The sequence below is a fragment of the Rutidosis leptorrhynchoides genome, chromosome 6 (assembly GCF_046630445.1).
Source record: "Rutidosis leptorrhynchoides isolate AG116_Rl617_1_P2 chromosome 6, CSIRO_AGI_Rlap_v1, whole genome shotgun sequence".
Taxonomy (NCBI): Eukaryota; Viridiplantae; Streptophyta; class Magnoliopsida; order Asterales; family Asteraceae; genus Rutidosis; species Rutidosis leptorrhynchoides.
Window position 1 is genome coordinate 214,200,850 of NC_092338.1, and position 72,089 is coordinate 214,272,938.

The 72,089-nt window shown below is 34.8% G+C and overlaps 1 protein-coding gene across 1 annotated transcript; it reads left to right on the forward strand.

The window, feature by feature from the left end:
• The first annotated feature begins 20,481 nt into the window (after positions 1-20,481).
• Positions 20,482-20,880, forward strand: LOC139854386 (uncharacterized). Its single transcript, XM_071843693.1, has one exon. The coding sequence runs from the start codon at positions 20,482-20,484 to the stop codon at positions 20,878-20,880; it is 399 nt and encodes a 132-aa protein (XP_071699794.1).
• Positions 20,881-72,089: the final 51,209 nt, after the last annotated feature.

A 72,089-nucleotide genomic window follows, 5' to 3' on the forward strand; every position in this document is an offset into this window, starting at 1 on the left:
AAGTGACGGATACCACCTAATGACCGTCCATCACCCCCAATATGTTATGACTTAGTGCCATTCAATAACAATCATCCCTTTCGAGTTCCCATCTCGAATATGATTAGGTGAATCTTTTCATTATATCCTTTCATCCTAGATGTCATGTTAAATTCAAGAGACATAGAGTGATCACTCTCTTCTAGATTTAACTTTATCAGGCCTTAGACATCTGACTCTTAACGAATAAGAGAGACAAATTCCATCTTGACTACATATGTCCTAGATATACACTATGCATTATACCTGAGCTCTTTCTTATGAACTACCATATTTCAGAATAGCGAAGGAAAGAATCAAGGCACAATACTTAGTGAATATCCGAACCCAATATGTATCTCAGGTCAGAGGATACGATGATATTCGCCTTTACTCAAGATTACATGTGATCAACCACAAAGGCTCCATTTAGTGAATCTTGAGGGCGGGTCTTCCAATATTTGTATCCCACAAATATCTATGAACCTTGGTTGCAACCATGCCCCACATTCATCCCATAAATGTATACCAATCCAAGTTCATAATAGTCTAAACCTCACAATTGTTCCCACAAATGTGATCGACTACAGAATTTAGAACAATTACTTATTCATGGATAAAATATGCAAAATAGGAACATAACTCAAAATAAATTAATACCATAATTATATTAATGAGTTTGAACAATTTTGTTCCGTTACAATACTTAAAACAGATCTTGACCAATCACTAGAATATTGAAGCCCTAATGCACTAACATGCCCTTGATGTTTTGCACCATGTAAGAGTTTCGTGAGTGGATCCGCTATATTAAGATCTGTGTGAACTTTGCGAATACATATCTTTCCCTTTTCAACTTCATCCCTTATGTAGTTGAATCTCCGCTCAATGTGACGGGTCTTTTGGTGAGCACGAGGTTCCTTGATTTGAGCAATCGCACCCTCGTTGTCACAAAAGATCTCAAGAGGGTCCTGAATGGAAGGGACTACTCCTAAGTCGTCGATGAATTTCTTCATCCATGCAGCTTCCTGCGCTGCCAATGAGGCGGCAATGTACTCCGACTCTGTAGTGGATAATGCAACAACATCCTGTTTTGAACTCTTCCAAGAGACCGCACCTCCATTTAACGTGAAGATATAACCGGATTGTGATCGAGAATCATCTCGATCAGTTTAGAAACTCGCGTCCACGTAACCTTTTACAGCGAGTTCCTCCTCACCAAACCCATATATTAGAAACATATCCTTAGTCCTCCTAAGGTATTTCAATATACTTTTAACAGCAATCCAATGACTGTTTCCTGGGTTATTCTGGAATCTACTTGTCAAGCTTAGAGCGCATGACACATCCGGTCTAGTGCATATCATTGCATACATGATTGACCCAATAGCAGACGCATATGGGACATTCTTCATTCTTTCCTGTTCATCTTTCGTGGTGGGGCACTGAGATGAACTAAGGAGCGTTCCTCTTTAAATAGGTACCAAACCTTTCTTAGAGTTCTCCATCTTGAACCTTTTCAAGACCTTTTCAATGTATGCACTTTGATTCAAACCTATCAGTTTCTTGGATCTATCCCTGTAGATCCCAATCCCCAAAATGTATTGTGCTTCTCCAAGATCCTTAATGGAGAAGCATTTACTTAGCCAAGTTTTAACACCTTGCATTGCCGGAATATCATTTCCAAATAACAATATATCATCCATATATAGTACAAGGAACATGATAGTGCTCCCACTAGCTTTCTTGTATACACAAGCTTCATCACCATTTTTAATGAAGCCAAATTTCTTGGCCTCCTCATTAAATCGATGATTCCACATTCTAGATGCTTGTTTCAATCCGTAGATTGACTTCTTTAACTTGCATACCTTTTTAGGATATTTCGGATCAACAAAACCTTCAGGCTGAACCATATAGACATCTTCCTTAAGATGTCCATTTAGGAAAGCGGTCTTGACATCCATTTGCCATATTTCATAATCATAATGAGCAGCAATGGTAAGTAATATCCTAATAGACTTTAGCATTGCCACAGGCGAAAAAGTTTCATCATAGTCAACCCCTTGAGTTTGAGTGAAACCTTTTGCTACAAGTCTAGCTTTATATGTATCTAAGTTTCCATGTATGTCGGTTTTCATTTTGAAAAGCCATTTACAATCAACTAGCCTTGAGCCAGCAGGTTGTGTAACAAGTTCCCAAACTTGGTTTTCATACATGGATTGCATCTCAGCGTTCATGGCTTCCTGCCATTTATCTTTATCAATCCTTGATAAAGCATCTTGGTAGTTTATTGGTTCATCCAAATCAACCACATAGCTGAAATGTCCCGTTCTTATTGATTAAAAACGTTCCATATTAATTGATTTCGTTGCGAGGTTTTGACCTCTATATGAGACGTTTTTCAAAGACTGCATTCATTTTTAAAACAAACCAGAACCTTTATTTCATAGATAAAGGTTTTAAAAAAAACTTTACGTAGATTATCAAATAATGATAATCTAAAATATCCTGTTTACACACGACCATTACATAATGGTTTACAATACAAATATGTTACAACAAAATAAGTTTCTTGAATGCAGTTTTTACACAATATCATACAAGCATGGACTCCAAATCTCGTCCTTATTTAAGTATGCGACAGCGGAAGCTCTTAATAATCACCTGAGAATAAACATGCTTAAAACGTCAACAAAAATGTTGGTGAGTTATAGGTTTAACCTATATATATCAAATCATAATAATAGACCACAAGATTTCATATTTCAATACACATCCCATACATAGAGATAAAAATCATTCATATGGTGAACACCTGGTAACCGACATTAACAAGATGCATATATAAGAATATCCCCATCATTCCGGGACACCCTTCGGATATGATATAAATTTCGAAGTACTAAAGCATCCGGTACTTTGGATGGGGTTTGTTAGGCCCAATAGATCTATCTTTAGGATTCGCGTCAATTAGGGTGTCTGTTCCCTAATTCTTAGATTACCAGACTTAATAAAAAGGGGCATATTCGATTTCGATAATTCAACCATAGAATGTAGTTTCACGTACTTGTGTCTATTTTGTAAATCATTTATAAAACCTGCATGTATTCTCATCCCAAAAATATTAGATTTTAAAAGTTCACTTTCACAGATTTTTTACTTCGTCGGGAAGTAAGACTTGGCCACTGGTTGATTCACGAACCTATAACAATATATACATATATATCAAAGTATGTTCAAAATATATTTACAACACTTTTAATATATTTTGATGTTTTAAGTTTATTAAGTCAGCTGTCCTCGTTAGTAACCTACAACTAGTTGTCCACAGTTAGATGTACAGAAATAAATCGATAAATATTATCTTGAATCAATCCACGACCCAGTGTATACGTATCTCAGTATTGATCACAACTCAAACTATATATATTTTGGAATCAACCTCAACCCTGTATAGCTAACTCCAACATTCACATATAGAGTGTCTATGATTGTTCCGAAATATATATAGATGTGTCGACATGATAGGTCGAAACATTGTATACGTGTCTATGGTATCTCAAGATTACATAATATACAATACAAGTTGATTAAGTTATGGTTGGAATAGATTTGTTACCAATTTTCACGTAGCTAAAATGAGAAAAATTATCCAATCTTGTTTTACCCATAACTTCTTCATTTTAAATCCGTTTTGAGTGAATAAAATTGCTATGGTTTCATATTGAACTATATTTTATGAATCTAAATAGAAAAAGTATAGGTTTATAGTCGGAAAAATAAGTTACAAGTCGTTTTTGTAAAGGTAGTCATTTCAGTCGAAAGAACGACGTCTAGATGACCATTTTAGAAAACATACTTCCACTTTGAGTTTAACCATAATTTTTGGATATAGTTTCATGTTCATAATAAAAATAATTTTCTCAGAAAAACAACTTTTAAATCAAAGTTTATCATAGTTTTTAATTAACTAACCCAAAACAGCCCGCGGTGTTACTACGACGGCGTAAATCCGGTTTTACGATGTTTTTCGTGTTTCCAGGTTTTTAATCATTAAGTTAGCATATCATATAGATATAGAAAATGTGTTTAGTAGATTTTAAAAGTCAAGTTAGAAGGATTAACTTTTGTTTGCGAACAAGTTTAGAATTAACTAAACTATGTTCTAGTGATTACAAGTTTAAAACTTCGAATAAGATAGCTTTATATGTATGAATCGAATGATGTTATGAACATCATTACTACCTTAAGTTCCTTGGATAAACCTACTGGAAAAGAGAAAAATGGATCTAGCTTCAACGGATCCTTGGGTGGCTCAAAGTTCTTGAAGCAGAATCATGACACGAAAACAAGTTCAAGTAAGATCATCACTTGAAATAAGATTGTTATAGTTATAGAAATTGAACCAAAGTCTGAATATGATTATTACCTTGTATTAGAATGATAACCTACTGTAAGAAACAAAGATTTCTTGAGGTTGGATGATCACCTTACAAGATTGGAAGTGAGCTAGCAAACTTGAAAGTATTCTTGCTTTTATGTAACTAGAACTTGTAGAATATATGAAGAACACTTAGAACTTGAAGATAGAACTTGAGAGAGATCAATTAGATGAACAAAATTGAAGAATGAAAGTGTTTGTAGGTGTTTTTGGTCGTTGGTGTATGGATTAGATATAAAGGATATGTAATTTTGTTTTCATGTAAATAAGTCATGAATGATTACTCATATTTTTGTAATTTTATGAGATATTTCATGCTAGTTGCCAAATGATGGTTCCCACATGTGTTAGGTGACTCACATGGGCTGCTAAGAGCTGATCATTGAAGTGTATATACCAATAGTACATACATCTAAAAGCTGTGTATTGTACGAGTACGAATACGGGTGCATACGAGTAGAATTGTTGATGAAACTGAACGAGGATGTAATTGTAAGCATTTTTGTTAAGTAGAAGTAGTTTGATAAGTGTCTTGAAGTCTTTCAAAAGTGTATGAATACATATTAAAACACTACATGTATATACATTTTAACTGAGTCGTTAAGTCATCGTTAGTCGTTACATGTAAATGTTGTTTTGAAACTTTTAGGTTAACGATCTTGTTGAATATTGTTAACCCATTGTTTATTATAACAAATGAGATGTTAAATTATTATATTATCATGATATTATGATATATAATATATCTTAGTATGATGTATATTTAGTTAAATGTCGTTACAACGATAATCGTTACATATATGTCTCGTTTCGAAATCATTAAGTTAGTAGTCTTATTTTTACATATGTATTTCATTGTTAATACACTTAATAATATATTTACTTATCATTTAACATAATTAACCAAGTGTATCAATATCTTAATATGATTCATATGTACCTAGTAAGACGTTGTTATAACGATAATCGTTATATATATCGTTTTCGAGTTTCTTAAATTAATAGTCTCATTTTTATGTATATAACTCATTGTTAAAATACCTAATGAGATACATACTTATAATAAAAACATGTTAACTATATATATAACCATATATATGTCATCGTATAGTTTTTACAAGTTTTAACGTTCGTGAATCACCGGTCAACTTGGGTGGTCAATTGTCTATATGAAACATATTTCAATTAATCAAGTCTTAACAAGTTTGATTGCTTAACATGTTGGAAACATTTAATCATGTAAATATCAATCTCAATTAATATATATAAACATGGAAAAGTTCGGGTCACTACAGTACCTACCCGTTAAATAAATTTCGTCCCGAAATTTTAAGCTGTTGACGGTGTTGACGAATCTTCTGGAAATAGATGCGGGTATTTCTTCTTCATCTGATCTTCATGCTCCCAGGTGAACTCGGGTCCTCAAAGAGCATTCCATCGAACCTTAACAATTGGTATCTTGTTTTGCTTAAGTCTTTTAACCTCACGATCCATTATTTCGACGGGTTCTTCGATGAATTGAAGTTTTTCGTTGATTTGGATTTCATCTAACGGAATAGTGAGATCTTCTTTAGCAAAACATTTCTTCAAATTTGAGACGTGGAAAGTATTATGTACAGTCGCGAGTTGTTGAGGTAACTCAAGTCGGTAAGCTACTGGTCCGACACGATCAATAATCTTGAATGGTCCAATATACCTTGGATTTAATTTCCCTCGTTTACCAAATCGAACAACGCCTTTCCAAGGTGCAACTTTAAGTATGACCATCTCTCCAATTTCAAATTCTATATCTTTTCTTTTAATGTCAGCGTAGCTCTTTTGTCGACTTTGGGCGGTTTTCAACCGTTGTTGAATTTGGATGATCTTCTCGGTAGTTTCTTGTATAATCTCCGGACCCGTAATCTGTCTATCCCCCACTTCACTCCAACAAATCGGAGACCTGCACTTTCTACCATAAAGTGCTTCAAACGGCGCCATCTCAATGCTTGAATGGTAGCTGTTGTTGTAGGAAAATTCTGCTAACGGTAGATGTCGATCCCAACTGTTTCCGAAATCAATAACACATGCTCGTAGCATGTCTTCAAGCGTTTGTATCGTCCTTTCGCTCTGCCCATCAGTTTGTGGATGATAGGCAGTACTCATGTCTAGACGAGTTCCTAATGCTTGCTGTAATGTCTGCCAGAATCTTGAAATAAATCTGCCATCCCTATCAGAGATAATAGAGATTGGTATTCCATGTCTGGAGATGACTTCCTTTAAATACAGTCGTGCTAACTTCTCCATCTTGTCATCTTCTCTTATTGGCAGGAAGTGTGCTGATTTGGTGAGACGATCAACTATTACCCAAATAGTATCAAAACCACTTGCAGTCCTTGGCAATTTAGTGATGAAATCCATGGTAATGTTTTCCCATTTCCATTCCGGGATTTCGGGTTGTTGAAGTAGACCTGATGGTTTCTGATGCTCAGCTTTGACCTTAGAACACGTCAAACATTCTCCTACGTATTTAGCAACATCGGCTTTCATACCCGGCCACCAAAAATGTTTCTTGAGATCCTTGTACATCTTCCCCGTTCTAGGATGTATTGAGTATCTGGTTTTATGAGCTTCTCTAAGTACCATTTCTCTCATATCTCCAAATTTTGGTACCCAAATCCTTTCAGCCCTATACCGGGTTCCGTCTTCCCGAATATTAAGATGCTTCTCCGATCCTTTGGGTATTTCATCCTTTAAATTTCCCTCTTTTAAAACTCCTTGTTGAGCCTCCTTTATTTGAGTAGTAATGTTATTATGAATCATTATATTCATAGATTTTACTTGAATGGGTTCTCTGTCCTTCCTGCTCAAGGCATCGGCTACCACATTTGCCTTCCCCGGGTGGTAACGAATCTCAAAGTCGTAATCATTCAATAATTCAATCCACCTACGCTGCCTCATATTCAGTTGTTTCTGATTAAATATGTGTTGAAGACTTTTGTGGTCGGTATATATAATACTTTTGACCCCATATAAGTAGTGCCTCCAAGTCTTTAATGCAAAAACAACCGCGCCTAATTCCAAATCATGCGTCGTATAATTTTGTTCGTGAGTCTTCAATTGTCTAGACGCATAAGCAATCACCTTCGTTCGTTGCATTAATACACAACCGAGACCTTGCTTTGATGCATCACAATAGATCACAAAATCATCATTCCCTTCAGGCAATGACAATATAGGTGCCGTAGTTAGCTCTTTCTTCAATAACTGAAACGCTTTCTCTTGTTCATCATTCCATTCAAATTTCTTCCCTTTATGCGTTAATGCAGTCAAGGGTTTTGCTATTCTGGAAAAGTCTTGGATGAACCTTCTGTAGTAACCAGCTAGTCCTAAAAACTGGCGTATGTGTTTCGGAGTTTTTGGGGTTTCCCACTTTTCAACAGTTTCTATCTTTGCCGGATCCACCTTAATACCTTCTTTGTTCACTATGTGACCGAGGAATTGAACTTCTTCCAACCAAAATGCACACTCTGAAAACTTAGCGTACAGTTCTTCCTTCCTCAATACTTCTAACACCTTTCTCAAATGTTCACCGTGTTCTTGGTCATTCTTTGAGTAAATAAGTATGTCATCAATGAAAACAATGACAAACTTGTCAAGGTATGGTCCACACACTCGGTTCATAAGGTCCATGAACACAGCTGGTGCATTAGTTAAACCAAACGGCATGACCATAAACTCGTAATGATCGTAACGTGTTCTGAAAGCAGTCTTTGGAATATCATCTTCTTTCACCCGCATTTGATGATACCCGGAACGTAAGTCAATCTTTGAATAAACAGACGAGCCTTGTAGTTGATCAAATAAGTCGTCGATTCTCGGTAGTGGGTAGCGGTTCTTGATGGTAAGTTTGTTCAACTCTCGGTAGTCGATACACAACCTGAATGTACCATCTTTCTTCTTGACAAAGAAAATAGGAGCTCCCCACGGTGATGTGCTTGGTCGAATGAAACCACGCTCTAAAAGTTCTTGTAATTGGCTTTGTAGTTCTTTCATCTCGCTGGGTGCGAGTCTGTAAGTAGCACGAGCTATTGGTGCAGCTCCTGGTACAAGATCTATTTGAAATTCAACAGATCGATGTGGGGGTAATCCCGGTAATTCTTTCGGAAATACATCGGGAAATTCTTTTGCAATGGGAACATCATTGATGCTCTTTTCTTCAGTTTGTACTTTCTCGACGTGTGCTAGAACAGCATAGCAACCTTTTCTTATTAGTTTTTGTGCCTTCAAATTACTAATAAGATGTAACTTCGTGTTGCCCTTTTCTCCGTACACCATTAAGGGTTTTCCTTTTTCTCGTATAATGCGAATTGCATTTTTGTAACAAACGATCTCCGCTTTCACTTCTTTCAACCAGTCCATACCGATTATCACATCAAAACTCCCTAACTCTACTGGTATCAAATCAATCTTAAATGTTTCGCTAACCAGTTTAATTTCTCGATTACGACATATATTATCTGCTGAAATTAATTTACCATTTGCTAATTCGAGTAAAAATTTACTATCCAAAGGCGTCAATGGACAACTTAATTTAGCACAAAAATCTCTACTCATATAGCTTCTATCCGCACCCGAATCAAATAAAACGTAAGCAGATTTATTGTCAATAAGAAACGTACCCGTAACAAGCTCCGGGTCTTCTTGTGCCTCTGCCGCATTAATATTGAAAACTCTTCCGCGGCCTTGTCCATTCGTGTTCTCCTGGTTCGGGCAATTTCTAATAATGTGGCCCGGTTTTCCACATTTATAACAAACTACATTGGCATAACTTGCTCCGACACTACTTGCTCCGCCATTACTCGTTCCGACACCATTTGTTCCTTTCGTTCTATTAACCCCTGGTCCGTAGACCTCACACTTCGCCGCGCTATGACCATTTCTTTTACACTTGTTGCAAAATTTGGTGCAGAACCCCGAGTGATACTTTTCACACCTTTGGCATAGCTGCTTCTGATTGTTGTTGTTGTTGTTGTTGTTGTTGTGGTTATTATTGTTGTTGGGATGATTATTGTAGTTGCTGTTGTTGTTGTTGTTGTTGTTGTTGTTGTTGTTGTTGGGCCGTTTGTTGTAGTTGCGATTGATGTTGCGATTGTTGGGATAATTGTTGCGATTATTGTTGTAATTGCTGTTGTTGTTGTATTGGTGATTCTTATCACCGTTTTCCTCCCACTTTCTTTTGACTTGCTTCACATTGGCCTCTTCAGCAGTCTGTTCTTTAATTCTTTCTTCAATCTGGTTCACGAGTTTGTGAGCCATTCTACATGCCTGTTGTATGGAGGCGGGCTCGTGTGAACTTATATCTTCTTGGATTCTTTTCGGTAATCCTTTCACAAACGCGTCGATCTTCTCTTCCTCATCTTCGAATGCTCCCGGACACAATAGGCACAATTCTGTGAATCGTCTTTCGTACGTGGTAATATCAAATCCTTGGGTTCGTAACCCTCTAAGTTCTGTCTTGAGCTTATTGACCTCGGTTCTGGGACGGTACTTCTCGTTCATCAAGTGCTTGAATGCTGACCACGGTAGTGCGTACACATCGTCTTGTCCCACTTGCTCTAGATAGGTATTCCACCATGTTAACGCAGAACCTGTGAAGGTATGCGTAGCGTACTTTACTTTGTCCTCTTCAGTACACTTACTTATGGCAAACACCGATTCGACCTTCTCGGTCCACCGTTTCAATCCGATCGGTCCTTCGGTTCCATCAAATTCCAAAGGTTTGCAAGCAGTGAATTCTTTGTAGGTGCATCCTACACGATTTCCTGTACTGCTAGATCCAAGGTTATTGTTGGTATGTAGCGCAGCCTGTACTGCGGCTATGTTTGAAGCTAGAAAAGTACGGAATTCCTCTTCATTCATATTCACGGTGTGTCGAGTAGTCGGTGCCATTTCCTTCAAAATAGTTAAATGGAACAAGTTAATCATACAGAATATTAAGAGTAGTTAATAGTATTTCGTAGCATAATATGAACTCATTTATAAAAGCTTTTTCTTCATATTAGCGTTTTATAAGTTTAAATTCGGGTAGTACCTACCCGTTAAGTTCATACTTAGTAGCTAATATACAATTCAACTACTACAATTCTATATGAAAAACTGATTATAATAATATTTCGCGTTCAAACTTTTACACAATATTTTACAAACTTACAATACCGCTTATTTTACATATAGCATGAAATATAGCACACAATAAATTTGATACAAGATGGTTGTGAAGATAATTCTAGCTAGTACACAAGTCGTTCAGCAAAGGCAATAAAGACACGTAATTCATACGTCCAGAAACAAGTCATGCATTCTGGTTTTACTAGGACTACTTCCCATCCTTGGTCTTGTGGAACATAACCGTTATGGCCGTTGATAAGACAGCGTGTTGTAACGTCGTCAAAGGGATGAGGGTTACGTAATGTCCAACAGTCCCGTAACAATATAAAAACCTCATTTCTTACCCCAATTACCGACTCCGTCACTTGTGGGAACGTTTTGTTTAATAGTTGTAGCCCGATGTTCTTGTTCTCACTTTGGTGAGAAGCGAACAATACTAATCCGTAAGCATAACATGCTTCTTTATGTTGCATGTTAGCCACTTTTTCTAAATCACGAAGTCCAATATTCAGATATATTGAGTCAAAATAATTTCTTAACCCATTGCGTAAAATAGCATTTGGGTTCCCCGCAATATATGCGTCAAAGTAAACACATCGTAACTTATGGATTTCCCAATGTGATATCCCCCATCTTCCGAACGAAAGCCTTTTATAAACCAAGGCATTCTTGGAACGTTCTTCGAATGTCTTACAAACTGATCTCGCCTTAAATAGTTGTGCCGAAGAATTCTGACCGACTCTAGACAAGATTTCATCAATCATGTCTCCGGGTAGGTCTCTTAAAATATTGGGTTGTCTATCCATTTTGTGTTTTTATACTGTAAAATAGACAAGAGTTAGATTCATAAAAAAAATACTTATTAATACAAGCAATTTTTACATATATCATAAAGCATAAGCACACTATATTACATATATTACACCACACGAATACAACTATCTTATTCCGACTCGCTTGTTTCTTCTTCTTCGGTTTTGGTTCGTTTTGCCAAGTTTCTAGGGATATATGATGTTCCCCTAATACGAGCCGTCGTGATCCACATTGGTTTAGAAAAACCTGGTGGTTTAGAGGTTCCCGGGTCATTGTTACAACTTAAGGACTTCGGGGGTCGACGATACATATAAAGTTCATCGGGGTTGGAATTAGATTTATCTATTTTTATGCCCTTTCCCTTATTATTTTCTTTTGCCTTTTTAAATTCAGTTGGGGTAATTTCTATAACATCATCGGAATTCTCGTCAGAATCCGATTCATCGGAGAAAATTGGTAATCCTCCCAATATTTTGCTTCCTTGGCGGAAACACCATTGACCATAATTAACCTTGGTCGGTTGGTTGAGGATTTTCTTTTACTTAACCGTTTTATTATTTCCCCCACCGATTCTATTTCTTCATCCGGTTCTGATTCTTCTTCCGGTTCCGATTCTTCTTCCGGTTCCGACTCTTCTTCCGGTTCCTCTTCGGGAACTTGTGAATCAGTCCATGAATCATTCCAATTTACATTTGACTCTTCATTATTATTAGGTGTGTCAATGGGACTTGTTCTAGAGGTAGACATCTATCACATAATATCAAACGCGTTAAGAGATTAATATATCACATAATATTCACATGTTAAAAATATATAGTTTCCAACAAAATTTGTTAAGCAATCATTTTTCAAGTAAACATGGTCGAAGTCCAGACTCACTAATGCATCCTAACCAACTCGATAAGACACACTAATGCAAAATTCTGGTTCTCTAAGACCAACGCTCGGATACCAACTGAAATGTCCCGTTCTTATTGATTAAAAACGTTCCATATTAATTGATTTCGTTGCGAGGTTTTGACCTCTATATGAGACGTTTTTCAAAGACTGCATTCATTTTTAAAACAAACCAGAACCTTTATTTCATAGATAAAGGTTTTAAAAAAAACTTTACGTAGATTATCAAATAATGATAATCTAAAATATCATGTTTACACACGACCATTACATAATGGTTTACAATACAAATATGTTACAACAAAATAAGTTTCTTGAATGCAGTTTTTACACAATATCATACAAGCATGGACTCCAAATCTCGTCCTTATTTAAGTATGCGACAGCGAAAGCTCTTAATAATCACCTGAGAATAAACATGCTTAAAACGTCAACAAAAATGTTGGTGAGTTATAGGTTTAACCTATATATATCAAATCATAATAATAGATCACAAGATTTCATATTTCAATACACATCCCATACATAGAGATAAAAATCATTCATATGGTGAACACCTGGTAACCGACATTAACAAGATGCATATATAAGAATATCCCCATCATTCCGGGACACCCTTCGGATATGATATAAATTTCGAAGTACTAAAGCATCCGGTACTTTGGATGGGGTTTGTTAGGCCCAATAGATCTATCTTTAGGATTCGCGTCAATTAGGGTGTCTGTTCCCTAATTCTTAGATTACCAGACTTAATAAAAAGGGTCATATTCGATTTCGATAATTCAACCATAAAATGTAGTTTCACGTACTTGTGTCTATTTTGTAAATCATTTATAAAACCTGCATGTATTCTCATCCCAAAAATATTAGATTTTAAAAGTGGGACTATAACTCACTTTCACAGATTTTTTACTTCGTCGGGAAGTAAGACTTGGCCACTGGTTGATTCACGAACCTATAACAATATATACATATATATCAAAGTATGTTCAAAATATATTTACAACACTTTTAATATATTTTGATGTTTTAAGTTTATTAAGTCAGCTGTCCTCGTTAGTAACCTACAACTAGTTGTCCACAGTTAGATGTACAGAAATAAATCGATAAATATTATCTTGAATCAATCCACGACCCAGTGTATACGTATCTCAGTATTGATCACAACTCAAACTATATATATTTTGGAATCAACCTCAACCCTGTATAGCTAACTCCAACATTCACATATAGAGTGTCTATGATTGTTCCGAAATATATATAGATGTGTCGACATGATAGGTCGAAACATTGTATACGTGTCTATGGTATCTCAAGATTACATAATATACAATACAAGTTGATTAAGTTATGGTTGGAATAGATTTGTTACCAATTTTCACGTAGCTAAAATGAGAAAAATTATCCAATCTTGTTTTACCCATAACTTCTTCATTTTAAATCCGTTTTGAGTGAATCAAATTGCTATGGTTTCATATTGAACTCTATTTTATGAATCTAAACAGAAAAATTATAGGTTGATAGTCGGAAAAATAAGTTACAAGTCGTTTTTGTAAAGGTAGTCATTTCAGTCGAAAGAACGACGTCTAGATGACCATTTTAGAAAACATACTTCCATTTTGAGTTTAACCATAATTTTTGGATATAGTTTCATGTTCATAATAAAAATAATTTTCTCAGAATAACAACTTTTAAATCAAAGTTTATCATAGTTTTTAATTAACTAACCCAAAACAGCCCGCGGTGTTACTACGACGGCGTAAATCCGGTTTTACGATGTTTTTCGCGTTTACAGGTTTTTAATCATTAAGTTAGCATATCATATAGATATAGAACATGTGTTTAGTAGATTTTAAAATTCAAGTTAGAAGGATTAACTTTTGTTTGCGAACAAGTTTAGAATTAACTAAACTATGTTCTAGTGATTACAAGTTTAAAACTTCGAATAAGATAGCTTTATATGTATGAATCGAATGATGTTATGAACATCATTACTACCTTAAGTTCCTTGGATAAACCTACTGGAAAAGAGAAAAATGGATCTAGCTTCAACGGATCCTTGGGTGGCTCGAAGTTCTTGAAGCAGAATCATGACACGAAAACAAGTTCAAGTAAGATCATCACTTGAAATAAGATTGTTCTAGTTATAGAAATTGAACCAAAGTTTGAATATGATTATTACCTTGTATTAGAATGATAACCTACTGTAAGAAATAAAGATTTCTTGAGGTTAGATGATCACCTTACAAGATTGGAAGTGAGCTAGCAAACTTGAAAGTATTCTTGCTTTTATGTAACTAGAACTTGTAGAATATATGAAGAACACTTAGAACTTGAAGATAGAACTTGAGAGAGATCAATTAGATGAAGAAAATTGAAGAATGAAAGTGTTTGTAGGTGTTTTTGGTCGTTGGTGTATGGATTAGATATAAAGGATATGTAATTTTGTTTTCATGTAAATAAGTCATGAATGATTACTCATATTTTTGTAATTTTATGAGATATTTCATGCTAGTTGCCAAATGATGGTTCCCACATGTGTTAGGTGACTCACATGGGATGCTAAGAGCTGATCATTGAAGTGTATATACCAATAGTACATACATCTAAAAGCTGTGTATTGTACGAGTACGAATACGGGTGCATACGAGTAGAATTGTTGATGAAACTGAACGAGGATGTAATTGTAAGCATTTTTGTTAAGTAGAAGTAGTTTGATAAATGTCTTGAAGTCTTTCAAAAGTGTATGAATACATATTAAAACACTACATGTATATACATTTTAACTGAGTCGTTAAGTCATCGTTAGTCGTTACATGTAAATGTTGTTTTGAAACCTTTAGGTTAACGATCTTGTTGAATATTGTTAACCCATTGTTTATTATAACAAATGAGATGTTAAATTATTATATTATCATGATATTATGATATATAATATATCTTAGTATGATGTATATACAGTTAAATGTCGTTACAACGATAATCGTTACATATATGTCTCGTTTCGAAATCATTAAGTTAGTAGTCTTATTTTTACATATGTATTTCATTGTTAATACACTTAATAATATATTTACTTATCATTTAACATAATTAACCAAGTGTATCAATATCTTAATATGATTCATATGTACCTAGTAAGATGTTGTTATAACGATAATCGTTATATATATCGTTTTCGAGTTTCTTAAATTAATAGTCTCATTTTTATGTATATAACTCATTGTTAAAATACCTAATGAGATACATACTTATAATAAAAACATGTTAACTATATATATAACCATATATATGTCATCGTATAGTTTTTACAAGTGTTAACGTTCGTGAATCACCGGTCAACTTGGGTGGTCAATTGTCTATATGAAACATATTTCAATTAATCAAGTCTTAACAAGTTTGATTGCTTAACATGTTGGAAACATTTAATCATGTAAATATCAATCTCAATTAATATATATAAACATGGAAAAGTTCGGGTCACTACAATAGCAACCATCCATGAGAAACCCATATCTCTCAGGAGGATTACTAATCCTACCAGATCTGCGAACGTCTTGTGTATTTTGATCATCCATTTGATCACTCTCAACATTTTCATGTTGAGTGCTAGTGTCAACCAATTGTGTATCATCTACTTGATCTTGATCCTCTTCAAGATCTATCTTCCTTTCACTATTTCCTTCCATTAGGAACTTAGTTTCAAGGAATTCAGCCTTTCGAGCAACAAATACATTCTGCTTGGATGGATCATAGAAATAATATCCCATATCATCCTTGGGATATCCTATGAAGATACACTTCATGGATCGAGCATTCAACTTATTAGGGATGTAACGCTTACGGTAAGCTTCACATCCCCATACCTTTAAGTATGATAGAGATGGAGGTTTCCACATCTCATGAGGAGTTCGTTCCACTTTCTTGGTTGGGGCCATATTTAAAATACGAGTCGCGGAGCATAGACAATAACCCCAAAATGATAGAGGCAACGAGCTTCTAGCCATCATAGATCGAACCATATCCATTAGGGTTCGGTTCCTCCATTCAGAAACTCCATTAAGTTGGGGTGTTCCAGGAGGAGTGAGTTGCGAGATAATCCCACAACTTTTAAGATGATCTTGGAAAGCATCGCTCAGGTATTCACCTCCTCTATCGGTACGAAGTACCTTGATTGTCTTATTGAGTTGATTTTGTACTTCGTTTTGATATTCCTTGAATGCTTCAAAAGTTTCGTCCTTGTGTCTTAATAAGTAGACATATCCAAAAAGACTAAAGTCATCAATGAAAGTAACGAATTATCTTTCACCATTCCTAGTTATAGGCTTAAAGGGTCCACATACATCAGAGTGTATTAATCCCAATAAGTCCTTAGCCCTTTCATAGGTCCCTTTGAAAGGTGCTTTAGTCATCTTGCCTTGTAAACAAGATTCACATACATCAAACGAGTCTAGTTCATTTGATTTCAAAAGGCCATTCTTTTAAAGTGTATGCATTCGATTCTTGTTTATGTGACCAAGGCGACAATGCCATAAGTAGGAATCACTCAAATCCCTTTTGAGTTTCTTGGTGTTTGCATGGTATATTGAGCTATTGTATGATGTGTTATCATGAACCAATTCATAAATACCATTCGAAGGTGAAGCCTTAAAATAGAACACATTATCTAAAGAAACATGGATATCATCATTAATAAAATTAAGATTAAAACCATATTGTTTCAAACGGGATACAGAAATAATGTTTCGAGATAAATCGGGTGCATACAAAACATTTTTCAAAATAAGCTCCAAACCACTTGGAAGCTTTAAAACAAAGTCTCCATGAGCTTTCACTTGCACCCTTGCTCCATTTCCCATGAAGAGACTTGTTGTTCCCGCATCTTGATTACTTCTTTTGAACCCCTGCAAAGAATTGCAAATATGAGTTCCACATCCTGTGTCTAATACCCATGTATTAGAAGAAGTAATACTAAGCTCAATGTATACCATATATACATTACCTGAGGTTTGCCCTGCAACCCTCTTTTCCTTCAACTCCTTTAGGTAGACCGGGCAGTTGTGTTTCCAGTGACCCATCTCACCGCAACCAAAGCACGGATCTTCCTTGAGGTTAGCTTTACCAGCAACCTTTTGCTTCTTGTTGTTATTGGTTGGGGTAACCATCTTCCCTTTTCCTTGCCTTTGCCTTGGTAGGCGGGTCCCTTCCTCTTAGCCGCCTTTGGCTTAGAAGTGTTATTGTTTTTGGACCCGCCTTCATTGATCATAAACACGGGTGAAGCCCTTTTACCCATGCTTGCTTCTGCCGTCTTAAACATGGCATGTAATTCACCAATGCTTTTATCCCAACCATTCATGTTTTAATTCATTACAAATGTGTCAAACCTTTTTGACAATGAGTTGAGAATGAGGTCCGTAGCTAATTCATTAGACACGTTGCAATTTAGACGGTTTGCTCGATCAATAAGGCTTTTCATCTTAAGGACATAAGATAAAACGGATTGGGAGTCGTCCATCCGACATGCATGAAGCTCTCGAACCGTTTCGAAGCGCTCGACACGAGCTTGTTGAAGGAACATCTCCTTCAACTGTGTGATCATGTCATATGCACTATGATGCTTAAAATCCTTTTGGAGTTCGGGTATCATAGTCCCAAGCATGAGGCAAGAAACTTGCAACGAATCGGTGCAATATTTCTCCCAATAAGCCATGCCTTCCGTATCATCCTCGTCCGGTTGATCGGGAATGGGGTCTTCCAACACATACGCCCTGTCCTCTAGTTTGAGGACAATTCTTAGATTGCGGAACCAATCCATGAAGTTCGTATGGTTGAGTTTTTCCTTTTCGAGGATTGACCTCAACGATAGGTTGTTAAAGTTTATTGGTGCGTTCGGAATGTTGTTGTTATTGGCGGCCATCTACAAAATTTAACAAAGTTGTTTAAGTATCAATTTTAATTTAACGATCAATACCCTTTAAATCCAATTGATATTTATTAAATTTTAGAATCCAACGGTAAACCAAATTTCGGTTAGGTGACCTTTATCCCGTCATTTGATTTAGCTAGGTAGTCATTATATGACAATTGCAATCCTTTTGCAACTTCTAAGTTATGGGATCATGCAATCCTTTTGCATGGCATATTTATACCATCAACACCTATTTGTTCCTCATGCTTCGGTGACCCTAAGTTCATGATTTCCAAATCAAGTCGTCCTACTTGTGTAAACGTGTAAACTTAACATACAAGTGGTTAGGTGACCTTTATCCCACAAGCATGCGAAATTCACCTTAATCATATTAGTTTGCTTATAATGGTTAGGTGACCTTTATCCCATTGTGAGTTCCCTAATATTTTTAAGTGTTGCACAAAAGGATGGCGTTTAACTTGTTTGCCTTGTTAATAAGGGATTTTAAGTTTTCATTAATTCTAGTTTGAGAAAACTTTTATGCCATACACCAACATGCATTTAGTGTATGGTTCATTTGAAATCCATTTTCATGTCTATAAACCATTTTATATATATGATCCTAATCATGTTCTTAATAACCGTTTATTAATGTCCTTTTAGCCATTTGTAATTTAACCAATTAAATTGTCGTTTTGCATGTCGTTATTTAATGTATAATTTAACCAATTAAATTTCCATTTTGCTTGTTGTTAACTTGTGTGATTAACTTGTTGCATACAAACATACAATCCACAATCATACAATAAACAACCATGCATGCAAAACAAATATGTTCACAATCAAGCCATTTTGGTAGACATTTGTTTAGCCGAAAACAAATGCCACCGGATAAGGGGTTATAACACAAAGTAGGAGATTTTAAATCTCCCACTTAATGTTGCATCCAAATGCTTCTTCTTGTGTTCTTCAAGTCTTCATCATCTTCATCTTTTTACAAAATATATCCTAATACATTTTGTCTAAAAAAGTGAAATTACAACCTAATCTATTTTACATACTAAATATAAAATAAATTACATAACCAAAATAATATTATTACATACCAAATGAATAAATATTAAATCAACCAAACATGCAACCAAACATAAGGTCAAGGCTTAGATTGTGAACATCATCAACATAAGTGATAGGCAATACAGAATCACAAGTGATTGGAAACACAGAATCACAAGTGATCTGCAACACAGAATCACAAGTGATTGGCAATAAAGAATCACAAGTGATCGGCAACACAGAATCACAAGTGATTTGCAACACAGAATCACAAGTGATCGGCAACACAGAATGCAGAATCCCAAGTGATTTTGGCCAAAATGACAACCCACTCAAAACCGAAAATTTTACATTCTACTTCATGCATGTTCATAGAATGCAAATTATAGTGGGTTTAATAACCATCTCGAAGCATATTTCAACAACTTCGGCTCTAGATACCATTGTTGGGATTTAACAAGTTTCAAAATACTTATAATCATTCAAGAAATAAGATTTGTGGAAGCGTATAAATTTCCATTTTAAAACTTGTAAATCTTTAACCATTTAAAGTTAAATCCCAAATAGGATCAAGTTGTGACTAGGCTCAAGCTAGTTGAGGGTTGTTTTCGAAGTTGCAAGATGATGATGAAGATGATGATGAATGTAAGCCTCAAAGTGATGAAACCTCAAGAGATTATACCCCAAACTTAACACCAACACCTTGTACAATGGTTATGATTTTTTGACACTTGAAAATAAGCTTCCAAATAAGCTCAAGAACTCCCTCTTGAACAGTAGAAAAATCAGCCAGAATTCAGCAAAAGGAGCTGAATTTCACTTGCTATTTTTGTGTATTTTTATGTGTCACTTGAGTCAAGCCTTGGTAAACTAGTTAGGCATGTTCCTTAGGAGTTGTGTCAACTTTAAAGTAACCAAAATAAGCATGGGGTGTCTCCTTGGAGTCCCAAAAATATGATCCCTATTATTGTTTACTTAAAAGAGGGTACGCTGCCAGCTGATAGTGTGGCAGCCAGGAAAGTACGTATCAAAGCAGTCCTTTACAATAAGTCCTTTTTGGGGTCCTTTGTTGTAATGCATTGGCCCATAAGAAGCTAAAATGGTTATCAGAGACGCCTATGAGGGAACATGTGGAATGCATTCAGGCTTTCAAACCGTTGTGGGGAAGACTATGCGATTAGGCTATTATTAGCCATCAATGTACCATGACACAAGTGACGTTGTCAAAAGCTACATTTCTAACCAACGCCATGCACCACTGGTTCACGCACCGTCACATGAACTAATCCCTATATCATCAGCATGGCATTTTCATAAGTGGTCAATAGATTTAGTTGGCCCATTTCCTGCTAGAAGACATATTGTCGTGGCTATTGATTTTTTCACCAAATGGGTGGAAGCAAAACCATTGAAGAGCATAACGGGTAGGAAGATTGTTAACTTTGTATGGGAGGATATAGTGTGTCGTTTCAGTGTACAAAATGAAATTGTTATTGATGATAGGAAGAAATTTGCACATGATCCGTTTATAGCATGGTGTGACGGACTGGCAAAGCTTCAGTTCCTTTGCCCATCTTTAAGCAAATGGCCAAGTTGAGGTTACTAGTAGGGACGTTGTTACTGGTATCAAAGCTAGATTGGGTACGGACCACATGGGATGGTTTGATGAATCACCAAAGGTTTTGTGGACATTTAGAACAACACCCAAGGGAAACAATAGGGAAACACCCTTTAGTCTTGTCTATGGGTCTGAAGCGGTTATCCATGCAGAGATAGATGTTCCGACGTAACACGTCGCTAAATTTGATGATGATTCTAATGCAATACATTTGAGAGAAATTTTGAATCTATTGGAACAGCGCAGATTGATGGCAGCTATTAAAGAGGAATCTAATAAGCAAAAGATTGCTAAGTACTACAACCAACGCATCAGTGAATGAACGTTCCACCCCGGTGACTATGTGTGGCATAAAAATAATGCTAGAAGGATGGAAGATGTTCGTAATTTGGGACCTAATTGGGAAGGTCCTTATGAAGTTGTGGAAACTGTTGGTAAAGAAGCATACAACTTGAAAACGACAGATTGCAAATTTGTGGCGCGCACTTGGCATGCAACCAATCTGAAAAAGTCTATGTTTAGGATGTTGGAACTTTACGTTTCTCTTTTTAGTATTTTTAATTTTTAGTTTGTGACTATTCACCACGGATATGTAAGCGTTTTGCGCCCTGGATTTGTTGGTTGTCTTATTTGAACTTAATGCATTTTTTCAATTTTGTTATGTAATATTTTACATAATTGTGTATGGCAGCACTTCAGGGTTATAATTGTAAGTCCATTCTCATGTTACAAATGCTTTGAATGAAGTGGAATCTAGCCTTCGAACGACATGGACGGTGTCAAGCGTATTGGAGGTACGCCAAGAGTCACCTTAACGAAATGACTCCGGGTTCCGTACCCATCAAAATTATTCCAGCATGGTCTAGATACATGCATGTCATGACAAATTATCAAGTGTTATCTTGAAACGTTACACCTCCGTGACGAAGGTGGCGTACACACATATATGTAAGCATCATATTACAAAGAATATCAAACACAAAACATAAAGCATGAAATTTAATTACGAATGTTTGCTTATACAATTAATAAATTACATCATTCGGTTATAAAAAGTGAATATTACAACAAACTATGGGATCATCTTCATCACCTTCCCCACATCCAGACTCGGTTGGCTTCCTATCGGTTCGATAAAGGAGACCTTTAACTCCTTAACTTCCTTCGCTACCGAATCATATTTGTCATACGCATCAGATATCGACAAAATTGACATGTTTTATACCTGAAACCAAGCCCTAAATACAATAAAGTAATCGACTTTATCGAAGAATATGGTGGTTATTTGCTTTATTTGGTAGATCAACTAATTACATGGGCATTGCAAAAAGAATCAGAGAAAACATAGTTAAAACGAAGAATCTTGAGTGAAAACGATGAATTTAAGTTACGACCTCGAAAACAAGCCAAACACGGGCTGCCTAGCCAAGCCAAATGGGCTGTCAGACATACAGACATGGCTGAGACACGAGCTACCAGTTTGACCAGTTACACGGGCACTCTCCATGGCCAAAATAGCAAACGCGCAATCTCCAAGGGCAACCAGACCAATTACACGGGCACCCTCTACGAGGTACCCAATTCACCACGGGTAATCCCCACGGGCTTCCAGGCTCAGTTTTCTCCTATAAAAAGGCTCATTTGTCATCCATTTCAACACACAATTCAACACACAGTCTACTCTCAATCTCCCTTCTTTCTCTAGTTTCTCTCTAGGATTATGATACTAGGGATAATTACCTAGAGTAGGCATTAAACGGAGTCTATAAACGATTGGATGTGCATCCAAAGTTGTCGCTTTTATACTTTCAGAGCTCGATTAATCTACAGTACTCTTATCTTTTTATACTATCTTTTATAATGTCTTTCATAATGCTATTGATGATATTGTTGTCATGATTAGCGAGTAGTTATCTTTTAGTGTATGTTATGACGTAGTTAGTTACGATGTTGAAATAATAAATATGTAATGTGATGCTATTACAATGCTCTCCGATTATGACGAAAATCAATCATTTTTCTAACTAAGAGAACGTGGTTATAGGCTCTGTTATTGGGAAGTCGCGATCCCCAATTCAGAGTACACTATCTGTTGTCACCCCTGGGTTAGAAAACTCTGTCGGATACATAGTACGCTTTATGGAGGCACACTAGTTGTAGTGCATCAACAGACACCATGGATTCCGGTAAGTGATCTTTTGTAAATGGAAACTTTGATTGACTCTTAGAGTACACGGTTGTCCTTAGGCTATGCCACTATAGTCTGTAGAATTTAAACATCGCATGTATATGAGGAGGCACACCGGTTGTAGTACTCTATGCATCTACTGTGTATGGCCATGGAAACAATTTCAGTGTGTATAATGTACATTTACACCATAACGCAGTCTCATGCATTGCACTTCGCTTGAGGGATTCTTTAGTTAAGTAAGGAACTATTTGTTTAACTTATAAAGGATTGGACCATTAGGATAACCGAAGGTGTTCATGGACTTTACACTTGTAAATCTGGCCATGATGTTCATCAAGGTTGACTTTATTTTAAATAAGAACCTAACTGATCTTTTACAAATTATTAACAAAATCATCTGATAGGTCAAGTCATGGTGAGAAGTGAAGAAATGATTGTTAGAGTGAGACTCGGTATGAATAAGAACATATTTAGTATTAGAGAGTTTCGGTAAGTTTACTTTTCACATCTTCTTAAACTCAGTTACAATGCAATGGCTATCTAATTAGGACTACTTAGGTTCCTTATATAGCCCTCTTCTAAGGAACTATCTAATAAGCTTATTTCACATTAACACTATATACCATTTGGGGTCCTAACACACTCCCCGTTAGTGTTAAATGTGAATTACAATATAATCCTATTTTGTAATCTTGAGGGGTCCAGACACCCCATGCTTTTCTTGTATCACCCTCATGCAATAGATATTCATCCATTTCCCTGATATGCCTTCTATTTCTTTGACCAAGAAGAATCTCAAACTGTCTAGTACGGATCCAGAGCTTTAGACGAACTCCGATGTGTTTAATGAATTCTCCAAGACCCATTTTTATGTCAATGTCATCAAACTTGCTTTGACGAAATTTGAGATACTTCAGTGCAGCTTTGAGTGTTCCATCTGAATATCTGTTTAGCTCTTTTGTTCGGATGAACACCTTTTCCTTTTGAGAATTCACAAATAGAAACCCTTCGGGTTCAAAAAGCATCTGAAACATACTTATGTCCTCTAGTCCCTCAAGAGATTGATCCGAACAAGTTATCTGAATCTTTTTCCTTTTAGCTTCAAGACCGATTTGAAAGTCCTCACATCTCATCAATTCTATTGTCTCCATCATGTATCTCTTTACAGCTTCCAAAGCTTGAGTTTTAACATAAGGTCATTTGTGATAATATTGAGGTAGTTATAGATGTGAATGATGTCAAACATATCCAGATTTTGAAAATCAGCTTCTGTAAACTTGTACTCCTTTTTAACTTCTAGAATAACATGGAACTGACTGATGATGTCTTTCTTTACGCTGATCTCTACTCCCACTCGAGTAATATCCAATACTTCTGACAATCGATATTTTCGTTGTGACCATAATTCATCTTCATTTTTGTTGATATGTTTCCTCCACATATAATGATACCAATTTCTTTCAATGGCTGGAAGTAATTATGAACTAATATAGTTAAACCTTTCACTTCTTGGAGTCTCGTTGATACGGAAGATCTTATAAGCATTTTTCTCGATGAATGTGTTTCTTAATGTCATAAAATCATGTTCAATCCTAAATTGCAGTCGTTGATCCCGATTCTTGAAGAATAAACCATCATTACACTTGAACCAGGAATTAATTGTAGAACTTGATGTTGTTGCACCAGAAGTTGAACTCTCATTTACATTCGTCGGATTTAAACTTGATGATGTTGTTATATTCATTGATTGATTAGTAGTATTTATCGAGTTATCTGATGGAGCATTATCATCTTAAATATGATTAAAGATGTCATCTATGTTTGGATTTAGGTATAGATCATCTCTATCTTCATTAGTAGAATCCTCCTCATCGTCACTTTCAATAATTGGATCAAGATTTCCTTGATCAACAATCTCTACATCATCAAGAATAGAAGATATTGAAGATAATTTACAAAGAACGACAAATCCATCATCATCAGTTTCTTTAAGATAGAAGTCACTTAAGTTCAAATCCTCATCAACCGATTCACCTTCAACCTCAACTTGAGTTGTTTCAAAAATAGGAATAATCATTTGTTCAGATTCTACATTCTCATCATGAGTTTATATCATCTCAGATTCAACATTAACCGTTTGAGCTTGTGAAGCTTATAAAGTTGAAGCAGATCTCACACCACCACCCCTAGTGGAAATGTTCACCATTAGAAATTCTCCATCTACTCCTATCTCTCCCTCATGTATATTCTAAGGATCAGATCGTCATGTTCATTATCTAAGTGAGGACTTAGAGGAGAAGTACAGGAAGCAAGTGGATGTCTTAATCGAGCATGGAACATTGCTTGAAGTGAATTACATCGAAGAACATCGATATTTATCTTAGAAAACATACAATTAAAGTATGCTTGCTCTAAAGCATCATAATAATTTGGTGAACACGAGGGTGATGGTGGAAAAGTAACAATAGGAACAGTAGCAACAGCATCTGAAGTTGTCAGTAATGTCGGTGGAAGTGTTTGATTTGCCGTGAGGGCAGGAGAGGATAAGAGTGTGGTATTACTTTATATGTAGGGTGATACGTACTACTAGTCAGATTATCCCATTCTGATGGAGGTTGGTTAACAACCAGAGTTGTATGCGGCGAAGACCTTTTCAAGTCACTCACCTCCATGATACTAGTCTCATGGGACTCTAACAGAGTAGAATAACTACCCGTCGTTTTAGCTCTCGCGAAGATATTTATATCCCCGACAACTGAAGTCATCAATGTATCATGAGGTAGCACATCTCTTTCAGTTAAAGACTCAACACCCAGACCCTGAGTGTCAAGATTCGGATGAGAAGTGGTTTGAACCAATGGATCAAGTTCTTGAACCAGAGGAACAGTCTGCTGGAAGTCTGATAAATTTTCCGAAGAAATGTCATGTTGACTCATTTCCATTGGATGCGGCAGATCTTCCTCATCAAGATAAGTCGGACCTCCAGGCCTTGTTGGACGTTGAGACACTACAACATCACTAGGATGAAGTATATTAAGAGAGTTTCTGGCTGATACGCAGGGTGCCTGTTCAAGATTTCTGGCTCCCTTTCGTCCGTTCTGGACTTCATTGATTGAGTTTCCTCAATCGATTGAGTCAACACAGACTTTGCTGCAGAGGAAGACTTTACTTCCTTTTTAGATGCCGAAGAATCTTTGCTGGTGGGATTTATTCTTAAATCCTATTTAGATTGGATGGGCTGATTGGTCTTTTTACCATCCGTGTGTTTAGCTCTCTTGTCTACCGAAGCCGAAGCCTCATTTAGTGTAGGGATTACTGTTATTATTGGATGTGATATGTAAATGGGTGAAGGAGTCCTAAAAGGCTCTAAGTCATGGTCCATATCACCAATAGGTTCAGTAACTGTTGGGCGAAATATAGGAGTCGAAGTCCTAGATCTAGTTACGCTTTGAGTAGGCAGAGTCTGAATCATCTCATCAGGTACGTATCATGTCCTCTTCTTCGTTAGTCCGGGAGATGATTCAGTTGCTAAAGAATCAGTGTCACTTCCCTCAGGTGTAGTTGATAATGTAGGAGAATCCCTATTTAAACTAGGCTCTCCGATCCTCACGGGTTGAGCTTGTTGAGCAACCCTAGGGTGTTTCTGTTTTATCCTAAGTGAGGTGTTGGCTTGTCCGGGTTGGATTCTAGGTTCCTCTACAACCTCTGCGATGGAACCGCGACTGCTTCAACTTGTTCTTGTTCTACCGGGTTCAGAAGAGGTATTCCTACCGCCTCAAAGTATACACGCATAATAATGTCTAATGGATTTGATAAATTCAACAACCACTTTGGAATTGGTGCAGTGAATTGATTATCATATAGCACCGGATTATTCATTTTCACCTCCAAAATCTCAATTCTCATACCCTGAGTATCTGGAATAGGGATATTGGCATTCCTGCAATATGTTAGTGCATCATGAATAAAAATACAGAAAAACCTTTCACAAGGAACATAAGCATTCCTTGTCTTACCCACTTGTGCCTGAACCAGATCCAATAAGAGTTCAGCATAATCTGTATTCTCTACTCTTGTGAAAGAGTAGAATAGCTTCAGCATTAGGATTGTTAAGCTATCAGATCCACTGCGTGTCATCAAAAGACACCGGTTGATGATCGAGAAGATCACATACCACCTGAAGTGTAAATACTTCTTTTGAAATCTAGCAGGTGTAACTGAAGTATCTCCACTATATCCCAGTTGGAAAATTGAGTTCATCATATGTTGAGTAGAAGGGAATGCAGGAGCATTGTTCACAACCGAAAGCTGAAATATTCTCCTGAAATCAGCCTTGGTTATTCTCCTTAAACCATTCACCCCTCTTAGTTCAAACTCAAATCAAGCAGGTTCTCTTTGAGGATTAGTAATTGATGGTAGTGTTGCTTCAACAAATTTAATTGTTCTGTTTAGAAGCCTTAGATTAGTCTCAGGTACACTAACAGTGTTACATAAAGCACCCCACAATTGATGCCTTTCCAGAATAGCCAACCGGTAGTTTCCGGGTATGTTGGTTTCAGTATTGATAAAGTGATTGTTCGTCATTTTCCTATTGAATAATAAATAGAAGACCACAATATGTATCACACCCCCAGTTAGGGCCTGGGCGAAATGTGACTTAATATCAAACTAATCAACATATTATAATATACGAGAACAATACTACATGATAAAATCAAACTTTATTGGGAGTACACAACGGAAAATGAAATGTCATTACAATGTCGAAAATAACAATAATGTAAATGTTCAAATGCAAAAGTAAATAATGCGATATCTCTTAATCCTATGTCCAAGTAGCATCACATAAGCGGTAAGAAAGAAAGCTTGAATCAAACAGCACCTGAGACAAAACATGCTAAAGTGTCAACCAAAAAGGTTGAGTGAAATCATAGGTTTAACAAATAAGTTTGACCATTGTTTTAGACCACAAGATTTAGTTTGTAAAGTTGATCTCACAGATCAAAAAGTTATGCCAGTGCATGATATTTAGACTAAACGTTCAAGTTTACCCCAAAGACAAGTTGTAGTTTATACTTGTCGGTTTAATTTCATTATTAAGTAATACAATGACTTAGTCAAATGTATCGGGGATGTTACTCCCAATAGGCCTACCCCCAATAATTAAGAATGCATTCAACGAGCAATTAAAAATATCACTGTAGGGACTTAGTCGGATATAGCCGGGTATAGCATAGTTTAGTAGTTTGGCACTTGTGTCTAAATTGTAAAATTTAAAAATAGCATGTGTCTCACCTCAATAAAAGTAAATAAGCTTGTTAGCAATAAAGAGTGGGGCTATGAGTTCACCTTAGAGAGATGTGGTTATTCCTCGAAAATAGAAAGTTGAATGAACGAGCAGAAAAGTCAACCTATTGACATTTAAGAGTAGTAAGTGTGTTTGCCCCAGTTTAAGTAGATATTTAAGTATGATAGTGTTGTAAGTATAGTTCCTTTTACTAAGTTTCCTTTCCTAGTAAGTTTCTATTTTTGGAAAGTTTCCACTTTTAGTAGGTTCCTTATTTTAGTAAGTTTCTATAACTAGATAGTTTCTACTTTTAAGAGTGTTTTCCATTTTAGGATACTTGCCGTATTAGATAAGCTTCCAATCACCCTTTTCCCTTCGAATGGCCATTTCAGATCTAGGGGCTTGAGCTATATGATCCTTTAAATCAGAAAATCCAAACCCTTCCGCCTAGAGTTTCGTAGAAACCATTCGTCAAGAAAGTTCGAAGATCTATACATCTCTAATACATATCCAAAAATGTTCTTATGTGTTATAATATAAATAGTAGGTTGTAGGTGTTAGTAACAGTAATAGTGTATACATGTTAATGAATAGTATAAGTAGTATTAGGGTTTCATTAATTAGGGTTAGTTAATTAAAGTAGTATTTTAATTATTAGGGTTTGTAATAAATGACTAGGGTTTAGTAAATTAGGGTTTTAATAATTAAAGTGGTATTAAATAATTAGGGTTAGGTTTAATGAATTAGGGTTTAAGTAATTAGGGTTTTATATATATATATGTATATGTAATTCGTATATATGTGTATATATATATAAAAAAATATATTTTTTTTGCATGTATATATATGTATATGTCGATATGTATATGAATATATATGTAGTTATTTTGTTTCCTTAATTAAAAACAAACAAATCTTTATCTAATCTTCTAGGTTTTAAAGATCAAACTTTCCTTTTCCCTTTTTCTTTCTTTTGGTCGACATACATATCGTGGACTGAGTTTACTTCTTTTACCGAAGCGGACAACACCTTTCCAAGGGGATACTTTCAAATGAATTTATCTCCAACTTGGTATTCGACGTCTTTTCGTTTCTTATCGGCATAGGTCTTTTGTCGGCTACGGGCAGTTTCTAATCGTTGCTTAATCTGAGCGATCTTTTCGGTAGTTTCGTGAATGATTTCAGGACCAGTTAAATGTCTGTCCTCGAGTTCGTCCCAACACAAAGGGGATCTACTCTTCAGGCCATATAAAGCTTCAAAAGGTGCAGCTTTAATACTGAGAGTGATAACTGTTGTTGTAAGAAAATTCAACTAAAGGTAGGTGTCTATCCCAACCTTTGCCGAAATTGATTGCACAAGCACGTATCATATCCTCCATGGTTTGAATAGTTCGTTCACTTTGACCATCAGTTTGTGGATGATAGGCTGTACTCATGTCGAGTTAAGTTCCAAGAGCAGATTGTAAAGTTTTTCGGAATCTGGAAACAAATCGACTGTCGCGATCAGAAATAATCGAGATAGGAACACCATGACGTGAGACAATTTCTTTAATATAAACCTGTGATAATCGCTCCATCTTGTCGGTTTCCTTGATCGGTATGAGATGCGCAGATTTAGTAAGACGATCAACTACGACCCAAATAGTATCGTTACTGTTTGAAGTCTTAGGAAACTTAGTAACGAAGTCTATAGTGATACATTCCCACTTCCACTGTGAAATATTGGGTTGAGTCAAAAGACTAGAAGGCTTTTGATGTTCGGCCTTGACTTTCAAACAAGTGAGACACTTACTAACATAAGTAGCAATGTCGGCTTTCATGTTAAGCCACCAGTAGAATTCCATCACATCGTGATACATCTTACTGGAACCGGGATGAATAGAATACCTAGTCTTATGAGCTTCATCCAAGACTAGTTCACGGAGATTACCGAAGCGAGGAACCCCAATTCTGTTGCCAAAGTACCGTGTACCATTAGCTTTCACTTGAAGTTGGTTCTCAAAACCGATAGGTCCTTCACCTTCGATAAGTGTCGGTTTAATAGCTTTCGATTGAGCTTCACAGATTCGTGAGATAAGATTTGATTTGATTTTCATGTTTAAAGCACGAACACGTTTAACATCGTTCTTTCGACTAAGGGCATCGGCAACTACATTCGCCTTGCCGGGATGATATTTCAGCTCACATTGATAATCGTTCAATAACTAGAGCCATCGGCTTTGCCTCATGTTCAGCTGTTTTTGATCAAAGATGTGTCGAACACTTTTATGATCAGTGTACACCATAAAATGGGTACCATACAAATAATGTCTCCATATCTTTAATGCAAATACCACGACATCTAACTCAAGTTCATGTGTTGTATAGTTCTCCTCATGTTTCTTCAACTGCCTAGATGCGTAGGCAATAACCTTTTCTCGTTGCATCAAAACACAACCAAAGCCTTTCTTTGAGGCATCGCAGTAAACAACAAAGTCGTCAGTACCTTCGGGTATATATATATATATAAAGATAGAATCGGGGTTGTGGTCAATTTCTCCTTCAGAATTTTGAAAGCAGATTCCTGTTCTTCGGGCCACTCAAACTTCTTCCCTTTTTGAGTTAACTTCGTAAGGGGTTTAGCAAGAAGAGAAAAATCTTTGATGAATCTTCTATAATAACCGGCAAGTCCCAAAAATTAACGAATATGCTTCGCAGTCTTTGGTATCTCCCAGTTCTGAATAGCGGTAATCTTAGCTGGATCGACATGTATGCCGTTACTATCAACAACAAGTCCGAGGAATTGTACGGTTTTGAGCCAAAACTCGCACTTTGAAAATTTAGCGTAAAGTTGTTCCTTTCGTAAGAGTTCAAGAATCATGCGCAAATGTTGCTCATGTTCTTTCTCACTCTTGGAGTAGATCAAAATGTCATCAATGAAAACAATGACAAATTTATCGAGATAAGGTTTGCAAACACGGTTCATAAGATCCATGAACACAGTAGGAGCGTTGGTCAAACCAAAAGGCATGACATAAAATTCATAGTTCCCATAACGAGTGCGAAAAGCAGTCTTAGGAATATCGAATTCCTTGACTTTGAGTTGGTGATAACCAGATCTCAAATCAATCTTTGAATAAACACTTGATCCTTGGAGTTGGTCAAATAGATCATCAATACGCGGCAACAGATAACGGTTCTTGATAGTAAGCTTGTTAAGTTCACGATAATCAATGCACATCCTTAACGTACCATCTTTCTTCTTAACAAATAGAATAGGAGCTCCCCATGGAGACGAGCTTGGATGAATGAAACCTTTATCCAATAGTTCTTGGAGTTGGTTAGATAATTCCTTCATCTCGGAGGGTGCTAATCGGTATGGAGCTTTAGCAATATTTGCAGAATCGGGAGTTAAATCAATTTGAAATTCAACTTATCGAGGAGGTGGAAGACCAGGAAGATCTTCGGGAAATACATCGAGAAAGTCTTTTACCACTGGTACATCTTCAATACGCTTCTCTTTCGATTCAATCATCTTAACGTGGGCTACAATAGCTGGATAACCTTTCATAAGGTATTTGTGGGTTTTAATACATGAGATGATGTTGAGATTGGAACCACTCTTTTCACCTTAGATGATGAGAGTCTCTCCATTTCCCAATGGAACATAAACAATTTTATCATAACATAGGACGGCAGCATGTAATGGACGTAACCAATCCATTCTAACTATGACGTCAAAACTTTCGAGCTCGACCGGCAAAAGGTCTATCTTAAATTCTTTATTGGCAAAGATTAGGTTGCAATTTTTATAGATTTTATCGACTTGCATGATCTTTCCATTGGCTACTTCTACTAATCGTTTAGTTTCTAAGGGTTGAGGCTTTTCAGTAAACATGGTACAAAAATCACTAGACACATAACTTCGGTCGGCACCACTATCGAATAAAATAGTTGCGTAACAATTATTGACAAGATACATACCCGTGATGACCTCATCCTCTTCTCGGGCTTCAGCAGCAGTAATAACAGACGCACGACCCTTCGTAGCAGTAGCATTAGCTCCAGTAGCAGGATTATCCTTCTTCTTAGGACAATTTGGACTAATGTGTCCCTTTTCTCCACAAGTATAGCAAGTTGGAGGAGCTTTAGCTGGAATAATCACCTTATCCTTTGGAGGAGTCTTACACGTCTTAGCTACGTGTCCTACTTTCTTACACAACGCACATGTAGCAGTTCACCGCCCCGGGTGATGTCTCTCACAACGAATACAAAAAGGATAGGTACCCATATAATTCGTCCTCGTACTATCCGCAAGCTTCTTACTGTCACTCTGAGTTGAACCTTGAGATGGCTCAAACTTCCTTTTTCCTTCATTACCCTTAGTGTCAACAGTCTTAATGGCGGACGCTCTTCTTCTCTTGGCCAACATTAGATTTTGTGGGACGCTCTTCTTCTCTTGGCCAACATTAGATTTTGTGCCATGAGAACCACAGCATCCAGAGTAACCTTCTCGGTAGCAATAACATTCCCCTGAACATCTTAGGGGAGACCTTCAATATATCGTTCAATCCTTCTTGCTTCGGTAGGAAACATCTCAGGACATAGAGTAGAAAGTTCAAGATAACGGTTGGTGTAGCTTGAGTTCCCAGAACTCAGCTTTAAGTTTCTGAACTTGACTTTGAGGGCAGAATTTATTAATCATCATGCTTTTGAGTTCGTCCCATGGAATTGCATTAGCATTGTTAATCCCTAAGGACTTGGCATGAGCAGACCACCAAGTTAAAGCATTGCCACCCAATGAGCTAGTGGCATACTTTACTCGATCGTTATCACCACAGTTGCAAATGCGAAAAATGGATTCCATCTTCTCGAACAAACGAACTAATTCGACAGCTTCTTCATTTCCCTTGAATGCGGGAGGATGACAGTTTGTAAAGTCCGTGTATGAACGAGGTTTTGGTTGAGGATTAATATTATCAGCTTGAGCGTTGCCTTGTGTGGCAGTGAGTAACTGTTGGAATTGCTCGGTAGTCAATACGATATTGTTAACAGTAGGTGTAGCTGGACGAACCATGATGTTGCTACATAGAAGTTGACATAAGTCGGATAAGTTAACAAATTATAGGTTTGAGCAATTACAAGTATGAATAAGATAAAGTATTGATATCACATGATATAAATGAAACACTTTATATTATTAAGGAACGAGGCGTTAAATAAGCCTTTTAATACACGATTCGGAAATAGAAATAGTTTAAGGCATAGCCTTTACATAGATGGAAAAAATAGGAAAATAAACTAGGAAATATCAAGATTGAAGTAGTCTTCATATCACTTTTTCCATGTTATCCTTCACAAGTTTCTCTAGCCTTTCGGTCTGAGAGTCAAGGGATTCTTTGAGCATTTCCTTCAAGATTTTCTTTTCTTTTTCTAGGTTGTTTAGACGCACTTCTATCCGAGCAACGTGGCGTCTGCTAAACTCCCTATTCTTCTCACAACTACTTTGAAGGTTGATGATATCATACTTCACTCTTACGTGCTCCATGTTATTACAAAATAATGGACCAGTAGCGGGTTCGGGTTGCTTTCTCTTTAGATTTAAGTTTTCAGACGATTCTTCAATAGGCTCTTCTTCGGACTCATAATTTGAGAAGTCACTGTCGTAGTTAGGGAGATTTTGAAGCGCTTCCCATTCGGGAGTACTCATCAGTTTATGTGCCAATGAGTGAAAAGGGCTGGAGTCAGCAGAATTAGCAGGGATTTCTCCTTCACTTTCATATCCTTGAGTCGGGTGATAATCAGAAGAAGCAGGTAAAGTATCCGGGCTATAGTTTGGTGAACGAGGACCACCAAAGCCATAAGGTGGACTTTGGACTGATCTTTCAGTAGAAGACCCTTTAGTATCTTCTTCGGTTGGCTTGAGGAGAGTTGGTTTATTAATGCTTGAGCTTGACATCCTAACGTTAGGGAAGAGACTTTGATTAGAATCTTTAAGTCAAGTGTAGTAAAGCATAAGTGTTAAGATTATAGGGCAATCATAAGGGCTTTAAAGTCTAAGGCAGTAAAGGTTATAGTTTCCTAGATTGCTAAGGCACCCTACCTAGCAAGTAAGGCACACATAAAAATGCAATCCTGGTTCTCTATAACAGTCTGGTTTGCTCTGATACCAATCTATCACACCCCCAGTTAAGGCATGGGCGAAATGTGACTTAATATCAAACTAACCAACATATTATATTATACGAGAACAATATTACATGATAAAATCAAACTTTATTGAGCGTAAGCAGTGGAAAATGAAATGTCGTTACAATGTCGGAAATAACAATAATGTAAATGTTTAAATGCAAAAGTAAATAATGCGATATCTCTTGATCCTATGTCCAAGTAGCATCACATAAGTAGTAAGAAAGAAAGCTTGAATCAAACAGCACCTGCGACAAAACATGCTAAAGTGTCAACCAAAAAGGTTGAGTGAAATCATAGGTTTAACAAATAAGTTTGACCGTTGTTTTAGACCACAAGATTTAGTTTGTAAAGTTGATCTCGCAGATCAAAAAGTTATGCCAGTGCGTGATATTTAGACTAAACGTTCAAGTTTGCCCCAAAGACAAGTTGTAGTTTATACTTGTCGGTTTAATTTAATTATTAAGTAATACAATGACTTAGTCAAATGAATCGGGGACGTTACTCCCGATAGGCCTACTCCCAATAATTAAGCATGCATTCAACGAGCAATTAAAAATATCACTGTAGGGACTTAGTCGGATATAGCCGGGTATAGCATAGTTTAGTAGTTTGGTACTTGTGTCTAAATTGTAAAATGTAAAAATAGCATGTGTCTCACCTCAATAAAAGTAAATAAGTTTGTTAGCAATAAAGAGTGGGGCTATGAGTTCACCTTAGAGAGATGTGGTTATTCCTCGAAAATAGAAAGTTGGATGAACGAGCAGAAAAGTCAACCTATTGACATTTAAGAGTAGTAAGTGTGTTTGCCCCAGTTTAAGTAGATATTTAAGTATGATAGTGTTGTAAGTATAGTTCCTTTTACTAAGTTTCCTTTCCTAGTAAGTTTCTATTTTTGGAAAGTTTCCACTTTTAGTAGGTTCCTTATTTTAGTAAGTTTCTATAACTAGATAGTTTCTACTTTTAAGAGTGTTTTCCATTTTAGGATACTTGCCGTATTAGATAAGCTTCCAATCACCCTTTTCCCTTCGAATGGCCATTTCAGATCTAGGGGCTTGAGCTATATGATCCTTTAAATCGGAAAATCCAAACCCTTCAGCCTAGAGTTTCGTAGAAACCATTCGTCAAGAAAGTTCGAAGATCTATACATCTCTAATACATATCCAAAAATATTCTTATGTGTTATAATATAAATAGTAGGTTGTAGGTGTTAGTAACAGTAATAGTGTATACATGTTAATGAATAGTATAAGTAGTATTAGGGTTTCATTAATTAGGGTTAGTTAATTAAAGTAGTATTTTAATGGTTAGGGTTTGTAATAAATGACTAGGGTTTAGTAAATTAGTGTTTAATAATTAAAGTGGTATTAAATAATTAGGGTTAGGTTTAATGAATGGTTTAAGTAATTAGGGTTTTATATATATATATATATATATATGTATATGTAATTCGTATATATGTATATATATATATATATATATATATATAAAATATTTTTTTTGCATGTATATATATGTATATGTCGATATATATATATGTATATATATGTAGTTATTTTGTTTCCTTAATTAAACACAAACAAATCTTTATCTAATCTTCTAGGTTTTAAAGATCAAACTTTCCTTTTCCCTTTTTCTTTCTTTTGGTCGACATACATATACATATATATTACATTCTCTTTTTTTCATGTATATTTAGATCTAGGTGTGTTTATGTATGTGTTTATGATTAAACAAGTTTATAACATGAATTAAAGATCAAAGTTTATGTAAATAGATTAGGGTTTATGTTATACCTTTGAAGATTCGAAGATGACTAACAAAGAAAAGATGAACACAATGAAGATTGAAGATGAAAGCCTTGAAAAACTTGAAGAACACCTTGAAGATTCTTGAAGAACACGAAGAACGCGAAGAACACTTGATGATCACCTTGAAGAATGATGATGATTTCGATGGGGGGTGGTGGTATTTTCGGTTTTGGGGCCGAAAATAAGAGTGAGAAGGGGAGATTTGGGAGAGAGTTGTAATTGTGATTTGGTACATAGAATGAGTTAGCCTAGGTCTCTATTTATAGGGAGGATATGATTATTCTAGAGTTAGTGTTTAATAAGGAATTACTTAGGGAACAAGTTAAACAAATGAGGAGGTGATTAAGGGGTGTCTTGGCCGAAAATTTTAGGGGTAGAAGGGTAATTTTACCCTCCCTAAAATTGGCTAGGGTTTATTAGGGTTAGGGTTTAACTTTTTCACTTTAGACCTTGCACTTTAATTTAACTTAAATGGTTCCTTGATTATCCAAGTTTAAATATTTTAAGTACACAAGTTTTAAAGTTATTTATTTATTCTCAAAAGTTAATAAGCTCATTATTTTTATCTTTTATTAACTTATTAATTATTACCTAAAGTTAATTGATATAATTCTTAACAATCGTTAATTAAAGTTTAATTGTTAAGTTTAATTTTTTTAGTTGGGCATTTAATAAGGAAAATATGGAATGGAAAAATGAGAAATGTAGAATTGAAAAATGAGGGTCGTTATAATATGTTAATAATAAGCATATATCTATATTCTTATTTCCTTTGAAGTCCTTTGTATTTTATTATTTTATGATTTTTATGGATTTTATAAGTTATAAAAGTCTTTTATTCCAAATATTCACAAGTATTTGACAATCATGATGTTCAAACTAAGCATTATAACTTTCAAACATTTCAGACATCATCAAGATTAATCAAATAAGTTGACCAAAAATCCAACAACACTTAGTCAATTTTTTTCAAAACAATGAATAGATTCGGTAACCATGAAATTTCTTAGATTTAGTAACCAAATATACTTATCTTTTCACATTTATGAACTAGATTGAGCATGTAATATGTAACATCCTCAAGTGGGCCTAGATGTAAGATTACTATTTTGCCCTTAAGATAGTATGGTGTTATTATATGCTTTTATTTTTGTTTATTGTTTATAATTAGTTAATGTTGAGGTTAGGACCAGTTTGTGACAAGGGTCACAGAACAGGTTTGTTTATTTAAATTTGGACTTCGTTTGGGTTGCCAAATGATGTACGAAAGATATCAGATAACTGGTAAATACCCGTGTGTCACACAGTGTGGGATTTTAACCCACTTTTGATGACTTGTGCAGTGCATTTCTTGCACTTTCCAGATCCTTCCCAAAATAATACCCCGTACCTAATTCTTTCTCCTTTGAAACCCTAATCATTAAAACTTATTCTTGAGCTCAAATTGATCTTGGAATCTTGTTCCTTGTTGTCTACTTATTCTAACAAGGTAAGAAACACGTGTTTTTGTGTTCAATTCATGGTTAAATTCATAGTTTTGTGTAAGTTTTGTAAAAAGCTTGATTTTGTGTCAAAATCCATGGATTTGATGTTGTTATCGTCAAAACTTTGTGGGTTTATAGTCTATAACATGTAGTAATTGAGTTGTGGCAAGTTTTGGTGTCGAAAACGAGCTCTAGATCAAGATTTGGTGAATTTAGCTTGAAGTCCGTAGCCTTTGTTCAGTTTCTGATGAAGATGAACACAGTCGGCCGACTGTCGGTCGACAGTCGACCGACTGAGGGTTGAACCGGCCGATTAACGAAGACAACCGACCGACTGAGATTTACATTCGGCCGATTGATGTAATACCAAGTGAGTCGACCGACTGAGAAGGTCAGTCGACCGATTGTGTAGACAGTCAACCGACTGTCAGTGTCAGTCGACCGACTGAGTATCCAGGGCAGAATATTTTACCTAAGTGTTGATTTTTAGCCGTTATGCTGCCCGTTTGTATTTTGATGTTTATGATGTAAATTTTGAAAGTGCATATTTTGAAAGTGCATAAGTGTTAAAGAGAAAATTTTTAGCGGACAGTTTTCTGATAAAATTTTTTGTATTGTGTTATTTGGTGTTTATGGACATAAACTAACTCGTGTATATGTATTTCTCAGGAGAAAAGGAGAAAGAGAAGGTTCAGTGATTAGATAGTTGAACACCTTCTCGTTTGCTGGTAATCGGTGAGTGGGACTAACTGGAGTATATAGTATATAGTAGCATGTTATATTATGACTGCCATGCTTGTTAGATATACTTATTGTTGTGGATAGTTGGTACATTGTGATGACTGCATGTTGGTTGATGCTTGTCTGCTGGAGCCCAGTGCGTCCCTATTGTGTGGTGGCCTCGGTAGGAGAGATCAGCCTGCGGGTTGGGTTCCTCATGTGGTGTCCTAGACAGCCGTGGTGTATATATATGTGAATGACGCGTCCGTCGCATGTGGATTATGTATATACATACGGTGGTGGAGGAACTTCTGGTAAGCCCCAGTCCGATCAGCTGGTGGTTAATGATTTGGCCGAGCCGCCAGAGTCTCTGTAGACGGCACTTGGGTGATGTTTGTGTGTTAGACTAAGTGACATGATTAGTATAACACATATGTATACTATGGCCTGTAGTTAGTCGTACTCACTTAGCTTCGTGCTAATTCCCCTCCATCTCCTCCCTGCAGGTTGTTAGCTTTTGTAGATAGTGCTTTTGGGAGAAGACGGGCATGATGATGTTATGTTTGATAGGGTTAACTCTGATGTGGTCTTTTAGAATATGAACCATGTACCTTTGAAAACAGAATGTATTTACGTCTCTTCCTATTAATATGTAAATAGTTTTAATGACACGTGACATCGGTTTGTACAAAAGTTGATATCGTAATTAATTAATATTATGCTTCCGCCACGTATAAAAAAAAATAGCGGTGTCACAAGTTGGTATCAGAGCTGAGTTTGGCAGCATGTGCATTGTGATCTACATGTCATGTTCCCAAACTTAGAAGAGTCATGTCAAACATAACATGCTGGGGATGGGTTAAGTGAGTATTAGGACAGGTTATGTGTTAGTTGTTAGTACTAACAGAGTTTATACTAAGCTTTGGTGTGAGTGTTGTGGTAGTGCAGTAATGGCAGATAACGAAGCTAACGCTACTGGCCCCTCTGTCCCTTGAACTGGTACTTTTAGAGCCCCTGACGAAGATGGACATGTGTCTTCAGAAGAAGAAACTTCTCAAGAAGTAATAGAACTTCAAAGTCGGTTACTAGAAGCTCAGGAGAAAATTAAGGAATTAGAACAAGAACGGGCGCAATGGAACCCAAATACCACTGCGTTGAACACGACCTTTCCTCCTAATTTTTATAATCAAGCCGGTGGCAGTTCTCAGTCACAATTTCCACAAAATACCTATCAAAACTATCAAATGCCATTTCCGTTTAACCAGACTTTTCCTAATCAAATGATGTACCCATTTCAAGTCCCTGAGACAAGAAGGAAGTGTACCTATAAACAGTTTATGGACTGCAAACCTCTTGAGTACAGTGGTTACACAAACCCTACAATGACCCTTAATTGGCTAAGAGAAGTAGAGAGAGCGTTGGAAGCATGTTTTTGTGAGCCTGAATCTATGGTACTGTTTTCTAGTAGGCTTCTCAAGGGTGAAGCAATGGAATGGTGGGACTCTATCACTGCATATTTACCCAAAGAACAGATCAGTCAGATAACTTGGGAACAGTTCGCTGCTAAGGTTCGGGAGCAGTATTGTTCTGAGTATGAGATGGAAAGATTGAAAACTGAGTTTCTGAGTATGAAAATGACCAAAAACATGACGATTGATGAGGTTTTCAGAGATTTTACATCGAAGTTAAGGTTTGTTCAACAGTGGGTACCAATTGAGAAAGATAAGATTCAGCATTTTATGCGGGTGATTAGGCCAGAATATAGGACAATTGCAAGATTTGCAACCTCATTGGCACAGGCTCATGAGATGGCTAAAGTTACAGAAGGTGATATAATGGCAGCGAAAAGAGAAAGTTCAAAAGGTGGATCTTTTGGGGGTAAATTAGAAGGTCAATCAGGTGGACAGTCGACTCAGCAGTCGAGTAAGCAATCTGGTTTTCGTGGTAAGAAGTCAGGTGGGATTAAACAGAGAAGTAAGTCTGGTATGAGTGGATCGGGTTCTAGTCAGTCTGGTTGGTGTAATGTTTGTAAGTCGACTCATGCCGGTCCATGTTCTCGAATGACCTGAAGATGCTTGAGATGTGGAGTACTAGGTCATGAAACAACAACTTGTTCCTTTAAGTCCGATGTGTGTTGGACTTGTCATCAGGTAGGTCATAGATCAGCGAATTGTCCATCCGCGTCGAGAGCCGGTTCTGGGGCAGGGTCAGGGGCGAGGTCAGCAACTTCTGGGGGATCTTCCACTTCTACCGCCGGGCAGAAGAGAAAGAATCCTTCAACAGCAGAGGCAAGGGCGTTTCAGATGACGGTAGACACTGCAACCACTACCGATGACGTCATTACCGGTATGTTCTTGGTTAATTCCTTGCCAGCTCGTGTGTTATTTGATTCAGGAGCAAATCGATCTTTTATGTCCTTAGGCTTCTGTGATAAGTTGAAGTTGCCTATTAGAGTGTTAGATGCGCCTTTGGGAATAGAAGTAGCTGATGGTAAAATGGTTCCATGCACATCATCTGTGTCTGGAATTACCATCGAAATTGCCGGCCATTCCTTTCCTTTAACCTGTTTGTTGATGCCTATACCTAGCTTTGATGTAGTCATATGCATGAATTGGTTAAGAGCTAATAGGGCTAATATTAAGTGTGATAAGAAGATGATTTCTTTCCGCTTGTCCGACGGATCCCGAGTGATAGCTAGGGGAGAGCGTAGTGGATTTAACTTCCCTATGGTTTCCCTAATGAAAGCTCAAAAGTCGATAACGAAAGGGTGTGATTCATTCTTAGCCTACGTGATTGATGTTAAGAAAGAGAAGAAGCAGGTGACCGATATTCCCGTTGTGTCAGAATTTCCAGAAGTATTTCCAGATGATTTACGTTCAGGGTATCACCAGGTACGTGTTGCAGAGAGTGATATACCGAAAACAGCGTTTAGAACTAGATATGGTCATTATGAATTTTTAGTTATGCCATTCGGGTTAACAAACACGCCAGCAGTGTTTATGGATTTAATGAACAGGGTGTGTCGTCAGTATCTTGACAAGTTTGTGATTGTCTTCATAGATGATATCTTGATATATTCGAAAACCGAGAAAGATCATGCTACGCATCTGAGATTGATGTTAGAACTTTTGAAATAGGAACAATTGTACGCTAAGTTCTCCAAATGTGAATTTTGGTTGCGGGAAGTACAGTTTTTGGGTCATGTGATTTGTGAACAGGGTATTAAAGTAGATCAGTCTAAGATAGAGGCCGTAATGAATTGGAACTCACCGAAAACGCCGACAAAAATTAAGAGTTTTCTGGGTTTAGCAGGTTATTACCGCCGATTTATCAAAGGCTTCTCTAAAATAGCAGGTCCATTGAATAAGTAAACTAGAAAAGATGTAGCCTTTCGATGGACTGATGAACAAGAAAAGGCTTTTCAGACTCTCAAACAGTTGTTATGTCAAGCGCCGGTTTTAGCTTTACCAGAGGGAACAGAAGATTTTGTGGTCTACTGCGATGCGTCATGTGCAGGTCTGGGTTGTGTTTTGATGCAAAGAAATAAAGTTATAGCGTATGCTTCACGACAGTTGAAGAATCATGAACGAAACTACCCTACTCACGATTTAGAGTTAACTGCAGTTGTGTTTGCTTTGAAGCTTTGGAGACATTATTTGTATGGTACACATTGTGAAATCTATACAGATCATAAGAGTCTTCAATATATCTTTTCGCAGAAAGAATTAAATATGCGTCAACGTCGATGTTTAGAATTGATTAAAGACTATGATTGTGAGATTAAGTACCATCCGGGTAAAGCAAATGTGGTCGCAGATGCTCTGAGTCGCAAGAAAACCATCGAAAATGTTAGATTTATGAGAATTGAAATAGTTTCAGACTTGATTGATCGATTGAAAACCGTTCAGTGAGTAGCTTTGAATGACGAAAACCTAAAGACTGAACAAATGACTAAAAGAAAATTTGACCTATGCAATGATTCTAGAGGATTAAAAACCTATAAAGATCGAATTTGGGTGCCTATGCTTGGAGATTTGAGGGATTTAATCCTTACTGAAGCGCATAAATCGAGATTACCAGTGCATCCAGGTAGTACAAAGATGTATAGAGACTTGAAGATATTGTATTGGTGGCCGACAATGAAGACAGATGTTGCAAATTTTGTCGAAAAATGTCATATTTGTGCGCAAGTTAAGGCAGAACATCAGAAACCGTATGGATCTCTAAGACAGTTAGAAATTCCTCAGTGGAAATGGGATCATATAACGATGGATTTTGTAACCAAGTTACCCCGAACCCAGAAAGGACACGACATGATCTGGGTGATTGTGGATCGTTTAACAAAGAGTGCTCACTTTTTAGCTACTCGTGAAACAGCCTCGTTGAGTGATTTGGCAGAATTGTACTTGAAAGAGATCGTTAGTCAACATGGTTTACCGTTGTCTATAGTTTCTGACAGAGATACTAGGTTTGTATCGAACTTCTGGAACAGTTTACAATAAAATTTGGGTACACGTGTAAATCTGGGTACAGCATATCATCCACAGACAGACGGTCAGAGTGAACGGACAATTCAGACATTAGAAGATATGTTAAGAGCATGTGTCTTAGAATATGGTGGTTCTTGGGATTCACATCTTCCATTGATAGAGTTTGCTTACAACAATTCATATCATTCGAGTATCGGAATGCCACCGTATGAAATGTTATATGGTCGAAAATGCAGAACTCCTACATGTTGGTTAGAAGCAGGCGAGAAACAATTTGCAGGCCCCGAGATTGTTCAGATAACTACAGAAAAATTTGAAATTGCACGTGAGAAATTAAAGGCAGCTAGAGATCGACAAAAGGTATATGCTGATCCGCGCAGACGTCCGGTGACATTTAATGTAGGTGATCGTGTTTATCTGAAAGTTTCACCGTGGAAGGGAGTGATCAGATTTGGTAAACGTGGTAAACTAGCTCCGAGGTTTATTGGGCCATTTCCAATCAAAGAAATTTTGAATGATCAGACTGTTGTTTTAGATCTTCCATCAGAGTTAGCAGGAATTCACAACACATTCAATGTGTGCTATCTGAGAAAGTGCAAAGTAGACGATGAAAGTCAGATTCTTCCATTGTAAGACTTGAAAGTTGATTTGACTAAGAAATTAGTGGAAGAGCCGATTAAGATAGTAGATAAGAAAGTCACCAAGTTAAGAAGGAAGCTGATTCCAATGGTGTTAGTAGAGTGGTGACATAGTTTATATTCCAACCTGACGTGGGAAACCGAGGAGTTAATGAGAACGCGCTATCCCCATTTGTTTGACCTTGACCAGATTTCGAGGACGGAATCTTCTTAAGGGGGTAGATTTGTAACATCCTCAAGTGGGCCTAGATGTAAGATTACTATTTTGCCCTTAAGATAGTATGGTGTTATTATATGCTTTTATTTTTATTTATTGTTTATTATTATTTAATGTTGAGGTTAGGACCAGTTTGTGACAAGGGTCACAGAACAGGTTTGTTTATTTAAATTTGGACTTCGTTTAGGTTGCCAAATGATGTATGAAAGATATCAGATAACTGATAAATACCCGTATGTCACACAGTGTGGGATTTTAACCCACTTTTGATGACTTGTGCAGTGCATTTCTTGCACTTTCCAGATCCTTCCCAAAATAATACCCCGTACCTAATTCTTTCTCCTTTGAAACCCTAATCATCAAAACTTATTCTTGAGCTCAAATTGATCTTGGAATCTTGTTCCTTGTTGTCTACTGATTCTAACAAGGTAAGAAACATGTGCTTTTGTGTTCAATTCATGGTTAAATTCATAGTTTTGTGTAAGTTTTGTAAAAAGCTTGATTTTATGTCAAAATCCATGGATTTGATGTTGTTATGGTCAAAACTTTGTGGGTTTATAGTCTATAACATGTAGTAATTGAGTTGTGGCAAGTTTTTGTGTCGAAAACGAGCTCTAGATCAAGATTTGGTGAATTTAGCTTGAAGTCCGTAGCCTTTGTTCAGTTTCTGATGAAGATGAACACAGTCGGCCGACTGTCGGTCGACAGTCGACCGACTGAGGGTTGAACCGGCCGATTAACGAAGACAACCGACCGACTGAGATTTACATTCGGCCGATTGATGTAATACCAAGTGAGTCGACCGACTGAGAAGGTCAGTCGACCGATTGTGTAGACAGTCAACCGACTGTCAGTGTCAGTCGACCGAATGAGTATCCAGGGCAGAATATTTTACCTAAGTGTTGATTTTTAGCCGTTATGCTGCCCGTTTGTATTTTGATGTTTATGATGTAAATTTTGAAAGTGCATTTTGAAAGTGCATAAGTGTTAAGGAGAAAATTTTTAGCGGACAGTTTTCTGACAAAATTTTCTGTATTGTGTTATTTGGTGTTTATGGACATAAACTAACTCGTGTATATGTATTTCTCAGGAGAAAAGGAGAAAGAGAAGGTTCAGTGATTAGATAGTTGAACACCTTCTCGTTTGCTGGTAATCGGTGAGTGGGACTAACTGGAGTATATAGTATATAGTAGCATGTTATATTATGACTGCCATGCTTGTTAGATATACTTATTGTTGTGGATAGTTGGTACATTGTGATGACTGCATGTTGGTTGATGCTTGTCTGCTGGAGCCCAGTGCGTCCCTATTGTGTGGTGGCCTCGGTAGGAGAGATCAACCTGCGGGTTGGGTTCCTCATGTGGTGGCCTAGACAGCCGTGGTGTATATATATGTGAATGACGCGTCCGTCGCGTGTGGATTATGTATATACATACGGTGGTGGAGGAACTTCTGCTAAGCCCCACTCCGATCAGCTGGTGGTTAATGGTTTGGCCGAGCCGCCAGAGTCTCTGTAGACGGCACTTGGGTGATGTTTGTGTGTTAGACTAAGTGACATGATTAGTATAACACTTATGTATACTATGGCCTGTAGTTAGTCGTACTCACTTAGCTTCGTGCTAATTCCCCTCCATCTCCTCCCTGCAGGTTGTTAGCTTTTGTAGATAGTGCTTTTGGGAGAAGACGGGCATGATGATGTTATGTTTGACAGGGTTAACTCTGATGTGGTCTTTTAGAATATGAACCGTGTACCTTTGAAAATAGAATGTATTTACGTCTCTTCCTATTAATATGTAAATTGTTTTAATGACACGTGACATCGGTTTGTACAAATGTTGATATCGTAATTAATTAATATTATGCTTCCGCCACGTATAAAAAAAAATAGCGGTGTCACAAGTTGGTATCAGAGCTGATTTTGGCAGCATGTGCATTGTGATCTACATATCATGTTCCCAAACTTAGAAAAGTCATGTCAAACATAACATGCTGGGGATGGGTTAAGTGAGTATTAGGACAGGTTATGTGTTAGTTGTTAGTACTAACAAAGTTTATACTAAGCTTTGGTGTGAGTGTTGTGGTAGTGCAGTAATGGCAGATAACGAAGCTAACGCTACTGGCCCCTCTGTCCCTTGAACTGGTACTTTTAGAGCCCCAGCCGAAGATGGACATGTGTCTTCAGAAGAAGAAACTTCTCAAGAAGTAATAGAACTTCAAAGTCGGTTACTAGAAGCTCAGGAGAAAATTAAGGAATTAGAACAAGAACGGGCGCAATGGAACCCAAATACCACTGCGTTGAACACGACCTTTCCTCCTAATTTTTATAATCAAGCCGGTGGCAGTTCTCAGTCACAATTTCCACAAAATACCTATCAAAACTATCAAATGCCATTTCCGTTTAACCAGACTTTTCCTAATCAAATGATGTACCCATTTCAAGTCCCTGAGACAAGAAGGAAGTGTACCTATAAACAGTTTAACTTCCCTATGGTTTCCCTAATGAAAGCTCAAAAGTCGATAACGAAAGGGTGTGATTCATTCTTAGCCTACGTGATTGATGTTAAGAAAGAGAAGAAGCAGGTGACCGATATTCCCGTTGTGTCAGAATTTCCAGATGATTTACGTTCAGGGTATCACCAGGTACGTGTTGCAGAGAGTGATATACCGAAAACAGCGTTTAGAACTAGATATGGTCATTATGAATTTTTAGTTATGCCATTCGGGTTAACAAACGTGCCAGCAGTGTTTATGGATTTAATGAACAGGGTGTGTCGTCAGTATCTTGACAAGTTTGTGATTGTCTTCATAGATGATATCTTGATATATTCGAAAACCGAGAAAGATCATGCTACGCATCTGAGGTTGATGTTAGAACTTTTGAAACAGTAACAATTGTACGCTAAGTTCTCCAAATGTGAATTTTGGTTGTGGGAAGTACAGTTTTTGGGTCATGTGATTTGTGAACAGGGTATTAAAGTAGATCAGTCTAAGATAGAGGCCGTAATGAATTGGAACTCACCGAAAACGCCGACAGAAATTAAGAGTTTTCTGGGTTTAGCAGGTTATTACCGCCGATTTATCAAAGGCTTCTCTAAAATAGCAGGTCCATTGAATAAGTTAACTAGAAAAGATGTAGCCTTTCGATGGACTGATGAACAAGAAAAGGCTTTTCAGACTCTCAAACAGTTGTTATGTCAAGCGCCGGTTTTAGCTTTACCAGAGGGAACAGAAGATTTTGTGGTCTACTGCGATGCGTCATGTGCAGGTCTGGGTTGTGTTTTGATGCAGAGAAATAAAGTTATAGCGTATGCTTCACGACAGTTGAAGAATCATGAACGAAACTACCCTACTCACGATTTAGAGTTAACTGCAGTTGTGTTTGCTTTGAAGCTTTGGAGACATTATTTGTATGGTACATATTGTGAAATCTATACAGATCATAAGAGCCTTCAATATATCTTTTCGCAGAAAGAATTAAATATGCGTCAACGTCGATGTTTAGAATTGATTAAAGACTATGATTGTGAGATTAAGTACCATCCGGGTAAAGCAAATGTGGTCGCAGATGCTCTGAGTCGCAAGAAAACCATCGAAAATGTTAGATTTATGAGAATTGAAATAGTTTCAGACTTGATTAATCGATTGAAAACCGTTCAGTTAGTAGCTTTGAATGACGAAAACCTAAAGACTGAACAAATGACTAAAAGAAAATTTGACCTATGCAATGATTCTAGAGGATTAAAAACCTATAAAGATCGAATTTGGGTGCCTATGCTTGGAGATTTGAGGGATTTAATCCTTACTGAAGCGCATAAATCGAGATTATCAGTGCATCCAGGTAGTACAAAGATGTATAGAGACTTGAAGATATTGTATTGGTGGCCGACAATGAAGACAGATGTTGCAAATTTTGTCGAAAAATGTCATATTTGTGCGCAAGTTAAGGCAGAACATCAGAAACCGTATGGATCTCTAAGACAGTTAGAAATTCCTCAGTGGAAATGGGATCATATAACGATGGATTTTGTAACCAAGTTACCCCGAACCCAGAAAGGACACGACATGATCTGGGTGATTGTGGATCGTTTAACAAAGAGTGCTCACTTTTTAGCTACTCGTGAAACAGCCTCATTGAGTGATTTGGCAGAATTGTACTTGAAAGAGATCGTTAGTCGACATGGTGTACCGTTGTCTATAGTTTCCGACAGAGATACTAGGTTTGTATCGAACTTCTGGAACAGTTTACAACAAAATTTGGGTACACGTGTAAATCTGAGTACAGCATATCATCCACAGACAGACGGTCAGAGTGAACGGACAATTCAGACATTAGAAGATATGTTAAGAGCATGTGTCTTAGAATATGGTGGTTCTTGGGATTCACATCTTCCATTGATAGACTTTGCTTACAACAATTCATATCATTCGAGTATCGGAATGCCACCGTATGAAATGTTATATGGTCGAAAATGCAGAACTCCTACATGTTGGTTAGAAGCAGGCGAGAAACAATTTGCAGGTCCCGAGATTGTTCAGATAACTGCAGAAAAAGTTGAAATTGCACGTGAGAAATTAAAGGCAGCTAGAGATCGACAAAAGGTATATGCTGATCCGCGCAGACGTCCGGTGACATTTAATGTAGGTGATCGTGTTTATCTGAAAGTTTCACCGTGGAAGGGAGTGATCATATTTGGTAAACGTGGTAAACTAGCTCCGAGGTTTATTGGGCCATTTCCAATCAAAGAAATTTTGAATGATCAGACTGTTGTTTTAGATATTCCATCAGAGTTAGCAGGAATTCACAACACATTCAATGTGTGCTATCTGAGAAAGTGCAAAGTAGACGATGAAAGTCAGATTCTTCCATTGAAAGATTTGAAAGTTGATTTGACTAAGAAATTAGTGGAAGAGCCGATTAAGATAGTAGATAAGAAAGTCACCAAGTTAAGAAGGAAGCTGATTCCAATGGTGTTAGTAGAGTGGCGACATAGTTTAGGTTCCAACCTGACGTGGGAAACCGAGGAGTTAATGAGAACGCGCTATCCGCATTTGTTTGACCTTGACCAGATTCCGAGGATGGAATCTTCTTAAGGGGGTAGATTTGTAACATCCTCAAGTGGTCCTAGATGTAAGATTACTATTTTGCCCTTAAGATAGTATGGTGTTATTATATGCTTTTATTTTTATTTATTGTTTATTATTATTTAATGTTGAGGTTAGGACCAGTTTGTGACAAGGGTCACAGAACAGGTTTGTTTATTTAAATTTGGACTTCGTTTGGGTTGCCAAATGATGTACGAAAGATATCAGATAACTGGTAAATACCCGTGTGTCACACAGTGTGGGATTTTAACCCACTTTTGATGACTTGTGCAGTGCATTTCTTGCACTTTCCAGATCATTCCCAAAATAATACCCCGTACCTAATTCTTTCTCCTTTGAAACCCTAATCATCAAAACTTGTTCTTGAGCTCAAATTGATCTTGGAATCTTGTTCCTTGTTGTCTACTGATTCTAACAAGGTAAGAAACATGTGTTTTTGTGTTCAATTCATGGTTAAATTCATAGTTTTGTGTAAGTTTTGTAAAAAGCTTGATTTTGTGTCAAAATCCATGGATTTGATGTTGTTATGGTCAAAACTTTGTGGGTTTATAGTCTATAACATGTAGTAATTGAGTTGTGGCAAGTTTTGGTGTCGAAAACGAGCTCTAGATCAAGATTTGGTGAATTTAGCTTGAAGTCCGTAGCCTTTGTTCAGTTTCTGATGAAGATGAACACAGTCGGTCGACTGTCGGTCGACAGTCGACCGACTGAGGGTTGAACCGGCCGATTAATGAAGACAACCGACCGACTGAGATTTACATTCGGCCGATTGATGTAATACCAAGTGAGTCGACCAACTGAGAAGGTCAGTCGACCGATTGTGTAGACAGTCGACCGATTGTCAGTGTCAGTCGACCGACTGAGTATCCAGGGCAGAATATTTTACCTAAGTGTTGATTTTTAGCCGTTATGCTGCCCGTTTGTATTTTGATGTTTATGATGTAAATTTTGAAAGTGCATAAGTGTTAAGGAGAAAACTTTTAGCGGACAGTTTTCTGACAAAATTTTCTGTATTGTGTTATTTGGTGTTTATGGACATAAACTAACTCGTGTATATGTATTTCTCAGGAGAAAAGGAGAAAGAGAAGGTTCAGTGATTAGATAGCTGAACACCTTCTCGTTTGCTGGTAATCGGTGAGTGGGACTAACTGGAGTATATAGTATATAGAAGCATGTTATATTATGACTGCCATGCTTGTTAGATATACTTATTGTTGTGGATAGTTGGTACATTATGATGACTGCATGTTGGTTGATGCTTGTCTGCTGGAGCCCAGTGCATCCCTATTGTGTGGTGGCTTCGGTAGGAGAGATCAACCTGCGGGTTGGGTTCCTCATGTGGTGGCCTAGACAGCCGTGGTGTATATATATGTGAATAATGCGTCCGTCGCGTGTGGATTATGTATATACATACGGTGGTGGAGGAACTTCTGGTAAGCCCCAGTCCGATCAGCTGGTGGTTAATGGTTTGGCCGAGCCGCCAGAGTCTCTGTAGACGGCACTTGGGTGATGTTTGTGTGTTAGACTAAGTGACATGATTAGTATAACACTTATGTATACTATGGCCTGTAGTTAGTCGTACTCACTTAGCTTCATGCTAATTCCCCTCCATCTCCTCCCTGCAGGTTGTTAGCTTTTGTAGATAGTGCTTTTGGGAGAAGACGGGCATGATGATGTTATGTTTGACAGGGTTAACTCTGATGTGGTCTTTTAGAATATGAACCGTGTACCTTTGAAAACAGAATGTATTTACGTCTCTTCCTATTAATATGTAAATTGTTTTAATGACACGTGACATCGGTTTATACAAATGTTGATATCGTAATTAATTAATATTATGCTTCCGCCACGTATAAAAAAAAAATAGCGGTGTCACATAATATTTTCAAATTCAAAGCATGAAGTTTTAAACTACCAAAAATTAGCCCCGGTATCAAGACCTAATATCAGATTCGGTACCTTCAAACTTTACATATTATATCCTTAGCATTCATCTCTAGTCATATAACACTCATGTTCTTAACCAGAATCAAATTTAAGCTCAAAACAATCAGATAATTATGTTATCATGTTGAACATACTTGGTAACTGTAGCATAAACGCATTCGGTATATACTGAATCCATTAAACATGAATTAATCATGCAATCTGTGACGACCCGGATATTTCCGACCAAATTTAAACTTAATTTTTATGTGATCTCGACACGATAAGCAAAATCTGTTATGTTGAGTCTCAAAATTTTTGAACTATTTTATGAATTCATTTGACCTTCGACCAGTTCCGACGATTCACGAACAATTAATTGTAAATAGATATGTGTGTATATATATAAATAATAATTCAAAATATAATTTAAAGTATTATATGTATATTGTAATATATATAAATTATCTAAATATTAAATATGTTATTATATAATATAAGTATTACATAATTAATAATGTATAATATTAATATATAAAATTTAATTGTAATTAAAATATAGTAGTATTATTACTTCATTACTACTATTATTAGTAATACTAACATCAAAATTAATATTTATATAAATGCTATTAATATTACTGAATCAGGAAATGTGATACAATTAATGTGTTATAAAATTTTTTTATTTAATATCTTTATTATCATAACTACTAGGAAAATTATAACTATTATGATTATTATTATTATTACGGAGTATATAGTATCATAAATTTTAATATTATTATTTTCATAATTATTAATAATATTATTGTTAATTACTATTACTATTATTATTATTATTAATATTAATAGTATTATTATTATTAATGTATTTATAATTATTAATTATTAAATAAAATATATAAAATCAAAGAAATAATTGAATATGCTTCATGTACCTTTCCTACTGTGTTAAATTGATTCTTCAATCTTGAAGTAGTACAAATCACGATATTTAAAATCAAATAACAATCCAAATTCGGTTTAGAGTCACAATCTACTTTATTTTTTTAATCCTGAGTAAATATTTTCTATCAAATTATTGGTACTACAAAACAAGCTTTAACTTAGTTAATGATACTACAATTACACCACCTTCGAATATTAATCACTACCACAACCCTTCTCTTGTTCTTTTCTCTTCGTTGATCACATCATCCTTCATCCCATTGTCATCGACCATCAAGAACAATCTGATACTATTCGATCACTAAGAACCACCAAGAAACTATATACACAAGCAAACTTTCATTCTTCTATCTTGTTCAAACCAAAAAATCATCAACGATCACCACCATTATTTCGAACACCACTCTTACCAAACGGCCATTCGCCATATGACTATTACACCTTAACTTGATCTTGTTTCCTTCTTCGTGAGCAACAAATGTCACCACCCTAAAACCACCACTCGAACCACCATCGTTTTCTTGATTATTTCTACTACTGCGTTTGTTTAACGAGACAAACCCAAAACCAAGAAACCCATATTAATTGGGTGCTACTACTCCGGTTAGAACCCACACACCACCTTTACCATCGAATATATATACACATATTTTTATTGTTTTTGTTGTTGTTTCAATCGAATCATCGTGCAACTACTGTTCCTTTTATATTTTCGCTACTCGACAACCATTTAACCGTCACCCCATGAACTTCATCAAAAACTCCCATCGCTACCCTACTCGATCACTGTCGTCTGATTAATGCTTCGATCACCATGATCTCAATCATCTTCGAAGATCAACAACAACAACAAACACTAACCTGCTACATTTTTCTTCTTCCATTTCTGTCAAATGCAAACCGTCACCATAATCATCCCTCTCAACCCACCATTGTAAACCACTACTACCACTACCACCCAACTTCTATTTTTTTCGCTGCTAAAATAGACGAAAACCACCACCATTTCCACTATTTCACTGCTATATTTTTGTGTTTCTATTCTATTCAATAAAGATGATGTTTATGATCAAGATAATAGAAGTGATGATGCTTGATGATGAAGAAAGTAATGGACTGTGAGATAAAGATGTTGATGAGATAATTACAATTAAAATAAATCGAATACCCTACCCTTTTTGTTTCTGTAGAGTTTCAAAAAGCAATTCAAACCTATTTGGAAGTAATTTACGACTACTTTATCTCCTCTAATTATTTGTAGGTCCAAAACCCTAAGAGTCTACTTGTGATTTATAAAAGAGGCCGACATATTGTAGTTGCACGTTATAAAAACAAAAAACAAAAACGAATTGTACAGATTATTATTGGGCCGAATTAATTAAGAAGAAGAAAAAGGGATAATGATACTGCTATATAATAGCTAAAAGGATTTAAAGTCTTGACTAATTCAGAAAGAAACTGATGGCTTGATGGTTTAGGAGTGTTGGGTTATACGAAAGGTCCTAGGTTCAAACCCAGACCACTACAATATTTTTTTTTATTATTCAAGAGAAGCTGATGTTGGGCCATGGTTCGTTGTCTATTTTGGTTGGGTTAAATTATCTAGTGGGCCGAGTTCTTACACAAAATCCAAAGGAGAAAGAAGGAATATTATAGGTTAAATAGGTTTAACAAATAAGTTAAACAGAAATGAATGGGTAGTGGAGTGGTTTGGGTGTGTTTGTTTAATTGAGAGATCGCGGGTTCGAACCCTGACAGGGTCACTAAATTTTTTTGGGCCGATTTTTGAGGTTCGTGAATCCGAGGCCAACCCTGCATTGTTCAGTTTCTTCGTATGAATATTTTTACTAAAAAATATTGGATTGTGAGTTCATTTGATTCCGTTTTACTCTTTACATTTTTGGGACTGAGAATACATGCACTGTTTTATAACTGTTTTGTTAAAGGCTTTTGAAATATATTTTGAATTGCGAATACATGAAATACTTTTATAACTATTTTACGAAATAGAAACAAGTAATCGAAACTACATTCTATAGTTGAATTATCGAAATAGAATGTGCCCTTTTTATCATGTCCGATGTTTTCCCGGAATGATGGCGAACTTATCATTTCCGATGTTTTCCCGGAATGATGGCGAATTTATCATGTCCGATGTTTTCCCGGAATGATGGCGAATTTATCATGTCCGATGTTTTCCCGGAATGATGGCGAATTTATCATGTCCGATGTTTTCCCGGAATGATGGCGAATTTATCATATCCGATGTTTTCCCGGAATGATGAGGATATTCTATATGCAATTTGTTAAGGTCGATTACTAGGTGTTCAATCCATATGAATGAATTTTATGCATAATGGTTATGGGAAACGGGAATATTAAATCCGGTGGTCTATTAAAATGATGAATTTTATTGTTTACGATAAACTATGAACTCACCAACCTTTTGGTTGATACTTTAAAGCATGTTTATTCTCAGGTATTAAAGAAATCTTCCGCTGTGCATTTGCTCATTTTAGAGATATTACTTGGAGTCATTCATGACATATTTCAAAAGACGTTGCATTCGAGTCGTTGAGTTCATCAAGATTATTATTAAGTCATTTATAGTTGGATATATTATGAAATGGTATGCATGCCATCAACTTTCGTTGTAAGAGAAAGATTGTCTTTTAAAAACGAATGTAATGTTTGTAAAATGTATCATATAGAGGTCAAGTACCTCGCGATGTAACCAAATGTAATGTATTCGTCCAGATGGATTAGGACGAGCCATGAAATTTGGTATTAGAGCGGTGGTCTTAGCGAACCAGGTCTTGCATTAGTGTGTCTAACTGATAGTTGCTTAGATGCATTAGTGAGTCTGGACTTCGACCGTGTCTGCATGTCAAAAGTTTTGCTTATCATTTTTGTTGGAAATTACCTGCTTATCATCCTTAGGAAATTACTTGCTTATCATTCTTAGTCTAGACACGTTTTACTGCATTGACTGCATGAATAGTGTATAGACAAAATTCTTATCTTAGCGTATCTGATAATTCATATCTTAGCGCATCTGTTACTTTAGACTTATCTGATATATATTCCGTAAATTCCACCGTAATCTACGGGATCTTCTGTACTATACATAGATATTCTATGTAATTAGAATACCATCTGATATCCGAAAATCATTTCATATCGAAAAATCCTTTACCTTGTGACAACCCGGAAATTTGCAACCAAATTTAAACTTTAATCTTTATATGTTTCCGACACGATAAGCAATATTTGTTAAGTTAAATTTCAAGAATTTTAAACTATGTTCATACATTCATTCAACCTCGACCAAATTCCAACGATTCACGAACCATTAAACGAATATGATTATTTATGTATATGTGTATATATATTATAACTTGAAACATAAACAAAATATTAGATTAAATACTTTATATGATTGTATCTGTTTCAAAATGTTTATCAATGGAATTAGAAGATAAGATCAAATGATTGAATTATCAGATATATTGAATTATGATTACAAGTCTCTGCTGAAAGGCCCACGTTGATTTGAGAAATATTTCCATTTTAACAATATTCGGAAAATGGTAAAGTGATTTATAAATAAGAACAAATTGTCAATCATTGAGAACTAGACAAAGGATAGTGGAAGATTGAATCTCATAAAGACTCGATTGATCTATTTAGTTTCAAACGTACAAAAACGTTTTCAGTTTAAAAAGAACTTTATTATTAAAACGTATGTAACTTTTATAAATATCTAGAACCACTTTTGACAACTCATTACTTAACTAGTATGATAAAGATAACGATATTTATATTTTATTTTATATATATAACGATTTAAATTAATATTATATATATATTTATGCGCGTATTATACGTACATAGTTTTATACTTTTACTATACTTAAACTTTACCTTTACTTTATTTTTACTTTACTTTAACTTTAATAATTCACTTTAATAATTCATACTTTAATAATTCACTTTAATAATTCATACTTTAATAATTTACTTTAATAATTCATACTTTAATAATTCACTTTAATAATTCATACTTTAATAATTCATACTTTAATAATTCACTTTAATAATTCAAAAATCTATTATAAATAGAATTCAATAGGTTTCATTATTTCATAGAAACTTGAAAATATTTTTCTCTAAACTCTCTCAATCGATTTACATATATATATATTTACTCCGTATTATTTCAAGATATTATTAGTATACATAAAATATTACGACGGAGTGCTGTCCGAGTGATTTCGAAATTGTTTTTCGAGTGGGATAGGATTAAGGAAATTATGGGTTATAGCTATGGAGGTGATTGAGTATGGTTCATGGGTATGCTCGTGAGGTCAATATAGTGTTTATTATTTCCGTTGCGTCTACGTACCTTTTCTGCAATATTGAATCTCAATATTGATACGTGAGTACTCATAATTTAACTTTTACATACTAATAGTGTATCCCTGACTAGTGCTCGAGTATTTAGGATTATGCATGCTTGTACTTTTGATATTGCCCTTAGACAGGTTAGGTTGAATGTTGAATTAGTTACATTTACGGTTGAGATAAGGTATAAGATATGCATGTCCTTGGAAAGCTAGCGAAAAATTAAGAACTTTTCCTTTAGATATCGAATGGTTTCGATGAACGGATTAGAAGTTATAATCAATTGAATTTTTGATATTTTTATTAAAAATGATTATTATTATCGTCGTTTTTATCGTCGTTCTAGTTTTATCTTATTATTATCATTATTGTTATCTTTATCAATAAAAGGGATTTATCATTAAAAATTGTTATTTTTTTATTATTACTATCGTTATTATCGTTAAAGTTATAATTAGTATTATTATTATTATCAAATTATTATTATTATTATTGGTATTATTATTATTATTATCATTATTAATATATATATCATTATTTAAAAATGGTTATTGTTATTGTTATTATTATTATTACTATATTATCATTAAGATAATTATTAGTATTATCGTTAATAATGTTATAGTAACTATCATTATTAATATTAGTGTAATTAAAACAAATATTTGTAACACCTAACTATTTTGATTACTATTATTATCATTATTATGAATACGATATAAAAGACGATTAAAAGCTATTAAACAAAACGATTAGGAAATAATGGGTAAGAGTATCATGATGAAATTAAAATATTATAAGATATTGATTTAGATAAAATTATCGTTCTTATTATTTTTATCATTAATATTATTATTAAAAGTGTCGTTAGTATTAAAACTATCATTTTAACAAAAATTATCATTTTAATAGAAATGTCATTGTTACTATAAAATATCATTATTATTATTATTTTAAATAGAATTATTATTTTAAAGATAATATTAAAAATTATCGTAAATATTAAAGTTATCATAATTAGAATTATCGTTTTATCTAATGTCATCTTAGTAATTATAAATATTGATATTTTTATAATAATAATTATTATTACAAAATAATGCAACTTTTACTTACTATCATTATAGATATTATTTTATCAAATAAATATGTGATACAAACATATTTTACTACGTGTAATAACTTACTTTAATAATACCTATCATATTATCTTTATGATATTAAATGAACCCTATAAATTTTATTACTTAATATATATAAAAGTATATTTTATTATATAAATTTAATATAAAATTTTATTTATTAATAAATAAATTATATTATTTACTCTAATAAATCTTTTAAAAATATTTAAAAATATAAAACAACGATATTTAAACTATATATTAATCATGTATAGATTTTTGGAAATTATTTTGAGTCAAATTTACTTTAGTTGACTTTTGCATATTAGTCTCGAGCATTAGGATTGTGGTACACTATGACTTGACCTAATTTGTTAGACAAATATTGACCAACACATAAATATATATAATTAATTTAGGTTCGTGAATCCGAGGCCAACCTTGCACTTGTTCAATGACGTTATATGTATTTATACTACGAAATACAGTATGGTGAGTTTCATTTGCCTTTTTACCCTTTATATTTTTAGGACTGAGAATACATGCGCTTTTATAAATGTTTGACGAAATAGACACAAGTAATTGAAACTACATTCTATGGTTGAATTATCGAAATCGAATATGCCCCTTTTTATTAAAGTCTGGTAATCTAAGAATTAGGGAACAGACACCCTAATTGACGCGAATCCTAAAGATAGATCTATTGGGCCTAACAAACCCCATCCAAAGTACCGGATGCTTTAGTACTTCGAAATTTATATCATGTCCGAAGGAGGATCCCGGAATGATAGGGGATATTCTTATATGTATCTAGTTAATGTCGGTTACCAGGTGTTCACCATATGAATGATTATTTTTGTCTCTATGCATGGGACGTATATTTATGAGAACTGGAAATGAAATTCTTGTGGTCTATTAAAATGATGGAAATAAATGATTATGATAAACTAATGAACTCACCAACCTTTTGGTTGACACTTTAAAGCATGTTTATTCTCAGGTGTTAAAGAAATCTTCCGCTGTGCATTTGCTCATTTTAAAGATATTACTTGGAGTCTTTCATAGCATATTTCGAAGAACATTGCATTCGAGTCATTGAGTTCATCAAAGATTATTATTAAATCAATTTATAGTTGGATAGTGGATATTATGAAATGGTATGCATGCCTGTCAATTTTCGATGTAAAGAAAGATTGTCTTTTAAAAACGAATGCAATGTTTGTAAAATGTATCATATAGAGGTCAAATACCTCGCAATGTAATCAACTATTGTGAATCGTTTATAATGTATATGAACGGGTCCTTTCAGTTGGTATCAGAGCGGTGGTCTTAGCGAACCAGGTCTGCATTAGTGTGTCTAACTGATAAGTCGATAGGATGCATTAGTGAGTCTGGACTTCGACCGTGTCTGCATGTCAAAAGTTTTGCTTATCATTTTGTGTCGAAAATTAATTACTTATCATCCTCAGGAAATTACCTGCTTATCATTTTTAGTCTAAGACACGTCTTGCTGCATTGATTGCATGAATAGTGTATAGACAAAAATTCATATCTTAGCATATCTGCTAAATCATATCTTATCGTATCTGTTACTTTAAACTTTGCCTGACATATCCCGCAAAGTCCTCCGTAATCTACGAAATCTTTTGATCTATATATATATATATATATATATATATATATATATATATATATATATATATATATATATATATATATATATATATATATATATTCTATGTAATTAGAATACCATCCGTTAGCCAAAATCATTTCATATCAAAAAAAAAAAAATCCTTTATCCAATCGTACGAAATGGAATTCGTCATCAGTTCAAGTCACTCAGATTCCAAAATGGAATCCCATTCAAGCTCCGAAAGCAGTGTGACCGGAATAGATCAACCAATCAGTCATCACCTATTCTGGATGAATTGGGGATGGGTTCGTAGCCTCCTCAATCATTGGAGACAAGAAGAAGGTGATCCCTTCCATCCACCACATTGCCCTCTTGACGAAGAACCTGAAGCACTTACCGGCGAACCTGTTCGAAACACCATGCTCTCGCTCATTTCCAGAGTATCTCGTCACGATTATATATTACATCAAATTTTAGATTTTATTTATCCGCTCGTCCGAACCGAAAATCACCCCGGTGTAATAGAAGAAGTCAACGAGCTTCGCGCTCGGGTAGTGGCTTTGGAGAATATGGTGCAGAGATTACAAACACCAGCATCAGCATCAGCAGCATAACCAGTACCACCATCATCAACGCCAACAGTACCATTACCACCTCCAACCACAACTGCGTCGTCAACCTCAACTTCATAATCTGTCCCACGAGCATCAACGTCATACGCACCATAGATACCAAGGAGTACCAACAACAATAACTGACGAAATATTAATTCATAACTTCATTGGAGAAACATTCTGCGGTGATTATGTAATCTCTAAAGTCTTAGAGATTATCTAATCTAGCCCTAACCATAAATCAGTTAAGCGAACCAAAAATGATAGAAGAAAGAGTAGAAACCCTGACAAAAATGGTGTGTGATTAACAAGCTAAACTTGCTTTACCAACAGCATCAGCAGTACCGTCAGAGTTACCAGCATCGTCAGTACAGTCAACATCCGAATCAACAACACCGATAACATCACAAACTCCGTCAGGTCAAGAATCAATGTGGACATCTTTACGAATCAATAACGTGTATATTGTATCAACGAGTTATGAAGAATTAACTCATTCCCTCTCAAGAAATTATATGTATATTATATATATATATATATATATATATATATATATTTTGAAATAAATCTTTCCGTGCTAAACTATTGTGTGTGAATCTTAACTACTCGGTTAATTCATATTACAAATATGCAATAATGTACGTCCTTCGGCCACAACTTAACCAGCGTTAACTACAATCTGTGTCGCAATTCAACAAATTCCAATTCATAATAAATCAAGTATATATTTGATTTTACACTTTTATCATCGATGTACCCAAAACTTTTCAGATAACATCATTCGTACTTTGCGAAATTCACAAGAATTCCACGAACCGAACATCATACATCAACAAATAACGAAGTATTGATTCATAATTTCGATGTCATTAAAGAAATACTGCGTAAAAGTTATGCACTTTCTAAAGCCTTTAGGGATTATTAAATTCTTGTTTCAACCGTAAATCAAATGAGTTTAATTTAACATTAACTCATTAAATCTATGTTACATCTGAAGAAAATATACATATATATATATTTTCATAAAGACTGTAATAAAATTCTTTTGTACAAAATATTAATTGTGAAATTTTTTTTAACGGGTAGGTAATACTCGAGAGATATATAAATTCACAAATAATATATTACATTCTTCGAATCTGATTCAGCAAATTATCCATTATACTCCCTACTTTCACAACAATATACATTCTTTTATAGAAATCAAAACAACCATACTCATTCAAAATTTAATTACATATTCTGATTTTGAAATCTCAAAATTCAACTCGAGATATGACCAAAATCATCACTCTTAGATCCTTACATCTTTTACAAGCTATATTTTGACTTCAAAACTGTGTTAGAACATCAAATGTATGTTAACGATTACAATCTGTGTTCAAACCCTTCAAAAATTTCTGAAGACACTTCGAATGATGAGCAATCAAGATGATGATCCAACCACATGTTACCCACAGTTATGTACCCGAAAAACTCTTGAAACCAAAGTAAAAGTTTAAACAACGTATCCGCGTCAGATTCTTTGGCATTTATTAGAAAAAATAACTTTGTGACTCCTATTCAAAGTAGCCAGTTTTGTCACAGCTCCAGCAAGTCAACTTCGACTTTTCAATCAGACTAACCTTATTATAACCTTGAGATATACACCATCGTTACCAGGGAACCTTTCACATTCCACCACATTATTAGCAGATGTACCAACAACTTCATTACCCTTTGACTTTAGCCTCTCCAAAAAGTCATTATAATTATTTATTGAAACCTCATCATTTACTCATTCGCATCTTGTAATGAGAATTGCCATACGAATCATTGGGAATTAGCAATCAGTATTTTGAAATCTCGCAGCATGTCTACGCCAACAGTTATATGTGTATATATAACGTCTATCTTCTGGACTTAATTTGAATGTGAAGTTTCTGAAAAACACTCCGAACTAAGAATTGGTTCTCCGAAAATGGAAAAAATGCTGATGAAGCAGCAAAAACTAAAAACGACTTTAAACGATAAAAGCCGAATGATAATGATGAAGTGTGCTGGCAAAGCGCAGAAAAAGAGAAGTTTTGGAACTGGAAAACGGATTGAGCAAAGTAGGAAGGAGGCTTTGGACAAATTACAAAGACTGAACCAGACTTCAAAGGATCCAAATGATTCAGTACCTGCTGAAGTCATTAACGAATACCTTACTCCTGACTCTAAACCCCTGCGGACAATATTCTTCATCATCCTCTAATATTAGAAATTCTAAAATATTATCATATCTTTCATTATAAATATCCTCCATATTTCTGAAGATATTTTCTTAATTTTTCTTATTTGAAATCATTTACCTCTTCGCACTATCTGTATTATATCATAAAAGAAACTATTTTAGTTTCTAAATTCTGAAACATTCAAGTTTAAAATAGGAATATTTTGAAGTAGTGTTGGGAACTGAAGCATGAATTAGTATAATATAATGACACTTGATCAACGTGATTATATTACAGTAAGTCATGCTGAGTTTCTAAATGGAACGTGATGATTCACAGATCATAATATCATCATGTGCCATGTTATACGACTCTTGTATTCTATTTAACCTCTAAAATATCAAGAAAATATTTCTTGATGATTCGGCCTTTTCTAAGGTATTCTAGTAATTTGACAAGTCAAGATCGTGCCATCACAATTTCCTTCCTAGAACATTAACAATGTTCATTCTGAAATTCATATCTGTGAATTCTGGACCATTACAAGCGGTGCTTAATCGCAAGAAGAAGAAACAAAAGGACAAAACTCCGAAATAAAAATTGGGGTATAAATTGCAGCAAATAAAAGAGAGCATTAACTGTTAATGATAATGATTATAGAAGACAGAAGCAGAGACTTTGAAATATAAGGGAACATATAAAGCCCAACGATAAACCAGAAATTATAAACCATATATATCAATGCATATAGCAATATAAAGACACGGAAGAACTAGAAACACTATAAACCCAAGAGTATAGTAGAAGTAAATAGATTCTTCCGGCGGTAGATGAAAAAGAAGAATGACCGATATGAAAGTTAGAAGTATATCGAGAATCAGAACTGGATGGAGCATATTGATGAATACTTTAAAATATGAGTTGAGGGGGAAAGAATAGAAGGTGATGAAACATGACTAGGAACTTAGAAATCAACAGATTTAACGCACACAATGGCGGAATAAGTGAATCAAACCCTCTAGTGAATAGGTTAATTTTTTTTTATTAATTTAGTCAAACCACAACTAAATCAAGTGTGATTAGATCAACACCTAGAGCTATTATTCACCACCTGGGTGATTTAGACTGAGAGAAAATTGGAGGAGCTCACTAGATCTGAGTGTGTGTAACAAATGAGAGGCTTAACCTAAAATGAAGAACATAAGACTTTATATACCCCTGATGTTGACTCACCCATACGATTCATTCATCACACGTACGAGTTGGCTTCATCAGCCATACGGGTGATCACTTACTCGTGTCTTCTCATTTAGGTTGTAATTGTGACTTAGCTCAGCATCAACCGTGCATATGAGCCTGTCAGCCGTACTAGTGAGGCTTCACTCGTACGTCTAACTAAGTCTAACATAGTCAAACATCTAAATCTTGTTCCTGCAGTTCCTGTAACCACATACAAATACGTATAGGATAATAACGAGCAATCATGGTGGCCTGTAAACTGTTGTACCTGCAATAGACGTGGGTAGATGTCAAGGGACTTGCATAAAATGCATCAACAGAAGGTGTGAGTTGTAAGGAAACGAAGGAGGTGAATTTATAAGAAAATCTCCGACAGAACAATTAAAATGGACGATCGCATTTAAAGCGGATCCTAATTCCCTTGATTACCGGAGAGTCAAATCTTATTAAGAAGATTTTCTTCAAATCCCTTGAAATCTGGGAATCAATAATATCTACGTCAAATGATAAGATGAATCTACACTTACTCATTTCACTCTTCTATGTTAGCTTCATTCGTACTCTTCATATAAATGGATTGTTTATCCAAATTATTCACTGATGATAAAACTCTAATTTTTAGCCCGTATGCATCATGAAAACATACTTATTATCATTCACGACCTTTCCACTCAAATTTCGGGATGAAATTTCTTTAACGGGTAGGTACTGTGACAACCCGGAAATTTGCAACCAAATTTAAACTTTAATCTTTATATGTTTCCGACACGATAAGCAATATTTGTTAAGTTAAATTTTAAGAATTTTAAACTATGTTCGTACATTCATTCAACCTCGACCAAGTTCCAATGATTCACGAACCATTAAACGAATATGATTATATATGTATATGTGTATATATATTATAACTTGAAATGTAAACAAAATATTAGATTAAATACTTTATATGATTGTATCTGTTTTAAAATGTTTATCAATGGAATTAGAAGATAAGATCAAATGATTGAATTATCAGATATATGGAATTATGATTACAAGTCTCTGTTGAAAGGCCCACGTTGATTTGAGAAATCTTTCCATTTTAACAATATTCGGAAAATGGTAAAGTGATTTATAAATAAGAACAAATTGTCAATCATTGAGAACTAGACAAAGGATAGTGGAAGATTGAATCTCATAAAGACTCAATTGATCTATTTAGTTTCAAACGTACAAAAACGTTTTCAGTTTAAAAAGTACTTTATTATTAAAACGTATATAAATTTTATAAATATCTAGAACCACTTTTGACAACTCATTACTTAACTAGTATGATAAAGATAACGATATTTATATTTTATTTTATATATATAATGATTTAAATTAATATTATATATATTTATACGCGTATTATACGTACATAGTTTTATACTTTTACTATACTCAAACTTTACCTTTACTTTATTTTTACTTTACTTTAACTTTAATAATTCACTTTAATAATTCATACTTTAATAATTCACTTTAATAATTCATACTTTAATAATTTACTTTAATAATTTATACTTTAATAATTCACTTTAATAATTCATACTTTAATAATTCACTTTAATAATTCATACTTTAATAATTCACTTTAATAATTCAAAAATCTATTATAAATAGAATTCAATAGGTTTCATTATTTCATAGAAACTTGAAAATATTTTTCTCTAAACTCTCTCAATCGATTTACATATATATATATTTACTTTGTATTATTTCAAGATATTATTAGTATACATAAAATATTACGACGGAGTGCTGTCCGAGTGATTTAGAAATTGTTTTTCGAGTGGGATAGGATTAAGGAAATTATGGGTTATAGCTATGGAGGTGATTGAGTATGGTTCACGGGTATGCTCGTAAGGTCAATATAGTGTTTATCATTTCCGTTACGTCTACGTACCTTTCCTGCAATATTGAATCTCAATATCGATACGTGAGTACTAATAATTTAACTTTTACATACTAATAGTGTATCCCTGACTAGTGCTCGAGTATTTAGGATTATGCATGCTTGTACTTTTGATATTGCCCTTAGACAGGTTAGGTTGAATGTTGAATTAGTTACACTTGCGGTTGAGATAAGGTATAAGATATGCATGTCCTTGGAAAGCTAGCGAAAAATTAAGAACTTTTCCTTTAGATATCGAATGGTTTCGATGAACGGATTAGAAGTTATAATCAATTGAATTTTCGATATTTTTATTAAAAATGATTATTATTATCATCGTTTTTATCGTCGTTCTAGTTTTATCTTATTATTATCATTATTATTATCTTTATCAATAAAAGGGATTTATCATTAAAAATTGTTATTTTTTTATTATTACTATCGTTATTATCGTTAAAGTTATAATTAGTATTATTATTATTATCATTATTAATATATATATCATTATTTAAAAATGGTTATTGTTATTGTTATTATTATTATTATTACTATATTATCATTAAGATAATTATTAGTATTATCGTTAATAATGTTATAGTAACTATCATCATTAATATTAGTGTAATTAAAACAAATATTTGTAACACCTAATTATTTTGATTACTATTATTATCATTATTATGAACACGATATAAAAGATGATTAAAAGCTATTAAACGAAACGATTAGGAAATAATGGGTAAGAGTATCATGATGAAATTAAAATATTATAAGATATTGATTTAGATAAAATTATCGTTCTTATTATTTTTATCATTACTATTATTATTAAAAGTGTCGTTAGTATTAAAACTATCATTTTCACAAAAATTATCATTTTAATAGAAATGTCATTGTTACTATAAAATATCATTATTATTATTACATTAAATAGAATTATTATTTTAAAGATAATATTAAAAATTATCGTAAATATTAAAGTTATCATAATTAGAATTATCGTTTTATCTAATGTCATCTTAGTAATTATAAATATTGATATTTTTATAATAATAATTATTATTACAAAATAATACAACTTTTACTTACTATCATTATAGATATTATTTTATCAAATAAATATGTGATACAAACATATTTTACTACGTGTAATAACTTACTTTAATAATACCTATCAGATTATCTTTATGATATTAAATGAACCATATAAATTTTATTACTTAATATATATAAAAGTATATTTTATTATATAAATTTAATATAAAATTTTATTTATTAATAAATAAATTATATTATTTACTCTAATAAATCTTTTAAAAATATTTAAAAATATAAAACAACGATATTTAAACTATATATTAATCATGTATAGATTTTTGGAAATTATTTTGAGTCAAATTTACTTTAGTTGACTTTTGCATATTAGTCTCGAGCATTAGGATTGTGGTACACTATGACTTGACCTAATTTGTTAGACAAATATTGACCAACACATAAATATATATAATTAATTTAGGTTCGTGAATCCGAGGCCAACCTTGCACTTGTTCAATGACGTTATATGTATTTTTACTACGAAATACAGTATGGTGAGTTTCATTTACCTTTTTACCCTTTATATTTTTGGGACTGAGAATACATGCGCTTTTATAAATGTTTGACGAAATAGACACAAGTAATTGAAACTACATTCTATGGTTGAATTATCGAAATCGAATATGCCCCTTTTTATTAAAGTCTGGTAATCTAAGAATTAGGGAACAGACACCCTAATTGACGCGAATCCTAAAGATAGATCTATTGGGCCTAACAAACCCCATCCAAAGTACCGGATGCTTTAGTACTTCGAAATTTATATCATGTCCGAAGGAGGATCCCGGAATGATAGGGGATATTCTTATATGTATCTAGTTAATGTCGGTTACCAGGTGTTCACCATATGAATGATTATTTTTGTCTCTATGCATGCGACGTATATTTATGAGAACTGGAAATGAAATTCTTGTGGTCTATTAAAATGATGGAAATAAATGATTATGATAAACTAATGAACTCACCAACCTTTTGGTTGACACTTTAAAGCATGTTTATTCTCAGGTGTTAAAGAAATCTTCCGCTGTGCATTTGCTCATTTTAAAGATATTACTTGGAGTCTTTCATGGCATATTTCGAAGAACGTTGCATTCGAGTCATTGAGTTCATCAAAGATTATTATTAAATCAATTTATAGTTGGATAGTGGATATTATGAAATGGTATGCATGCCTGTCAATTTTCGATGTAAAGAAAGATTGTCTTTTAAAAACGAATGCAATGTTTGTAAAATGTATCATATAGAGGTAAAATACCTCGCAATGTAATCAACTATTGTGAATCGTTTATAATGTATATGAACGGGTCCTTTCATACCTAACCGTGCAAGATGAATTCCGCAACCAGTTCAAGATCGTCGGATTCCGATAACTATTCTGATATGGATTTTCACTCGAGCTCCGAAAGCAGTGTAACGGGAATGGATCAACTGATTAGCCATCATCTATTCTGGATGAATTGGGGATGGGTTCGTAGCCTGCTCAATCATTGGAGACAAGAAGAAGGTGATCCTTTTCATCCACCACATTGCCCTCTTGGCGAAGAACCTGAAGCCCTTACCGGCAAACCTGTCCGAAATACCATTTTCTCTCTCATTTCTAGAGTATCTCGTCACGATTATATACTATACCAAATTCTAGATCATATTTATCCACTCGTCTGAACCGACAATCATCCCGGGGTAATCGAAGAAGTCAACGAACTTAGCGCTCGGGTAGTGGCTTTGGAGAATATGCTGCAAAGGTTACAAACACCAACAGCACCAGCACCAGCAGCATAACCAATACCACCATCATCAACGCCAAAAGTACCCTTACCACCACCAACAACAACCGCATCGCAAACCTCAACTTCACAATCTGTCACACGAACATCAATGCCATACGCACCATAGATACCAAGGAGTACCAACAACAATGAACGATGAAGTATTAATTCATAACTTCATTGAAGAAATATTCTGCGAAGAATATTGGTTTCTAAAAGTTTTAGAGATTAATTATTCTAGCTCAAACCGAAAAGCAAATGAGATTAATATCATATTGACTCATTAAATCCATGATTACATCTGAAGAAAATATATATGTATATATATTTTTTCATAAAGATTGTAACTAAAAACTCTTTTGTACAAACTGTTAATGGTGAAAATATTTTAACGGGTAGGTAATACCCGAGGAATATTTAGATTTCACATTAATAAGTTACACTGTACATTCTTTCAATCTGATTCAACGGTCATTTACTATCCTATTTACATCCACAGATATACGAATCCATTCACCACAGAATAACCATTTTCATTCAATTTCATAATTGGATTTTGATCTATCAGAATCCAACAAGTAGCATAATGAAGAAAACATTGGACAAAATAAAATTTGTTAGAAACACACAAATTAACTATGAAAAATTTTGCTAAGAATCCACGCTAACAAAATCCTATCTAACTGTTCCTATCTAACTGTTAATTTCGTATTACATTTTATTTATCGCAATTTATTTATCGCAATTTTAATTTTCGCAATTTTATTTATTGTCATTTATTTTCTGTTATTTATTTTACACACTTTAAATATCGGGACACGTATATAAGGTTTTCACATATCAAATCGACGCATCTATATATATTATTTAGAATCACCATAGACACTCTATATGCAGTAATGTTCGAGTTAGCTATACAGGGTTGAGGTTGATTCTCAAATAATATATATACTTTGAGTTGTGATCGAGTCTGAGACATGTACACGGGTCACGATACGTATTAATTAATTTGAATATTATATATTAAACTATTTATGAATTATTGGACTGTTAACTGGGGACTATCGACTGTGGACTAATAACATTGGACAATTAAAATGAATTAAAATATTGATTATAACATATGAAACTAAACAATTCTTCAAGTTGCCACTTGATTTCATCCTAAACCTCATTTGTATTTTGACGATTACAATCTGCGTTCAAACCTTTCATGATTCTTGAAAACACCTCAATCGAGAGTATGAACTAACCGCACTTCATCTATGGAAGAAAAGATTGATGCATATAGTTATGCACCCGAAAAACTCTTAAGAACCTGAGTAAACATTTAACACGTATCTGTGCTAGCTACTTTGGCGTTGTTATTACCGAAATTAGTCGTACAATCCCTTTCCAAATTAGCCAATTTTGTCACAGCTTCAGCAAATCAACTTCAAACATTTCATTCAGATTAGCTTTATTACAACCTTGATATATACGTTGCCTATATGACATTGTTATCGGAGAACCGTTTATATCCCACCATATTAGCAGTAAACTTATCAACAACTTCATTATTTATTGGTTTAACCGAAGAGCCATTATATTTGTTCATTAAAACCCTATCATATACTCATTCGCATCTTGTAACGAGGACAGCCACTCCAATTACCGAGAATCGGCAATCAGTATTTTGAAATCTCGTAGCATGCCTACATCAACAGTTATATGTATACATATAACCTTTATCTCTTAGAATTATGATCTTCCATTCTGAAATTCTGAAAAAGCACCCAGCCTAAGAATCAATACAGTGACACTTTGAAAAAGTTGATGAAGCGGTGAAAACTGAAGACTACCTTAACAGTCAAAAGTTTAATGATAAAGAATGGAGGGTTGGAAACACTCAATGTAAAATTTGTACTGGAAAAATGGATTGAGCAAACCATGAAGGAGACTCTAAACAAATCACAAGGACTAAACTTGTACATAAAGAATCTTGATGATTCTGTTTCTGATGAAATCTTTAGCGAATATCTTGCTACTTAATCGCTCTAAATCATCGTGAATGAATTTCTTCAACACAATTTGATTCTAAAATTCTAAGATATTATCGTATCTTTCCTTATTAATATCCTCAATATTTCTGAAGATATCTTCATAAATATTCTTATCCGATATTAATTATCTCTCTGGGCTATCTGTATCACATCATAAAGAAAACTTTTTAGTTTCCACATTTTGTAAACCTTCGAGTTTAAATTATGAATGTTTTTGAAGTAGTGTTGGAAATTGATGCATGAGTTAGTATAATATAATGACACTTGATCAACGTGATTATATTACAGTAAGTCATGCTGAGTTTCTAATGAAACATGATGATTCACAGACCATAACGTCATCATGTGCCATGTTACACGACTCTTACATTCTATTTAACCTTTAAACATATCAAGAACATATTATCTCAATAGTTCTATCTTTTCCCTTGAATTCAGGAAATCAACTGTGACTACGTCACCAGTTAAGATGAACCTGCATTCACTCATTTCATTTTTTTTTGTTATAGCTTCACTCGTACCCTTCGAATAATCGAATTATTTTATCCATATTACTTAATGATGATAAAACTCTAATTTCTAGCTCGTATTCGTCATAAAAACATTTTTATTGTTAGCCATGACGACCATGATCAAATTTCGGGACGAAATTTCTTTAACGGGTAGGTACTGTGACGACCCGGAAATTTCCGACCAAATTTAAACTTAATTTTATGTGATCTCGACACGATAATCAAAATCTGTTATGTTGAGTCTCAAAATTTTTGAACTATTTTATGAAATCATTTGACCTTCGACCAGTTCCGACGATTCACGAACAATTAATTGTAAATAGATATGTGTGTATATATATAAATAATAATTCGAAATATAATTTGAAGTATTATATGTATATTGTAATATATATAAATTATATAAATATTAAATATGTTATTATATAATATAAGTATTAAATAATTAATAATGTATAATATTAATATATTAAATTTAATCGTAATTAAAATATAGTAGTATTATTACTTCATTACTACTATAATTAGTAATACTAACATCAAAATTAATATTAATATAAATGCTATTAATATTACTGAATCAGGAAATGTGATATAATTAATGTGTTATAAAAAAATTTTTATTTAATATCTTTATTATCATAACTACTAGGAAAATTATAACTATTATGATTATTATTATTATTACGGAGTATATAGTATCATAAATTTTAATATTATTATTTTCATAATTAGTAATAATATTATTGTTAATTACTATTACTATTATTATTATTATTATTAATATTAATAGTATTATTATTATTAATGTATTTATATTTATTAATTATTAAATAAAATATATAAAATCAAAGAAATAATTGAATCTGTTTCATGTACCTTTCCTACTGTGTTAAATTGATTCTTCAATGTTGAAGTAGTACAAATCACGATATTTAAAATCAAGTAACAATCCAAATTCAGTTTAGAGTCACAATCTACTTTATTTTTTTTATCCTGAGTAAATATTTTCTATCAAATTATTGGTACTATAAAACAAGCTTTAACTTAGTTAATGAAACTACAATTACACCACCTTCGAATATTAATCACTACCACAACCCTTCTCTGTTCTTTTCTCTTCGTTGATCACATCATCCTTCATCCCATTGTCATCGACCATCAAGAACAATCTGCTGCTATTCGATCACTAAGAACCACCAAGAAACTATATACACAAGCAAACTTTCATTCTTCTATCTTGTTCAAACCACAAAATCATCAACAACAATCACCACCATTATTTCGAACACCACTCTTACCAAACGGCCATTCACCATATGACTATTACACCTTAACTTGATCTTGTTTCCTTCTTCGTGAGCAACAAATGTCACCATCCTAAAACCACCACTCGAACCACCATCGTTTTCTTGATTATTTCTACTACTATGTTTGTTTAACGAGACAAACCTAAAACCAAGAAACCCATATAAATTGGGTGCTACTACTCTGGTTAGAACCCACACACCACCTTTACCATCGAATATATATACACATATTTTTATTGTTTTTGTTGTTGTTTCAATCGAATCATCGTGCAACTACTGTTCCTTTTATATTTTCGCTACTCGACACCCATTTAACCATCACCCCATGAACTTCATCAACAACACCCATCACT

Coding starts and splice junctions, on each gene's coding strand:
- LOC139854386 (XM_071843693.1), top strand. CDS start 20,482: ATGTACCATGACACAAGTGACGTTGTCAAAAGCTACATTTCTAACCAA.